Source organism: Benincasa hispida, chromosome 10 (genome assembly GCF_027475165.1).
Source record: "Benincasa hispida cultivar pf3 chromosome 10, pf3_genome.v1.1, whole genome shotgun sequence".
Lineage (NCBI taxonomy): Eukaryota > Viridiplantae > Streptophyta > Magnoliopsida > Cucurbitales > Cucurbitaceae > Benincasa > Benincasa hispida.
The window spans coordinates 35,102,600-35,174,688 of record NC_143487.1 but is presented as its reverse complement, the minus strand read 5'-3'; the positions used below and the strand labels follow the sequence as shown (position 1 = coordinate 35,174,688).

Genomic DNA, 72,089 nt, shown 5'->3' with positions numbered 1-72,089 from the left:
TTCTCGGCAAGGATGTCACTAAATTGGCGCTTCCTTCCTTTGGTCTTTTTAGGTAACACGGCAATTACCTTACGTTTGCCCGCCTCATGTGCTTTGGCTTCCCATGCCAGCTTCTTTAATTCATTTTCCAACTCTTTTTGGAGGGTAGAATTCCTTCACCCCTGTCGTGCAAGCTGGTACCGATCCAATTCTTTTTTCCAACACTCTAGACCTTGAGCAACTCTCATGCGTCGCACTCTCAGGACCAGATGCGAACTGCTCTTCTTCATCCTCCAAAATTTTCTTTTTCTCATCACTCTCTTTCCTTTCGATGGCCGTTCATCTGCGTCAGATTGGCGAGGTTGTGATGCATCTGGGCTAACTTCCCTTTCTCTCTCTTCTACTTCTTCCAACTCTACTTCAAGCATCATTGCATAACGCTCCGCTTCATCAATTTAAAGTGATGCGTCGGTTGGGTCAGGACGTATCACTTGTTCCTCTTTGGCTTATCCCTGATTCAAACTTGCCAAAACTGCTCCAAAAACTTCTTGCTCATCTCTTCGAGCCAATTTTGCAAGTCTCGCGCTATTTTTCTCTGACGTAGGACTATCAGAGCTGGGTCTGGGGGGTGTGATTGGTGGGCTGCCGGATGGGGTATGCGGCAACCCAGGAGATGAAATGATAATGGGTGAAGGCGGCTGAAAGGTTTGGCTAGCTCCTTCTACTTCAATAGGGTAAATAGTGGCTAAGGGTTGGATGGATAAAGAGGAAAGTGGATGCACAGCGGGTGATGCTGCAGTATGGAGATGAGTGGGAATAGGGTCATGCGTCGCACCCACCGACGTAATATTTGGAATAAACAATGGTGGGGCAGGCTGTGTGTAGGGCTTCTCGGCAGCAGCAGAGGTAGAAGGGCGCTGCCGCCTTGGTTTGGTGGGAGTTTTGGGCTTAGGTTTGGCGGCAGTTTTGGGTTTTTGGTGGGTTTTAGAGGATTTTAGATTTATGGTGGTTTCGATGGGTTTCGACCGAGATGGCCGCTAGGATATGCCGTGCGAAGGCTTGGTTGGAAAGGGAGTTTTTAAGGTTCGACGAGGGTTTGAATAGGGTGACATTGAAGCGGAAGAAGATGAAAAGGAACTTATCAGCGACATGCCTCCGTAGCTCAGTGATTGGTTTTGGCTGTCAGATGCTTAAGACATTGTTGCTGAAGGCTGACCGGAGTAGAATATTTGATCGAAGAGGCGGTAAAGCTTCGGGACCAAGGGTTTTCGCGAATTAGGGTTGAAGGAGGTGGAAGAAGAGAGATTGTGGAGAGTGCACGTTTTATAAGTCTATGGGAGAGGACGTGGTGACGTCAGGTGGCGCCTTACATCATCATTTATTATGCAGACGAAAGAACGTGCCTAGCGTTTCTAGGCAATTGAGTGCTTTGTGTTTTCGAGATGCGTCCTTTTAGTTTGGGCCATGCATTGGCTTAAGTCCAACGCGTTAGTTTTATTCCCATCCTAAGCTTCTTCCGGTTGTACACAATTTTTTTTTAATTTAAATTAAATAAAGCTCTTAAATAAGAAAGCAATAACAATCATCAATCAACTTAAAACGTAACGCAAAGAAAAGCAAATAATCAGAGTAAACACAAACGCAGTCATAAAATACATAATGCAAAAGAAATGAAGGTAGAAGAAGCGTCCCTGGAATATGTGTCGATGTGAACGCAGGGATGCTTCGATGCAAGCCTTAGTTGGCTTTACGTAATACAAGGGATGACTTCTTTCGTTCTACACCATCTTCAAAGTAGGGCTTCACTCTTTGCCCATTTACCTTGAACGTATTTGTGTCATCCTTCCGCATAAACTCTATTGCTCCGTAGGGAAAGATTTTTTTGATAATGAATGGTCCTCACCACCTTGACTTTAATTTTCCTGGGAACAAACGCAATCGTGAATTGAATAATAAAACTTTTTGGCCAACAACAAACTCTTTCTTACTAATGCATTGGTCGTGCCAACGTTTGGTCTTCTCCTTGTAGAGCTTGTTGTTCTCGTAGGCATTCAACCGCCATTCCTCCAGCTCATTGAGCTGAAGCTTGCGTTGATCGCCCGCGACGTCCAAGTTTAAATTCAGCTTCTTTACTGCCCAAAAATCTTTATGCTCCAACTCCATGGGTAAGCGACAAGCTTTTCTGAATACTAAGAAGTATGGAGACATACCTATGGGAATCTTGTAGGTAGTCCTGTAGGCCTAGAGTGCTTCATCCAGCCTCTGTGCCCAATCTTTCTGCGATGCGTTGACGACTTTTTCCAATATTGATTTTATTTCCCGATTCGATACCTCAGCTTGACCGTTGGTTTACGGGTGGTATGCAGTAGCAATCTTGTGCCTGACATTATATTTGGCAAGCAATTTTGAAATGATACAATTAATGAAATGCGTACCTTCGTCACTCACCAGGGCTCTTGGTATTCCAAAACGTGTGAAAATGTTCCTGGTGAGAAACTTAGAAATAGTCGACGCATCATTTCTGGCACAAGCTACTACTTCCACCCATTTTGAAACGTAATCTACTGTCAGCAGGATATATTGTTGACCGCAGGACAGGGGGAAAGGTCCCATAAAATCGATTCCCTAGACGTCAAATAATTCGACTTCAAGAAATTGTTCAGAGGCATTGCGTCCCTTGATGAGATTTTTTCTGTGTGTTGGCAAGAGTCGCACTTGCGAGCATACTCCCTTGCGTCTTTGAAGAGGGTAGGCCAGAAGTATCCGCTTTGATGAACTTTCGTAGGGGTTCTTTGCCCTCTGAAATGGCCTGCGTAAGGAGAGTCATGACACTCAGCCAGAATGCTTGTGTCTCTCCCTCCGGGACGCATCGACGCATGATGGAGTCGGGATCTTGTTTGTAGAGAAATGGTTCATCCCAAAAATAGAATTTGCTATCGTGTACCAACCGTTTCTTTTGCTGAGAGTTGAAGTGTTCAGAGAATTGTTTGGTAGTTAAGTAGTTAACTATGTTTGCGTACCAAGGTTCCATGCCTTCAACTTTGAATAAGCTTTCATCAGGAAATGCATCTTTGATTTCATCTTCTTGGTCTTGTATTTCCTGATTCTCTAATTTGAATAGGTGGTCAGCCACCTGATTCTCAGTCCCTTTTCTGTCCTAAATATCGATGCCGAATTCCTGCAATAGCAGCACCCATCTGATTAATCTTGGTTTCACATCCTTCTTACTCATCAGGAACTTAATGGTTGAGTGGTCTGTATAGATGGTTGCTGATACACCAACTAAATAAGATCTGAACTTTTCAATGCCAAACACTACAACCAGCATTTCTTTCTCCGTGGTTATGTCGTGTTCATGAAAGTTGTTTAGTGTCTTCGACGCATAAGAGATGAGGTGTATCAAATTCCATTTTTTCTGCCCCAACATGGTGCCTACTGCAACATCATTTGCGTCACACATTAGAATGAAATGTTGCATCCAATCCGGTGCTATTAGTACCAGAGCTATAGTCAACGCATACTTCAGTGTTTCAAATGCGTCGCAGCAGTCATCATTGAATTCATAGGGCCGGTTCGCTTCTAATATTACACTCAGAGGTCACACAATTTGAGAAAAGCCTTTTACAAACCTTCGGTAGAAGCCAGCGTGTCCTAGAAAACTTCGTAGAGCTTTTACATTTGATGGCGGAGGAAGTTTAGCTATGACATCTACCTTGGCCTCATCAACTTCCAACCCAGCTTTAGATACCCTGTGGCCCAAAACAATACCTTCAGTCACCATAAAGTGACATTTTTCCCAATTCAACACAAGATTTGTTTCCTCGCATCGAGCGAGGACGAATTCTAAGTTATCTAAGCATGATTGAAATGAGTCTCCAAAAACTGAAAAATCATCCATAAAAACTTCAACGGTCTTTTCTAAGAAGTCAGAGAAAATTGCCATCATGAATCTTTGGAATGTTCCAGGTGCGTTGCATAGTCCAAAGGGCATCCGTCTGAACGCGAACATTCCAAAGGGGCAAATGAATGTCATCTTTTCCTGATCTTCTGGGTCGATTAAAATTTGGTTATAGCCGAAGTATCCATCTAGGATACAATAAAATTATTTTCTATCCAGTGTGTCAAGCATTTGATCAATGAAGGGAAGAGAGAAATGGTCCTTCTTGTTGCCATGTTGAGTTTCTCATAGTTCATGTAGATGCACCAACCCGTGACAGTTCTTAAAGGGATGAGCTCATTGTTACTATTGACTATCACTATTGTTCCTCCTTTCTTGGTGATAACTTATAGAAATACAAGTTATTTATGTTGTTTTATTTAGATATTGCGGCTAAAAGAAAGAAAAGTTGCGTTGATAGTATGAATGGCTAAGAAATGCGAGAATTATAAATTGTCGTCAATACACCCGCTGACACATTGCAATGGTAGAATAGAATGTCTTAAGTCTGTTTGGTAGGAAATCAAGTCACTGCATGCATTCACAGCTCAAAGACAAACTGAACAATACATCTACGTCACATTGCGCCCGTCACGCAAAAATGAGAGACGATCAATGCAATGATGGCGCATGCGACAATCGATAAAGAGCTTTGCGGTCAACACAATTTCAATCGCATGCGGTAATAAAAAAACAACACCGCATGCGGGCAAACGATCAAAGATGTAAAGAGCAATGCAATTACGAAGGATATAGACGTGTGTACAGCTGCCAGTTGTGCATTTCTGATGGGATTGATTGCGTAACAGAAGGAATATTCACTCCACCATTTCAGGAACTGCCTTAACAATAAAGTGGGGACCACAATGCAAAGAGTCAAAGCTTTGCCTATAAATAGCTTCTGCAATTCCATTGAAGAAATATACTCGATACGAGAGACTTGATACTTGTATATTCTGGAATACACAAAAACGTGTATATACTGATATGAGAGAGAGTCTAGTCTGAAGCAATTTCCATAAAATATCCGGGAAGAATCCAAGACACAAGGCCGAGAGGTGAGTCTCCGAGCAAAGAGTCCTTTCAATCCCTACCGTTGAAGCTCAGTACGAAGGTCACTTCTACCAGAAGAGCAAGCCTGAGAGGGAAACTCTCCTCTTCATCCATTCCACACGCCGGCAAGCAAAACCTCCGTCCAGATCTATGTCAAGACGTTGACACTCTTCTGTATTTGTTTCTATCTCTTTTTCATCACTTGTACTCATCTTCTTTACTCTATCATTCACACCATGTATCAGATGCTTAATCTTAGTATTAATTGTTATGATCATTTCCATTATCATCTCTCTGTCTATTTCCGTTTATCCATGATTCACTTTCTCTATGATATTTTCTTAATTCCCTGGTAATTAGTAAGAATTAAGCGAGTAAATTAATCTGTGTTAAGGAAATAATTGTGTTTGGCTAAAGCATGCTAGATGGCATCTTCACCTGTGAGAGCAAAAATGAAGATGTTATTCTGCCTATCGAGAGAGGGTTGGAAGAATGTGTTAACTAAAGCAAGAAGTACTTCTAGAGATGGAAGCAACCTTGCATTCATCACGTTCATCCCTGTTTCACCATAGAGATATGGGAACACGGCCGATCACCGAGAGGTGTACACCAAGGGAAAGCGGAACCTTAGTTATATCTTTAACGCAATTAACAAACTTGCGATGTTTTTACTATTTATTCTTTCTATTTCTGATTCATCCATAAAGACTTGTCATCGCATACCATGATCTTTTGTATAACTTCACAGTCAGTCTCGACCTCAGTATCATGTATCATGTATCTTTGTATCTTGTATCATGTTAGCTTAGGATTTTATTTTCAATGCAATTTTATTTTATCAACACAATTTATGTTTATCTCAATTTAAATTCATGTACAAACCAAATCTTTTATTAATTGTAAAACCAGTCGCATGTATCACAAAAGTAACACATTAACGAAAAAAATCCCTGTGTTCGACCTCGGATTATTCTGAGAAACTTGCGTTGGAATTATACTTGGTTTCAGCGCAAAGAAACTTGTGACACGCATTACTCTATCGCATACTACAAGCATATAGTTAACAATACATATTTAGGAGTAGTATCACATAAAGTGTGCATAAACAATAAGACAAGTATTATGTTATCACTTAGGGACGCATTGAACTGAGCTTATCCAGCTGCTATCGGATATAGGGTAGATTACTCCTGCGTCCAACCACTTTAAGATTTCTTTCTTAAATACTTCCTTCATTATGGGATTCAGCCTTCGTTGAGGCTCAATTGATCCAATTTTCCCTTCTTCTTGCCTGATTTTGTGCATTCAGTAAGATGGGCTTATGCCACGGATGTCAGCCAGCGTCCATCCTATTGCCCACATGTGCTTTTGCAACATCTGCAAAAGAGAATATTCGTTAGGCTCGAAAATATTTGCTGAAATAATTATAGGTAAGGTGTTGTTTGATTCAAGAAAACCATATTTAAGGTAGGTAGGTAACGATTTCAGTTCTATTTCTGGTGGTTCTTCTAATGATGGACGCGTTGGTTTCGTCTGCCGCTCACTCAGACTTGGCGGCTCAAGTTCCTTCATGTTTTCTTCCAATGCGAGGACCTCACAAACTTGGGTCGCTTCTTCTTCAGGCAACTCTATTTTGTTCAGTTAACATTCTTCATTATCCGGGAACTTTAATGCATTTAACACATTAAACTTTACTTCCTGATTGTCTATGCGCATGGTTAGTTCTCCCTTGTGCACGTCTATTAATACTTTCCCAGTGGCTAGAAAGGGTCGTCCAAGGATGATTGGTACATCCCTGTCTGCTTCATAGTCTAGGATGATGAAATCTGCTGGGAATATGAATTTGTCAACTTTTACCAGAACATCTTCAATCTTTTCTTCAGGGTATGTGATCGTCCTATCAGTGAGTTAAAGTGTTACAAAAGTGGGCTGTTCTTCACCAATTCCCAATTTCTTGAAGATTGAGAGTGGCATGAGGTTAATGCTTGCTCCTAGATCACACAATGCATGTCCTACGTCCAACCCTCTGATTGAGCACGGGACTGTGAAGCTTCCCAAGTTCTTCTGTTTCTTGGGTAATTTGTTGTTGTCCTTCTGTTTCTTGGGTAATTTGTTGCTGACTAACGCATTGCACTCCTACGTTAGAGCAATTACTTCCGTCTCGCTGATTCTCCTCTTCTTTGTCAGTATACCCTTCAAGAATTTGACGTATTTTGGCATTTGTTCTAAGGCTTCTACAAGTGGAATATTAATTTGCAGTTGCCTCAGGAGTTCAAGAAAATGCATAAATTACTATTCATCATTCTTCTTCATCAAGCGTCTAGGAAATGGTGCATTCAGCTGCACAGGTTCTCCTGCGTTAGACGTGTTTGGCTTCGAATGGCTTGTGAATTCAGGCGTCCGTTCTTCTTGATCTTCCAATGCTGTTAAGTGTGTGTTGAGCTCTTTTGAAGGATTGTTGGTTCTTGGGTTCATGGTTCTTTCTACAAGAGGTTTTCCACTTCGCAATGTCACCACATGACATTGTTCTTTTCCGTTGTTATTCCCTGGGGCTTCCGTATTGCTGGGCAAGACTCCTGGCTGCTGATTCTTCAACTCACTGGCAATCTGCCCCACCTGTATCTCCAGATTTCTGATGAAAGACGCCAGGCTTTATAGCAATGCGTCGTTCTGGGCGATATCTTCCTTTAAGAGGTTTTCAAACGAAGATGCTGAACTCGACGCATGACCTCCTCTATTAAAGGATTGTAGGTGCGACTGCTGCGTTGGCTGGAATTCAGGCGGTGGTCCTTGCCTTTGCTACTGGTTTACCCCTGGTTGGTGTTACTCCTGTTGATATCACCTACCCAAGAGAAATTTGGATGGTTCCTCCATCCGGGATTATAGGTGTTTGAGAATGGGTTATTTTTAATAAAGCATACCGATTGCGGAATTTATAGGCAATCAGAGTAGGAATAGGGATCTCCACAGCCCACACAGCTAACCATGGGCTAATGTTTCTACCTGATTTACCTTTTACGGGTTTGATGTGTTCCCCAGTGACATATATTGCAAAAGGTTTGTCATAGTAGCCACTTGTGCAGAGAGCGTGGCTATTGCGTTAGAGTCGCCTGAAGCAAACAGGCTCCATATGCGAGTATGTGAAGGCTATCTTTCACTCCAAGAACTAAATCGTAAGGAAGAGGAATTTAGCTTAAATAGAATTCACATTCTGAGATCGCCTTTTCCTATCTGTTCTTGCGTCGTAAGTGTCATCCAACCATTCTATATTATGCTTGGCTATGTGGTCCAGTATTTCCTTAGCTTCATTATAAGATTTGTCCATGATACCGGCAGCGGCAGCTGCGTCGGCTGCCATTTGAGACGCTCTGTTTAATCCGCCATAGAAGGTCTCTATCTGGATGGTTAAAGGTAATCTGTGATTGAGAAAATTCTTGACTAATCCTTTAAAACGCTCCCATGCGGCACTCAAGGTTTCAAATTCTTCCTGCTCGAAGTTCATGATCTCTCTCCGCCTCCTTGCGTTTGTGGTGGGTGGGAAGTATTTCTCCATGAATTTCTCCACCAACTATTCCCAGGTCGTGATCTCTCCAGGCTGCAAAAACCTTACCATTGCTTTGCGTCGTCACGCAAAGAATATGGGAATAAAGATAGCCCGATAGCTTCTGGAGTGATTCCAGGAATCACAAATGAGTTGCACATCTCTAGGAAACGTTTCATGTGGGCGTGAGGGTCTTATCCCTGAGCACCCCCAAATTGTCCAGATGTTTGGAGCATTTGTAACATCACAAATTTCATCTCAAATCTTGTCCGATCTGGCATTGGATATATGATCCCTGGTGAGAAATCATACAACACAAGAGATGCATACTCTCGCATGGGATGTGTACTACTGTTTGCCATTATGATAGGATTTTGTGCAGTGTGGGCTAGCTGTTGAGCTAAGTTATGATTCGCTTATTCGTCCGCCATTTGTTGTTGCCTGGTTTGTTGTTTGAGTAGTTGTTGCCTTAACCTACGGCGACGATTAGATCGATTTCTTCGTCGGAAGGTCTTTTCAACTTCGGGGTCATATACAAGTTCAGAAGTGCTTTCCTTACTCATAAACGTTTACAAGTTTCGGCTTAGCTCGTAATACTCCCTCAACTGTAGTTTTCCTACAAAAGATACAAGCAAAATTTCTAGTTAGTTTTGTTGTTGAATCCCCGACAAACGCGCAAAAAACTTTTTCGTTGAATTCGTGGTTCAAGCTTAGGAGTGTATTGTATAAAGTAATTGAAAAAATAAGTGTAAATATGAATGACGCGTTGATGCATTAATGATGTGCAACAGGACGCATGACACTCCTCTATAGGCGTTCAAGTTTTCCTGAATCAGATCCAAGTATAAATCCAACTCGGGTTCCTGGTAAATTAAGGGTCGAACTCAGGGATTCAGATTAAAGCTAACGCAGACCTTGCGTTGTAACTGTTGTAGAAATATCCTAAGTGAATGTAGAAATGAGTTATTTACACTAAGCTGCTGTGTGCGTGCAAGAAGATACAAAAGGGTCAAGTAGAGAATAAGGGGTTGTGTGAAAATGGAGTTTGATGCAAGTGATATGCATCGATCTAAGTTACATGTACACGAACAAGAATATGATGCGAATGAGATGACTTGTTTATCTTTGTTTATGTGTTAGACTTCTATTCGACACTTCTCAATGAGAATGTCATACAATACCTATCTTTAGGATGTATGCGTCAATCACAGGATGCAATAAAACACTAGTGCGTCCATCTCTAAATGTACTAAGCGTTTTTAACTTGATGCTAGCTTGCTTATTCTCTCGAATAATTTAAGCTAAAGCTGCTTTTACCAATTGATTTAGTTGGCTTAAGCGTTTTGAAGTGGAATTTTGCATGAAGTTATAGATGCATCCAACATAAAACAAGAAATAAACAGTGGCGAAGTATGAAAGATCAAATATGTGAATTTATAAAGAAACTGAAAATCTTTACAAAACCAACACTTCATCAAATGAGAAGATGATAACGATAAGTAAGATGAAATGAAAAGAGTCAAGCCGCAGAGTACAATCTCTTGTCCTCTTTGGCTCAATTCTAGTTTGTGTACAACCACTTGTGGAAGAATTGGAAGAAAGTTCTCTCTTGAGCTCAGCTTTCTCGGCTTCTTGATCAACAATGGTGGTGGTTCTCTTCCCTCTTCTTCTTCTCGTCACCACAGCACAACTCTACGGTCTCAAAATTTCATAATTATGCAATGAGTTAAAAGATCCGTTCATCTGGTGGGATTTCTTCTATTTATAGGTGTCGGTCTTCTCCAACTTGATGATGGGCAGAATTAAATTCCATACCCTGGTCAGCTGCCTGACACTCAGATTCTTTTAAGAGACCACCCACTGCAGATGCCCATTCTTGCAAGTGGTGATTTGACACAAACAACCTGAATCAATGAATTTTCCTTGCGTTGAATCCATCCGACGCATGCCCCATGCGTTAGACTTTACCTTCGACACTTAGAATATTTGTTGAGATCCTGTAATATCATGCATTAGTGCCGTAGTATTTTAGCAATAAACATTCTTTTGCATGAGTATGATAGTGTTCAAGTAATTCCATGCATTTTCTTTAAAAATGATGAGATTTTATAATGACCCTAATGGTTCCAACTTTTGAGCCACAATAACTTGTATTTTTACAAATTATCAACAAATAAAGTACAAAATCAAATAAACTAGGGCATCCACTATACTTCAGTAACATCTCCCACTTGCCCTAGACAATATGTCACATATCCCGTAGACCCAGAATTTCTAGATGACCTTCGAACACTTTAGCCGTGAGAGCCTTTGTAAACGTATTAACAACGTTGTGCTCCGAAGCAATCTTCATGACAGTCACTTCACCTCGATGCACAATATCTCGAATCAAATGATATTTCTGCTCTATTTGCTTGCCTCTTTGGTGACTCCTAAGTTCCTTATAATTTTCCACAGCACCACTATTATCACAATAAAGTTTGATGGACAAAGACATATTTTGAACAAGTTCCAAATCAGTAAGGAACTTCTTAAGCCATACAGTCTCTTTAGCGGCTTCACAAGTAGCTACATATTCGGCTTCCATAGTGGAGTTTGCCATGCATTCTTTCTTGATGCTTCGCCATACTATAGCTCTTCGATTCAGAGTAAATACTGATCCTAATGTGGATGTCTGAGAATCCCGATCAGTCTAAAAGTCTGAGTTTGTGTATCCTGTAAGGATCAAATTCTTATCTCTATACACGAGCATATAATCCCTCGTTCTCCAAAGATACTTGAGGATCGTTTTAACTGTCGTCCAGTGATCTAATCCTGAACTAGACTGATATTGACTGACAATCCCTACTACATAGTAAATGTCAGGTCTAGTATATAACATTGCATACATATGAAGGAATATCGACATGAGGAGATCCTTGAGAAGAAGCGGATCGTCCAAATTCCATTAATTATTGGATACAAACTTTACAATAAACATAAACAAAGATATGCATTCAAAGTTAAATTACAACATGCTTTTAGATAAAAAAAAAAAAAAAAAAAAGTTTCAAGAAACCTCACCTTTGAAGAACCTTTCTTCAAGTAATCTCTCGTATGAGCCACGAACAAAACTCCTTCACGGATCTCCTTTACACGCACGGACACTACCAAGCGAGAACCCTCTATATTCTCTTTTGGTATTCAAAGACTCAAGCAAGATTTGTGGACTTTGCTTGAGTCCTAGGAAGAGGGAAGGAGATGGAGAGGATGAGAGGGAAGATTTCTTTTTCAGATAACCTTTCTTTTAGATTGTGAATTCTTTTGTAATCCATTCTTGGAAGAAGATCATCTCTCAACTTCTTTTATCACAAGATAGTTATTGAGAGAATAATAGGAGGGAGTTATAACTCCTTCCCTTTTATTAATTTCAAATAAATTAATAAAACGGAATATATAATAACTACTTTATTATATATACACTATATGTTATATCAAATATAACATATAGCTTATAGTTTTATATTGCATCAAATACAATATAAACTATAGATTTTATTCTCTCTTAACTAAACATGGCATTTAATATAAATCACATTTATATTAAATCCATTTATATGAATCTCATCCATATAAATGATATTTGGATCATATCCAAATAATTTAATTCATCTAAATATAAATCATATTTATATTACATGAATCGCATTCATATAATTAGTATTTGAATCATATTCAAATTCCTCTCATATATAATGTATCAAATACATCATAATTAATTATGTCATATATAATTAATTCCCTCAATTAATTTGAACACTACAAATTAATCCAAAGATTAAATCCCTGTTGAGCTACAGTGGGGACCTTATGGACCTATAGATTGAAGCTCCAACGGTACTCGGATAATTAATTAAACTCTTTAATTAAATTACCTAACATCCGTTAACTGTCGATCACTCCACTAAAGACTGGAAGTTACACTCTTTGCACTACAGATATATTTATGTGTCAATTGGATATAACCAATCAACAGTGCGATGACCCTTCACAAATTGCTCGTAAGTACAGTTGGGCCAAAATTACCGTTTTGCCCCTGTAGTTACATCTAACTCCTTAAGTACCACTGATTCCTCTAATGAACAATAAGTCATAGTCCCACTATGACCAAGTCCTCTCGAGCCAGGAAAGGGTATGGCCATTATGTTCAAAACCCAGAATCAACCCTTAAGGGAACAATTTAACTACTTGTCCCTGCATCGGGGAGAGTGAATTTCGACTTGTGTAGCTGAGTTCCTAGCTCCTCAGTCAGATGAATCCCCAAAATGGTAGGCTTGTTGAGTTGGCAATCTGGCCACTCTCACCCATACAAATCACAGGACCGCCTTCATGAGCAGGAGTTCATAACTCACTTAAGATTTAGGTCATGTCACCTATAAACCCTGAACCCTAATTTCTCTATTTATGTATGTTCCCTATTGAGACCAATATGATGAGTATGTTAATGTGAGAATTAACGTTTAATTGTAGGGAAAAGGGTAAAACGTTAGAAGAAAAGTTTAAGTTGGAAGCTTGCCTCTTGGGTGAAGCTAGAAAATTGCCTAACTGTTTGCCCATGCATTGGCCTTGTGCTAGGCGTTAGAGTTGAGTCAATGGTGTTGATCTTACTAATTTAAAAGGTTAGTTAGGAATTTAAGGGAGCCAAGTGTGGCTGAGTGAAGAAAAGCCATGTGTTGGACAAGGCATGCGGCAACCAAGTTTTGGAGGTTAGCATGCATGCGGCAGAATCAGGTGTGCGCGAGCATGGGTGCTGGCCGTTGGAGTTTTGCGTGCGTAGACGATCGTGTAGCTACTTGCGACGCTAAATGATGATTAAGAGATGCGCTAGACGATAGCACTACACGATAGGCAATGGCGCTACACGATAAGCATAAGCGCTAGGCAATGCACTAGACGATAGCACTACACGATACGCGTGAGCACTAGGCGATGTGCTAGATGATGGCACTACATGATAGGCATAAGCGCTAGGCGATGGGCATGATGCGCTAGATGATGGTGCTACACAATAGGTGTGAGTGCTAGACGATGGGCGTGATGCGTTAGACAATGGGGTTAGCGCTACACGATGAGCGACAGTGAGAGATACACGATGAGCGACCACGAGAGCTACACGATGAGCGGTAACGAGAGCAATGCGATGGGCGCTGAGCTAAATGATTGAAGCATGCATTAATCGTGGATGAAGTAATTAGTCTTAACCACCGACTAAGGGACAACAGCTGTCCTAAGCACCAGATTTAACCCCATTTAAGCTGAAGGTGTCATGCTAAGCTTTAATGGTAAGCGATGGGAAGCATTATAAAAAGGGAGGTTGAACTTCAAAAGCTCAGTTCGAACAATTCCTCAGTGAAAATTGAGAGATCTTAGTGTCGTTGGAAAGCTCTAAGAGTCTAGTTTTAGAGGTGACACTTTCAGAAGAAGATCTCACTAGAAAAATATTGAAGAATGGAAAAATTGACCAAAGGTTCAGTTCACGGGTGAATCTGGGCCGTCGATGAAGAATTGAGGCTCCAGGACGAACCAAAGAGTTTAAAGCTGAAAGTTCAAGGTAAGCTTCCTGAGACAATTCTGAACAAGTTTGCAGAAGGAAATTTCTTGAGATGAACTTTAGAATTTAAGCTATTAATTCCATAAGTTAAATCTGGAATTCTAGGAACAAGCAGGCAGCTACTTGGGTTGAGTAAGTTGGCAGCTTAAAGTAGATGCTCGGACAGACCAAGGGTTGAGAATCATATGCATTGGACCTTCTATGTGGGCTGAAGAAGGCTTGCATTGAAGTCTTGGACGCATAAACAGCCTTTGTGGATGACTATGTGCGGCAGAATGTTAGAGCAAGTGTTGGTTGCACAAGTGGGATGTGTTTGTGAGGTGTGGTTGGAAGCATAGCAAGAGCCAAAGTCTCAAGGAAATTTCTAAGTACTAGACCTACAGCAAGGTATATGTTGAGTGAAAGTCTTCTAGGTGAAGGCTAAATGCAAAGCTTATTTGAGAGTTAGTCTCAAAAGGGAGACCAATGCTAGTAACTAAATATATGCTTTTGTGTCCATAAGATTGACACCAGTGTTAGAAGCATATTAACCTTTGAGGAGTAATCCTAAAAGTTGTGAGTGACTAAGTATTTACAATGTTTTTAAAGAAACCATGTTTTAAGAAAGATTATTCTCATGCTAGCTAGTTTTACGAATCAGTTTTCCAAGCAAACTATAAGTTGTGTTTCAAACACATGCCATGTATGAAAGTTTATTGAAAAACTATTAATGTGTATTTAAATACACAAAGCATGCGTTAGTACCTTTAAAGATATGTTTTCCATGTGTTTTGCTTTACATGCTTTAAAGAGGAAGTCATAGTATGACTAGTATAATTTAAGCTGATACTGAAGGACATTGAGAAAGTATCTGAGCAGGAGTACCTAAGGTGTGACAATACTTATTATAACCATGTGCACGTAGGTAGTTTAAAGTCAAAGATTGAGCAAAAGGGTTTTCTCTTGACTAAGTCAGAGATTGAGCAAAAGGGTTCTCTTTTGACTAAGCAGTTGATGTTGGGAAATAACCACAGCAGGGTTATTCTCGACTAAGAACAGTTTAATGTTTTATAGTGGAAACAACTTTACATGTTTTATGCTTGGAAAATGTTTATATTTCAGTACAAGGTTACTGTAAAGATCTATATTTCAGAATGATCTCTTTATTGAGACTTATGCATAAGAATCAGTTTTCTTTCTTAAGTCATTCACTAGGCTAGAAAGCTCACCCCGTTTTTAAATGTTTTCCTTTTCCCCAAGTAGCGGTCAAATCCTTAGAAGGTAACTCTGCATCTGATCTACAACTTAAAGACAAGAGTTATTGTAATCCGTCAGCTAGGTGGTTACTGTAAATACTGTACACATGTTATAGTTGTTCATGTAAAGACTAAGATTTTGGGGGTCGGGACTTATGAGACTTGTGATGTAATCTTTGTAAATGTTTTGTGTTTAATGGTTAATGTTTATTTTGGCCATAGAGGCAGCCGCTATGTATGAGATTGCATGTTGGTATCAGATTATTTTCGCTAGAGTTAATAGGCAGTAAGTGTCATAAAAGGGTTGATAACTGCTACGGTCATGTCCTTTCCTAGGCTAAGAGAGTAGTCTGGGAGGGGGCGTGACATCACCTATGGTCATCCTAGTGAAATGTAAGTCTCTATTATTAATAGCGTTATATAAAGAGACTAATCATTTCTTGGTCCGATCTTATACAAACTCTTTGTATAGGATACCCTCACTCGCATGTCTCCACATGAATGATCAGGATCAGATCATTTGTAGCACTTTACAACACTTGTAACACCTACAGAGCGGGTTGTATCCGTAGTGTCACCAAGATAAGGTACCCAACCTTATCCATCTACTACAGATCATTTAGGTTATTATTTAAACAAGATTCACTTGTATGTCTCTACATACTGGTTTAAATTACATGAAATAACCTTGGATCTTAGTTTATTAGATTGAGTATATACTTATAAAATAACACTTATAATTTTATTAACAACAATATGTTTATACGGAATTTACAAGCTACGAGATTACAAGAAGATTCAAGACACCATTCCCAACAATCTCCCACTTGTATTAATGCTTAGAGAGACTAATGTACAATACAAATAAAGTACAAAATACAATAAACTGTGGCATACACTATACCCAGTAACATCTCCCACTTGCCCTAGATAATGTGCCACATATCCCGTAGACTCAAACTTTCTAGATGACCCTCAAATACTTTAGCCATGAGAGCCTTTATAAACGGATCAGCAACATTGTGCTTCGATGCGATCTTCGTGACAATCACACGATGCTCAATCTCCCGAATCAAATGATATTTCCATTCTATGTGCTTGCCTCTATGGTGACTCCGAGATTCCTTAGAATTTGCCACAACATCATTGTTTTCACAATAAATTATGTTGGGCAAAGACATATTTGGAACAACTTCCAAATTAGTAAGGAACTTAAGCCAAACAACTTCTTTAGCAGCTTCACAAGCAGCTACGTATTTGGCTTCCATAGTGGACTATGCGATGCATCAACGATGCAATCCTTACTTGATGCTTCTCCATACTATAGTTACTCCATAAAGAGTGAACACTGATCCTGATGTGAATTTCCAAGAATTCTGATCAGTCTAAAGGTCAGAGTCTGTATATCCTGTAAGGATCAAATCCTTATCTCAATACACGAACATATAGTCCCTCGTTCTCCGAAGATACTTGAGGATCGTTTTGACCACCGTCCAATGATCTAATCTAGGATTGGACTGATATCGACTAATAATCCCTACTGCATAGCAAATGTCAGGTCTAGTACATAATATTGCATGCATAAGGCTACCAATAGCCGATGCATAGGGAATCCGTCTCATTTCCTCAACTTCTCAAGGAGTCTTAGGACATTATTACTTAAGCAATATAATTTCATGCCTTAAAGGTACTAAACCCTTCTTGAAATTATGCATCGAATATCTGACAAGCATCTTGTCAATATACGATGCTTGAGACAAGGCCAAACTTTTGTCCTTACGATCCCTTATAATTTGGATCCCTAGAACAAATTGCGTCTCTCCAAAATCTTTCATTTAGAATTGGGTGGCTAGCCATTTCTTAAAGTTAGTCAAAAAACCTACATCATTCCCAATGAGTATGATATCATCCACATGTTGGGATTGGTGTCCTAATTCTCTCGGAGTCTCGTAGTTTGTAAATATTGTACAAACTGTTATTAATAAAATAAGAGTTATTTTATTTGCATTTACTCATATCCAATAAACAAAGATCCATGGTTATTTTATGTAAACATAAGCATGTATATGAGATATACAAGTGGATCATGCCTTAAGTAATAACCTAAATGGTCTGTAGTATAAGGATAAAGGAAGGATACTTTATCCTAGTGACACTACGGATATGACCCACTTTGTAGAGGTTTGCAAGTATTGTAAACTACTACAGATGGTCTGATCCTGACCATTCATGTGGAGACATGTGAGCAGAGGTGTCCTATACAAAGAGTTTGTATAAGACCGGACCACGAGATGATTAGTCTCTTTATATAACGCCATTGATAATTGAGCCTTACATCTCACTAAAACGACCATAGGTGACATGACCTTAATCCTGAGTGTTTTGGGAACTCCTGCCTATGAGGACAGTTCTTTGATTAGTGTGGGTGAGAGTGGTTAAACTGCCAATTCAAAAAACCTACCTTTTTTAGGATTTGTCTAGTTAGGGAGTTGGGAACTCAGTTACACGACGAAATTCACTCCTTCCCCAAAGCAGGGGTAAGTAGATAGATTGCTCCCTTAAGGGTTAATTCCAAGTCTTGAACATAGTGGTCACATCCTCTCTTTGGAAGAAAGGACCCAGTCATAGTAGGACTATGACTTATTGTTCATTAGAGGAATTAGTGGTACTTAAGGAGTTAGATGTAACTACAGGGGAAAAACGGTAAATTGGCCCAGCTATACTTATGAGCGATCTGTGAAGGGTTATCGCACTGTTGATATGGACACAGAAATATATCTGTAGTGAGAATAGTGCAATTGTTAGTCTTTAATGGAGTGTCCGACAGTTAACGAATGGTGGATCCCGTGACTAAAGAGTTTAGTCAATTATTCACGTACTGTTGGAGCTTCAAGTTACAGGTCCATAAGGTCCCCTTGATAGCTTAATGGATTCAAGTTGAGAATCAGACTTTGGGGTTGATTTGAAGTGTTTAAATTAATAAGAGGAAATTCAATTATATATGATATAATTAGTGTGATGTATGAGATACATCAAGTAGAGGAATTGATGTAAATATGATTTACATTAAGTACCATAAAATAGAAAAAGAACTATGGTTTGTATGTTTGATGAGATGAAATATTAAAACTATAAGTTATAAATATAATATGGTAAGTTGGTTATCATATTTATTTATAATATATTAATTATTTGATAATTAATTCTTTTTCTCTAATAACCGATTGAGTGGGAGGTTATTGGAAGTTTTATGGTAACCATGAGATAAAAGGAAAATTGTTTTCCTAAATTTAAGAGTTACTTCATTCGAAAAGTTCTCACAGATACAAGCTATCAAGTGAAAGAGTTTAACTAAGCGATAGCCGTTGAGAGACTACACAATCAGCTAAGCGATCGCTTACCTTTGATTATATGATAGTCAATTAACTGATCATTATTACACGATTGAGTAGTATAGTCTATGCGATAGGTTACCATTTACTAAACGATCGAGCACATCGTCTATACAATAGACTAGTTTTTTATCTCCCACTTGCTCAATCTTCTACTCAATCGTGGACCTCCAGTCTCTTCCTCAAGCCAAGATCATACAGAGCCCACAACTTTTGGATTCTCACATCGAGAATACCAAGGTAATCATTGTGGTGGTGTCCTCACTCAGTTCGTGGATTGATTAGACTCGATTGGGTTCGAGGAGCTGTTAACTGTTTGTATTGTTCGTGTGGTGATCATTGCATTCGAGTGTTGCTGTCTGTGGACGCATTGTAGATTGTTTGAGGGATACTTGAAGAATGGCTCTTCAAAGGTATGCATCCTTTTGTTGGGTTTTATGTCCTAAAACTCGCAATTTGTAAAATGATAAACATATTCTATAATCAATATATTTGTTATTGATTTCATAAATTGTACGAAAGTCTAAATCCAATAAACTAAGACCCATGACTATTGTATGAGTACTTGAACTTTATGTGGAGACGTAAGAGTGGATCAAGTTCGAGTAAATAGTCAAAATAATCTATGGTACATGAATGAGGTTGGGTACCTTATTCTGGTAATACCATTGGATGTGGCCTACTCTGTAGTTGTTACAAAGAGTTGCAAAGTGCTACATACGATGTGATCCTAATTCGTACATGTTATGACATAAGGAGTGAGGGCGTCCTATGCAATGAGTTTGCATAAGATCAGGACCAAGAAATAAGTCACTCTTACTTTATAACGCTGTTTACTGTTTAAGATTGACTATTTCACCTAGATGACCTAGGTAACTCGATCTTAATCCTGAGCTAACTATGAACTTCTGTTTATTCGGGATTTCCCTTAGATTTGCATAGGTGAGGGTTGACTCAACAGCGCCAGCTCAATAAGACTCTCATTTCAGGAGTAAGACCAAATAGATAACTGGGGACATAGGGTGCAAGACGGAGTTCACGCCTACCCGATTTAGGGATAGGAGAAAGGTTATTCTCTTAATTATTGAATTCAGGTCTTGAACAAGGGGCCACACCCTCTCACTAGGCTGAGAGAGTTTGGTTTAGTGACTGGATCACAAACCAGTTGTTCATTAGAGGATCGGTAGGGACTTGAGGAATAAGACGTAATCTTGGGGGTAAAATAGATATTTGACCCAATCGTTATTACGAACAACCTGTGAAGGGTCGACTTGCTGATTATGGTTAAATCATATGGACATAATATATCTACAGTGAGAGGAGTGTAACTATGAGTTTTAGTGAAGTGACCCATTAGTTAACAAATAGGGATTAATCTGGTCTAATGAGTTTAGCCAATTAATCTCGGATCGTTGGAGCCCATGATTTGTAGGTCTGCGAGGTCCCCCTATTAACGCGTAACGGACTAGTTCTAGAATAGCATGATAAGTTAATTTGAAACGTTCAAATTAAAATTAAGGGAATTAGTAATTATATGAGATATAATTACATGTATAATTTAAGAATTAAACGGAATAGGAGAATTTATATATTTAAATATGATTTAAATATATAAAGATGGATATGTGTTAAAATTAATTTAATATTTGATATTAAATTAATTAAGTCTTATTTAATAATTAATTTAAGAAATTAATTAAAATTTTCATTTTTAAAATCAAATTTTGATTTTATGATAAAATTGGAAAAGAGAAAAGTAAAAACACAAAATGGAAAAAAAAAAAAAAAAAAAAAGTTTTTCCATTATCCATCACCTAAGCAACACACTCAAATGGCATTTTCTTTGCCTTGTCTTCTCCAAGAATGAGCTGCAACTCATGCAACTCTCTCCCTTGCATATTGATATGCAATATAGTGAATAGATTGGAATAAAAATCGGGCATGCAATCTATAGAGAATTTTAGAGAAAATTCGGGTTGAAGAAAGAGTTCTTCAACAAGATTATTGCAATGAGCATTTCTCCTTCATCCCTTGTTTCAAGCTTGTTTTGAGTCCCACAACTCAATCTATAGCACCAAGAGAATAGTGGGGAAGATCTTGAGGTGGTCTACAACAAGATTTGGAGAAGATAGCAGTTAGAGAAAGAGCTTTGAAGAAGTTCTACAAGAGGTATATCTTGAAACTCATTTGTTTTCTACAAGAGCATGCTTTATATTTTGCCAAAATTAGTGAATTCGAATTCTTAGATGTTCCTTGTGCTTCTGTTGTTGCTGATACAATTCTACATTGGTATCAGAGCATCAAATAAGCATTCAATTCGGTTTAATTTTGGTTTGGTGGGTATTTTATATGAGAAATATGAAATTGGTGTACTGATATGGTTTTATGAGTTTTGGCATTTTAATTCTCTTTAATTTCTCATTTAAATTTATAATTGGCTCTTGTTTGATGAGCTTTTATGTGTTAGCAAGAGTCTGTAATTTATTTGGAGTCATTAGAGTCGAAATTAAGATGTAATTGAAGAAACAAGTGAAGGAGGCCGAGTTGTTGTTCCAGTTTTTCAGCTTCTGCTTAAAATCGTTATTGAGGTTCAATTGCTAAGCGATCGTCTAGCTCTGAACGCTATACGATGTGAAGAAAAGCTAGACGGTCGTATATCAATAGGTGTTGGTCGTTGTGATGTTGAACGCTAGACGATCGTGTACCTGCGAGAGCTAAACGATACGTTCAAGTTGCTATGTGATAGCACTAAGCGATTGTTTAGTTTTTTGCGTGGGAACTAAACGATACGTTGAATTTAATATATGATGGTACTACATGATCTTTTAGCTACAATGCGCGCTAAGCGATGGGATGAAGTGCTACGCGATAGCGCTGAGCGATCGTTTCGATGTGGAGCTAAGCGATCGTGTAGACAAAGTGCTAAGAGATGCATTGAAGTTTCTATGCAATGGAACTAAACGATTGCTTACCAACGATGCTAAAAGATGCGATGATGTTCTATACAATGGAGCTAAATGATCGTTTAGCTATGGCGGATACTAAATGATGACATGAAGCGCTAGGCGATGGTGTTAAGCGATCGTTTAGTTCTATACGATAGAACTAAGTGATAGTTAAACGATAGAGTTCAGCGATCGTTTACCTTCGATAGACACTAGGCGATCGTGTAGTTTTATGCGATAAAGCTAAATGATCGTTTAGTTGAGGCAAACACTAAGTGATCGTGTAGTTCTTCACAACACAAGGCGATGGAGCTAGACGATTGCCTTCAGCGTTACACGATCGGCCTTTGCAAGACTTTGAGGTTGGACTGAGAGCAGCCGATTCGACCAGTTTTCTCAAGGTCCAATCCAATTCAGCCTCAAAGTGTTTTTGGCTGGTCTGGTTCAGATTTTGATGGTTCAGTTCAGACTTATCCAATCTGGTTCAAGATGTTTAGTTTCGGTTTGGAGCAGTTCGAGTGGTTCAAAGACAGGTTTGAAGCTGATTGTAATAGTTAGGCTTCTGTTTTCTTGTTTTTGCCAAAACTAAAATCATATCTGTCTGTGTTTAATTATTTATGCATTTGATGTATGTTATAATTAAATAAATCTTGTATGTGCATATAGTATGCCATTTAGATTTAAAATCCCACCATAGGAAGTATGTTACATGAATTGAAAGTATGTTATAATAGTTATAATATCTATGCATGTTTGGGTTTCTTGTATTTAATGTAAGTGTTATATTAAATATTGAATGCCTCAGGTATGTTATAGATGTTTAGCATGTCTAAAGTTTTATAAATTGTTATAAAATTGGGTTAGACATTTAAAATCCATAAACAACAGTTGCATGCTCATGTAGGTTGACCACCTGTTTAATTGTTAAAAATTATAAAATCTAGGTTACAAACTCAACCGGTATATAATTTTGTCTAAGGCTGGGGGTACTTAAGTTGACGGAACACCTCCTACCTGGGGATTATGGCCGAATTATTGAGCATTGATAACCAGTTTTATGAGCATACTTGAGATGGATGATTAGATGAACTGACATCAACAACCCTTGTTGATCTATCAGCTTGTTCAACAACTCTTGTTAAAGTCTCAACAGTCTCATTAAAAATCTCATTTAAAACAAGTTTACTTCGTGGTTTATAATCCCTCATGTGGTCTTCTTCCAAGAAGGTAGTGTTTGTCGATACAAATACTTTATTCTCACGAATCATAGAAGTATCCACCCTACGTTTCCTTGGGGTAACTTACAAATATGCACAGTTTTGAACGGGGTCCCAACTTTTTGGGGTTTTCCATAAGCACATGGGCTGCACATCCCCAAATCTTAAAATGGCGTAAAATACCTTGACCTCTCTATAACTCAAAAGGTGTTTCAAAAACACTCTTTGAGGAAACGTTGTTTAAATTATAAACTACGGTCTCTACTACATATCCCCAAAACGAGTCTAGAAGATGAGCATAACTCATCATAGACCGAACCATGTTCAACAGGATTCTGTTTCTCCTTTCTGATACACCATTCTGCTGGGGTGTACCTGGGGCTGAGAGTTCGAACGTGATTCCATGTTCTATCATATAGTTTTGGAATCTTAAGTCTATATATTCTCCACCATGACCATCGTAGTATTTTTATCTTCTTACTTAACAAGTTTTCAACTTCAATCTTGTACTCCTTGAACTTTTCAAGAGCTTCAGACTTATGTTGCATTAGGTATAGATACCCAAATCTAGAATAATCATCTATGAAAGAGATGAAATATTCATACCCACCTTGTGCTCTTACATTCATCGGACCACAGAGGTCAAAATGTAGAAGCTCTAAAGTTTCTTTGGCTCTATAACCTTTTCCAGTAAAAGGTTGTCTGGTCATTTTGCCTTCAAGGCATGGCTCACATACTGGTAAAGAGTTTTCTTCTAAATCATTTAGAAGTCCACTTTTCACTAACTCCTCAATCCTATTGAGATTAATGTAACTTAACCTTAGATGCCAAAGATGGACATTTTCTTTAGGAGAAAAACTAGGTCTTTTTACGATTGTTGCTATTTTGACCATTTCAATATTGAGCACAACTTTTATAACTAACGGCCTTAGTACATACAATTTATTTTCCATTGAATCAAAACTTAACTTCATTCCATTCTTAAAAATAAACACCTTATTCTCAGAGAATGATATGGAATAATTTTGTTCAATCATACATGAAACAGAAATTAGGTTCCTCTTGATATGAGGAACTATATATACATTATCTAGTAACAGATATCGTTTCTTGTCCAAAAATAACTTAAGCCTGCCTACAGCAACAGCTGAAACGGCCTCACCAGTACCGACTCTAAGAGTCATCTCTCCAGTTTCCAACTATTTCCAAGAACTAGATCCTTGATGGGAAGAACACACGTGGTTAGTAGCTCCTAAATCAATTATTTAGGCAGAATCATCATTCTCTACAAAGCACGTCTCCAAGACAAATAAATCATATTTATTATCTTAGGAGTTCTTCCTTTTCTGGAGAGTAATGGAATCAACTCCAGAACCCAAATCATAAACTCCAAGTTTCATCTCATAGGACAATCCTCGTCGATGAACTTCATCAGAGTTAGCAACAATTGCTTTCTCTGTTAGTCCCTTGACATTCAATGTGGACTGGAGATTATCTTGGGAACTAACACTACTGGTTTTATTGTCATCAATCTCGTTTTGCTTGAATAGTAAGAACTTTCGTTCAAACAACTCTCGCATTGATTCCATGATCTCATGTGCAATGACCATGTTCTCAAACCTTTTGGCCAATGCATCAAGTATGCTTTCCAAAATGTGAACTCGAGCCCTCGAATTAGCCTTCATCCACACCTCATATGCATTAGAACATTTCATGATGCATCAGGGGTTGGGACTTGAGGACAATCCTCATTCATGACAACTTCGAGGTCGTTTACCATGAAAAATATTATAATAGATTCTTTCCACGTCATGTAATTAAAACTGGTCAAACTTGAAAAGGCAACTAATAGAAAATCACTATTTGACATTTTGCTGAAAAAACAAACATATTGATCTACATTAGATTTTAACATAACTCTAAAAAAAATCCAATCAATTTTAGCAAAATCTAAATGAACCCCATTTAACATCTAATTTTATAATGACGCTTCAGTGATTTAGGACAAAAGCCACCGAAGGGTAGTCAGTTTCTCCCTTAATTGAATTGAGACACTCTCAAGTAATCATTATACTAGAATAACTCTTATTTCTATAATGACCAGTCATCATTTATTTGGTCAAGAAAGCATTAACTTTCTTAATAATTTTCCTTAAGTGTGACCCTTCATTTTAGATCCTAGAGTTCCGCCCCAATGAGCCAACCGAAGGAAAACATCAATTGGGGCAAAAATGAAAGCGACCCTATCCATTTCTAGAGTTCACCTTGATATTGACCAATTGCACAGACCATCTGAAGGGGGACGCTCCCAGGGCGCCTCGAGGCCGTGAAAGAAGGTCTCACAGTGCAAATCAATGAAAGAGACTGTAGGACATGTTGACACACATCCCTCTCTCACTTATTATAAATACTCTCTCCATTCACCTTGATATTGATCCATGCAAACATCATCCCAAGGGGGACGCTCCTAGGGTGTCTCAAGGCCAAGCATGAGTCTCACGGTGTGAATATTAAGGAAGAAAGGTGAGTGGAACAATGACATATCATATACATCTTTTCCTCCCACTGAGTATTTTAACGACCTAGGGTTTAATTTACTTAGGAAAAATGCGGCTAATTATTTTACTAATTGATTGTTTAAGTTTGCCCAAAAGTAACATTTACTTTGGAAAGTTAAACAATTTTGATTAATATTCATTAAACACTTTAACAAAATTTAATCAACAATTGTATTCTTGTAGCAAATCTATCTAATTTACCTTTCCAGGTAGGTTCCCAGGTAGGGGTGTGATGTTTTCGTCATCTTAAGTACCCCATCTTAGACAGAACTTGCCTTAGACAAAAGGTCCCTTATAGATATGTTTGCTACAAATTTAATCTTTTATTGAAATCAATTTAATCCTACTAAACCGATTAAGAAAGATTAATCTAATTTCTAGTCTCGTTAGAAATTTGTGACCTTAGGTCTATGCGAAGCATATTTTAAAACTATTTTAAAAAATGATTTTACCTAAGTTCACATGAAACTCTTAGTTATTGATTTTAATTTCTAATTTCATTTATTTATTACTTTTATAAAGTAAATCAAACAAATTAAAACCTACATTGCATTGATGGACATACTTTATAAAATTATAACGTTTATAAGATTATCTAAAGTAATGTCATGCATCATGCAATGTTCATTTCATTACTACATATACATAACACTTATGTATAACAAAGTAATGAAATTAAATAACATACATTACATGCATCCATTCAAACTATATATTATAACGATTATAATATAAATGATGTATGGCTATGTTATTTATGCATGCAAGCATATAGTATAACACTTATATTATATGATGCATGAGCATACTATAAAATTAAATCGTGCATATACATATATTATAACACTTATAATATAAACGATGCATGAAACTAAATGTATAACCTATGGTGGGTTTTGATTCTAAATGACATACAATATGACATATAAGAAAAACATACATCATATGTATATTTACTACAAACAGTTAATGGACCGGGATAGGACACCTAAAAGAAAGTTAAAAGGCTAACTATTATAGCATAAGAGTCATCCGGTTCGAAACAAGTGAACCAGGCCTTGAATCGCTTGAACGGAACCACACTTCAATGAACTCTCTGTAGTGATCATGTAGCAAACTTGTTGTGCGATCTTGTAGCAAATCCACCACATACTTTTTATACTTCAAATAACAACCACCAAACCATTAATTTATTTGTTACCGCAAAGTTATCTTAAGAATTACCACTGCATATCGTTTTCCTTAGTCCCTGAGTTCAACCCTGGACTTACCAGGAAACTCAACAGGATTTATACTTAGGTTCTACTGAGAAAACTTGTTGCACAACGCATTTTCCATCACCGCAAATTCCTTTCATTATTTCACCACATAAAATAACGCATCAAAAAGATATATATTTGTTGGAGGTTTTGAAAAAAACTTTGAGAAATATGTAGTTTTTATTGAAGAGTAATAAAAACCTTTGAGAAAGACATACATTTATCGGAGGCTTTGATAAGTCCTTTGAAAAATATGCACATTTTATTGAAGGTTAATAAAAACCTTTGAGAAAGATATATATTTATTGAAGGTATTGAAAAAACCTTTGAGAAATATATGCTTTTTATCGAAGGTTAACAAAAACCTTTGAAAAAGATATATATTTATTGGAGGTTTTGAAAAAACCTTTGAGAAATATGTAGTTTTTATCAAAGGATAATAAAAACCTTTGAGAAAGATATACATTTATCGGAGGCTTTGATAAGTTCTTTGAAAAATATGCACCTTTTATTGAAGGTTAATAAAAACCTTTGAGAAAGGTTAAGATCGAAAAGATGCGTTAGACGATCGTGAAGATGCATGCGGCATTAAACGATGAGGAATGGCACACTAGACGATCGGCCTATACGATAGGCAAAGTATTGCACGATCTATGAAAGTGCTAGACGATAAGCTTAGAAACTAGACGATAGCGCTAGACGATAGTCATGCTGCGGAAAACGATGAGCAGACGTGCTACACGATAGACAAAATACTAAGCGATGGGCATTGGGCGATAGACACAGGCATTGGGCGATGACGTTAAATGATAGGCGAATGCGTTAGACGATCGTGAAGATGCGCGTGGCGTTAAACGATGAGGAGTGACACACTAGACGATCAGGCTATACGATAGGCAAAGTACTGTACGATCAGTGAAAGCGCTAAATGATAAGCATAGAAGTTGAACGATAGCGCTAGACGATAGTCGTACTGTGCTAAACGATGAGTAGACGTGCTACACGATAGGCGGAATACTAGGCGATGGGCATTGGGTGATAGACGCAGGCACTGGGCGATGATGTTAAGCGATAGGCGGATGCGTTAGACGATAAGGCGTCAATGCTAAACGATGGAGGTAAACGATAGGCTATGCGCAAGTGATATTTATTTATTTTTATTTTGAAATGATAACCAAAATTCCTGCTTTGCCCTGCCCTAGATCTCTAATTACAATTTCTCGCTTTCTTTCATTTCTTTCTTAATCGATGAACCTCCGATTCCTCTTCTCAGCATCGACATGACGCTGAATTTTGAATTCTTCGCCCTCGATTCCCTCGATTCCATGTTCAACTTCTCCTAATCATCTTCCATTTCTATGCTTCTCTTTCTTCTTTTTCCTTCCCGGATGGACCTCGCGTCGGCAATAAGTTTCGTCTTGGCCGGAAGATCGGTAGCGGCTCCTTCGGGGAGATCTATCTTAGTTCGTCTGGTTTTTCTCCATTCCAACTTCTCATTATGCTACTCTATTACAACAACAAGATTTTAATGCTTCAATTCCATCTGCAGGTACTAATATACAGACGAATGAAGAGGTGTGTTCGTGCAATGTCAAGTATGTTTCGAAAAGCCGATAGATCAAACTCAAAGTGGCGTGCTCTCTTGTAGTCAACATTTCGTATTCCCACCGCAAGCTAAGGCTTGCGGGCAATGCAGACGAGGCCATCCTTCGAAGGATTTCTCTGTTTGAGGCGTTCGACAACTTTCTGGACATTTTCTTCATGTTCAATCTATCGCTGCTTGTAAGACTTCCTCTCCGATCATTTGTCGTCAAGATATTGGATGAAGTAGAAACTCAATGAGACTGGGAGAACTACAAAATTAACTATGATCCATCGAAAATTAACCAAGATGTCCACCCAGCCTTTCTTCCTCTTTTGTGGCTTGGAGGCCTCAAGGTCTGTCATTATAGCGAATCAAGATGCTTATCTGCTGCAATAAAGACAGGTAAAAGTCATAAATTGATAATAAGTGAATTAGTTTTAACTAACTCTTCATCATGTTCCAGAACTACAAGTTATATAAACCCCAACTTGAACTGTGAGGTGAAAAACGAAAATTATTTCATATAAACCAGATAACATGGTATCAAGATGCTGATAAACTATTAATAAAATTGCTCAAAAGTATAAACTTAAATTGACATGACCCTATTCACAAAGGTAGTCTTAGAAATGTAAGATGGATACCCGTTGTATGGTTGTATTAGAAAACCAGATAACATGGTATCAAGATGTCTTAGAAATCTCATTATGCTACTCTATGTATGGTTGTATTTATCACAAACTGTTTCCTTAATTACTGAGCCAAAAACGTAGACTAACACCTTGCTCGATGACTTGAACGTTGGAAAGAAACGGCTATGCCAATTTATCTTTGAGAATCCAGAAGAGTTGAAGAACTAGAAGTTTGGGACAAGAGTTGCACCACTACCAGACTCTGGAGAGGTTATGAGATCAAAGCAACAGTAAAGGTCCCCTCATTGTACATTTGGTTTTTAATATTTTCATTTGGTGGGGAAGGAAGTTTGTTTTCAGTTTGCTTATGGTTAGTTGATTTCTTTCATATGCCGATGTGAATGAATGTGATCCTATATATTTCACCCTCTCGGCTGTTGTGAATGAAAAATTGATGGCCACAACTATGGATGTAAGTTTTCCTCAATGGAAACTTTAAAAGGCCTTTTACCAGTTAGTCTTTGGTTTTCTGTATTTTGAAAATTAAGCTTATAAACGCTATTTCATTCACATGTTTCTTTGTTTGCTACTAGCTTTTCAAAAGCAATTTCAATATCTAAGCCAAAATTTGAAAACTAAAAAGAGTAATTTTTAAAATTTTGTTTTTAGGATACAGTTAAGAACTTAAATGTGTTCTTAAAAAAGATGAAAATATTGTGAAAAATTAACATAATCTTAATAACATCTAAAAAGGAAATTATTATTTGATGAGTTCGGCTTTAGGTGGTGAAGTCTCTAAAAAGTAGTGTTCTGGACCATAGCCACATACGATGTCTCATATACTTAGTTACAGGAAAAAGAACTATGTGTAGTATGTACTTGGTTAACTTTAATCTCACCTCTGCAAGTTTCAAATAATAGTGGAAGAGTGGTTGACAGGATCTGTCATGAGCTAAGAACTAGTGGTTACATTAAGCAGTCAAAAGAGTTTAAAATTGATGCTTGCATCCTTCTGGATAACTTTGTTCCAAAACGTGCTGGAATGATTGGCTCTCGTAAGAGAGTTTTGCGGAGCAATTCAAAAAGATCTAAAAGGCATATGTCCATGAAGCAACATAAAAAGTGTGGAACATTTGACTTGCCTTTTGATTTCCATAAGTGAGTTCCATTTATCTCCTCAGTTGTGAGCTCTCATCACCAGCTCCTCACCCCATTTTATCCCATAATAGATTGAATTGGAAAATGGTGATGAATGGGTCTATTTATCCTGAAATTAGTATTAGCACTTAGTAGTTGATTGATGTCCATAAAAAATGGAATTCGAAAGGTTATTGGATAAAGTCATTTTTATTTGCACTTTGTTTTGTGTTACATTTGTTATGGATAAATGGTCATTGAAATGAGTTGCGGTCATTTATGTTTGACAATGAATTGTTGTTGTGTATGTGCACACATGTGATTTTTTTTTTAATAATTTGTGTGTGTGTGCACGCATGTGTGTTTTTTTTTTTTTTAATAATTTGTTTGTGTGTGTGTATGTATATATAAATAAACCCCTTATAGTATTGAACAGGAAAGTGGTAATGAAAGTGTCTATTTCTCTTGAAGTTAGAATTAAAATCTAGTTGTTGATTCTTATTCATTGAAAGGGGAATTAAGAAGGTTATTGGTCAAAATCAAAGTCATGTTATTGCACTCTATAGAGTTTTAAGTTTGTTCTTCTTCTTCATAAGCAACCATTGAAATGGGTTTTCTTTGGTCGTCGCTATCATTTATGTTTCACAATGAATTATTGTGCTTTTCTATTTCAGGTTTGAAATCTTTTGGCCAATGCACGATATGTGGAAAAGCTATATGAAACAACGGTTGCACCATGTTGGGTTAGTTCTTGACTATCGTTTTCCTATTCTGTATTCTTTTCCCCCAAATCTCATATATTCCTTTTTCACGCTGATTTTGGTCCCTTTTTGTTAAATTAGTTTTCTTCTTGTAATAGTGGTCTATTGTCTGTTTCATTGGGTGATCAGAGTTTCAAATCTTGTAGGCCAGATGCGTTAGCTCGAAATCTTCTCATTGCAGATCTTCATGGTGTCATGATTCGAGGTAAGCCATTCTTTTCTCGTATCTAATTTTTTTTTTTTTTTTTTGCTTTGCCATTAATGTCATATTTATAGAATCTTCTATCACTGTAGGCTCCTACGACTAAAAAAAATACCAATGGTATGGCTTATTTTTTATAACTTTTCAGACTAAACAACTTTACTCCTTACTCCCTTAATGGCTAACGCCTCCTAAAAGGCTTCATATATTTACACCAGTAAAAAAAAAGCATGAGAAATTCTCGAGTTTCTTTCCTTCCATATCTTTCACATAATCGTCATTACAGTGTTCGGCCACGAGTTATTTTAAGGAAGTCAATGTTGAAATCTTAGGAGCCAATAAGAGCATGAAGCTTTATACTACTGTTTCTCTCTCTCATAATAGTTATTTTATCATTTGATATCACAACAGTTGTCGAGTGTCAAATACCTACTTTTACTGGAACAAGTGGCGTCATGATTCGAGAAACAACAGAAACGTTTGGAATCGTGACAAAAGATGATAAGTTTCGAGATAACTCGTCCAATTTGAATCTTTAAATCAGTTGCATTTTCCGTGATCGAAACTAAGTTGTTTGTGTCAATCAAAGTTCCATGAATTTAGCTAAGTTTTTCTAACAAATGACCATGGATATTTCTTTGTTTGGTGGTTTTGATTTGCAGTTGTGCCAAAGAAGTCTTCTGTGTTTATTTTCCAATGGGATTGCTGGAAGGTTGATCCCATAGGAATACACAAACATAGGTATAGCATAGTCATAGTCGTTTGGATCATCGTCTACTATACGCAATATTGAGCATCGTCTTAATGAGTTCGAACAACGACTTCAAGAATCTGAACAAAAAATAAAAGAATCTGAACAACAAAAAGAGGTTGAGATAGAAGCACTTAGGCGTCAAATAAGCGAATTAGAAAATCTTTGAGGATAAATTTCAAAAAATGATGGTAGAGATGCGTAAAAAAATTATTTCTAGTTGATCAATTGTAGAATTTCGATAGCCTTTTGGTGTCCTTTTATGACATATAAGTTTACTTCCATCCATGTCATTGTCTATTTTTTCTATTATATTCTTATACTTTGTAATTCAGAGTATATGTAGATATGAATTAGTAAAAACAACCTTCCGAGATTTGTCAATAAATGTGCTAAAAGGTTTTATAAGAGAATTTTCGAGGGATATACAATTGTTGATAAATAAGTTTTTATGAAGGTTTTAAAAATTTTGAAAATAACATGATAAGCCTTTAAAAATAATGAAAACCTTCAAAAAATACTACTTGATAATAGATAATTATCGATAAATAATTTGACAATTATAGAAGATATATAACCTTTGAAAAATAATAATTTTCGAAAGTTAATCAACCTTTGAAAAATAATATTTTTCGAAGGTTAGTAAATCTTTGAAAAAGTTTTTTCGACGGGATCTATTTTGACACTTTTCAAAGGTTGTTGAGATAACTTTTGAAAAAAAAATGTATTAAAGGTTTATTAAATGTTTTTTTTTCGAAGGTTTTGATCTTCGAAAAAGGTCAATTTTCTTGTAATGATCCTACTCTTAAACTCTCCAGTTTCACACTATTCACTTTCTAACTTAAGCATCAGAGTGCGTGTGGCAAACATCACACTCATTTTGCAGGTTATGTTCTTTTCCCTTCAAACAAATTCTTTGTTGGTGTCACGTAAAAGTTAGATGTGTTTCCCCTTTTCAGATTTTTTGGCATCAACATAAGGTAAATGCAACTTTTGAAAGTTTATATGTATATTCGCAATAAGGTATCAACAGTTTATGTTTATATATTAACAGTAAGATTATTATTTAACTTTTATGTAAGGGTATTTTTAAACTTTTGAAAGTTCAAGGGTATGTTTGAAACAAAACACTAATAATTTTTATCTAAAATTAATGGTAAGAGTATTTTTGAACTATTGAAAGTTTAATGATATTTTTAAAACTTTTGAAAGTTCACTAGTATTTTTTATAATCTAGCCAATGTTCCATATTATAAAAATGAATAAATAAGGGCAAATTAAAAAAAAATGAAAACCACCCTAATATATAGTGGTAGTTAAAATTATACCCTTAAACTTTCAATTTTAAAAATTGAACCATCAAACTTAAAAAAGTAATAAAATTGGGTCAAATTAGACCTTCAAACTTAATTATGACATTTGTTTGTTTGAAAGTTCATTTTTATCATTTGTAGGTCTTACAATTATTTTACGCTTGATGGTCCAATTGTAACACTTTGTAAAGTTTAGTGACCCAATTTTTACAATAAAAGTGCGAGGGTGTAAACTATCACAACACTTCGTTTTTACAATTTGTCCAATAAACAAATAAATGAAAATAGTGAAATTTAATTTAATTATCGAGAGTACCAAGGGAAGGCAGAAGATATGACATGTCCTACCAGTCTATGTCGTGCTTTTCTACATCGTTATATTGAAAGATGGAAACATTACTTGACAGGACATGGCTCCCGCCTACCATTTTTGTCACAGTCCGCCCCAAATGGCCCTACAAAGCCTAGGATGAGATGTGACGACAATAGGAAAACATCTGGAAGCTCAAGAAGTACTATGTGGTAGAAAATATAGGAAAGAAAAGACGAGCTAATAAGCCAGTGAGCTGTAGTTTATTACTTTTTATAAAAGTGTCAAATTCACGAAGTTGTGATTAGAAACACAAAACTAAATATAAAATAAGTGTAATTTAAAACATGCTAGGCTTCATAAAATAATTGTAGAGAAGTAAATATAAATAAGAGCGGTTGAAAACATAAACGTGAATATCTACGCTTCCCATAAATCAAGGAGGTGAATCAGGGTGGCCCTCTGAGCTCTGGCTAGCTTGTTTGTTATCACTGGATTTTCTTTTAAGCTTGCCTTTGACTTCTGCTTCTTTTTTATCTACAAAGTGCATGAAGCTGGTTGTACGACTAAGGCGTCTCGTCCTAACAGGTTCAATTTCCCCGACTTCAGGCTGGGTTTCCGGGGTAAATCTTCGGTATTGGAATAGTACTCGAAAGAAGAATATGGAAAGAGCAACAAAGCAGGCAATGCCACAAATTAGGAACAATCCCCAAAAGCTTCTCAGTGATAGTTGGTTTACGTCGACTTGGTTTAGGCTCATCGAACACTCGGTTCTTGAGAGCCATTTGTCGTGGATCTTTTGAAGATCACCATTCTCTGAGAGTTGAAGAATGGCTGTTGACAAATCAACTGCAAGAGGAGAGTCCCTTTGGAATGCCTAAGACAGAATTATTCATGTAAATAAGAAAAACATCAGAGCTATTGGTCTCTCTTTATTTCCTAAATGAATAACAATATAACCAACCAACGTAGACATCTTCCAACATGATTACATGAGAGTTCTAGTTAGGGGTATGTGGGTTATTTTAATGCAGGGGTGGGTAATACCATAGGAATAAAACCAAGGAGAAGAGTTGGATTAATACTTACAAATCCCCACCCGCTTTTGGTGAACTCTTGTCCAACTGTCCTGAATATGCAATTGGTACCAGCCAAAAAAAGCTCAACGTAAGGAAGCTCGTCAACAATTGCAGCAACTCCGCCATTTCCCGGTCCACGCCGAAGAGCATCAACATATTCCTCCTGATTTTTCAGTTTAACGATCCTAGATGCTGCTATATTGAGCTCATCAATCAAATAATTCAATGCAAATGACCCTTCTTGAACTCCAATGGCATCTGTGCTAGAGATTAAGCTATCAATCCCTTCAATCTTTGACGTTAACTGTTGCACTGTTAAGATCGACGTCAAACTAGCTGTGTAGCTCGAGTTGATAATTAACACAACAAAGAGCCATATTATCAGCACCAACCGTCCGAGGGTGCTTACAGTGTTTTCCTCTGCACCAAAAGCAGTAAAAGAAAAAGGTCAAGAGTTCCAAGTGTATGTATTATAATAGGATCAACGAAGAAAACATGGGTACTTGAGCAGAACTTACTGTGAGAAAAGAACATCGTTGAGAAACTAAACCTGCAAAGACCAAAAAGTTTCACTATAAGATCGTAGAAGTTAGTAAGTAGCAAAGCAAGACTCAACCATACAAAAGGCTTATAGTAAATGGAAATCTATGAGCTAATCCATTTCCTTGGCGTTATTGGTAGCTTGGTTCTGCCTCAAACTAAGAAACCTCAAAGATTACTCTCGTAGTAATTCAGCTTAATCATGAATGAATCACAAGGTTATGCTTAAAGCATGTGTAGAACTTTTCATACTAGTCCATTTACTAAAGTCTAAAATGTGTTGTGAGAAAATTAAAGCCTCTACAATGAGTTTAAATATACTAACCAAAATATTGTAATTAGTTGTTGCCTCGGCGGACCACGGAACTCTTCATTAGTCCGGTGCTCAAGAATCCAGACAACTGCTCCAACAAAAATAAAGAATATTGCAGTGACAACCCACATTTGAATAGTAAACGGCCTGAGAAAAGCCCATGGACTGGACTTCTCCTCTTTGACGACAGTAACTACAACAAGTCCCGACTCCATAAATGGCTGTGTGAAGTCTACAATCTTCGTCCTATTCGTTACAATAGTAATATCTCCAACAACTGCATCATATTTCTAAAGATGGGAGAATATGATCAAGATAAGCATTATTCACATCAGAGACAACCCATTTGGACCACCAAAGACAAAGAGAGCTAGAATCAAATCCATGTACTCACATTCTGTGAAACTTCATATACAAGATCGTTGTACTCAGGAGTGTCTTTTCCATCTCCATATAATATATATATGCGAGGAACTGGATAAGGCAACAAGTTTATGGCAGCTTCAAACACATCTATACAATATCCTTTAACACCTGGAGGGTTCTGGTCTTTAGACACAAAGGCTTTATAACTCACTCGGTTAGGTACTACAATTTGTAATGGTTTCCCATTGTGTGGAAACACCCATCCTCGGGGAATGGTCGTTACTTCACCCGGCCATATGACACTATAGAGATGGTTTGTTGAGGAAGCATTAAGAGGCTTGGTATATAAGTTTTCTGGTGCAATAGTTGACAGACCAGAATAATTTGACCAATAACCAATTCTACGTGAACCAGTTCCCCCAATGTTCAGGATATCATAAGCTGGATGGATCAAATTTCTATCATCACCAAATTGAATTTGCCCACTTATACCTGTGAAGTTCGTTCTCTTAATTGTCTGTAGAAGTTGTTCACCACCGTTAAACACTCGGAGGGATTTTAAGTGCAACATGCTTCCATTGTTTTCACGTAACTTCGGGTCGTTGGAAAAGGATATATTTCCACCTTCTTTAATAAACATGTCGAGAGCACGGGCTGCTAACCAAACAGAGTCGTATGCATAGAGTGCATAAGAGTTGAAGTTTGGACTCTTCTTGTATTTTAGATTCCTCCACTTGGAGACAAAGTTTTTCTTCAGATCGCCATCGGGGGTGTGGTGGCGAAGAGCAAGAACACCTTGTAACTGATTCATTACCTCAGGACTAATTGTTTCAAAAGAATCAAGAAAAGAAGGAAGCCAATCTGTTGCGATCCAGACATAACCACTACCCATCATCTGAAGTTTCTTAGCTATCGAAAATACCGATAAACCAGTGTCAGGATTGACGTGTACAACGTAAACTCGAGATTCCATCAAGTTTATTGAAACCAACAATTCACTTATTTCGCTATTGAGTGATCCAGGAGGAAAGGCAGCCTTATATGAGATCTTGGCTCGCTTCTTCGCTAAGGCATCGCTCAATACCGATATCCCACTCCTGCCATTATCATCATCTACAAAAATGGCAACGACCTCTCTCCATCCAAAATAATCTACCATATCAGCAATTGCATTCATCTGGAAGTAATCACTCTGTGTGGTCCGAACAAAATATTGGTATTGTTGTGCAGACAAAGCAGGATCTGTAGCTCCAAATGATAGAAGCGGTATATGAAGTTCATTAATAACATGCGAAATGACGTGAGCGATGCCCGAAGATTGCGGCCCAATAGCAGCAACCACTTCATCTTCCATTAACTGCAAGGCTAGATACATGTTCATAGAATCAGTTGTTACTCTTTGTTGTTATTCTCTCTTATGAAAAAGATCAATGAGAGATGAATCATCGATGCATAAGATTGTGCAATATCCTAAAACTTAAGGCCCTATTTGGTAACCATTTTGCTTTTCTTTTTTATTTAGTTTTTGAAATTTAAGCCTATAAACACCCTTTCCACATCTAAATTCTCTTGTTTAGTTATTTGCTTTTTACCCATGTTTTTAAAAACCAAATCAAAATTTGAAAACTAAAAAAGGTAGATTTTAAAAACTTATTTTTGTTTTTGAAATTTGGCTAAGAATTCAACTCTTATACTGAAGAACGATGCAAGCGATTGTAAGAAAATGAGAGGGAATAGGCTCAATTTTCAAAAACAAAAAAAAATGAAATGGTTACCAAACAGGACTTAAAATATTAAATTAGGCAAGTCTCTTCTTTTTAACTTCATTCATAACAAATTTTGTTTTAAATGAAAGACCAAACAATCAAGGAGCAAAATGAAATAACATACAAGGCAAAAAAAAAAAAAAAAAAAAAAAAAAAAAAGACACACGAAGAGTCTAGACATTCACAAAAAATGGACTCAAATCCAAAAGGATAAAACCAAAAAGATAACTACAAAAAAACATGAGATGGGCTCAGAAAGAGGTATTAAATCCAACAATCTCCCAACCTCCCAAAAAATCTAAATTAATGGAACAGTGAAACAATGTAAAATAGTGGATATGCTTGGCAATGCAAGTAAATGAAGCCAATTCCAGATGCATAGGAGGAGAATCAAAGTAGAAATTAGACAAGCACCTCCGCTCAAGCTAAGCATTCTTGAAATTTGTAAAATAGTTCCTGAATTTCAAGAAAGTCATCAAGGCACAAGGAAATTCAATTGAGAATTCATAATCTTTTTCTGCCCTTGATGCCTAAGCTACCAAACAATTTATCAAAATAAGAAATGCAACCACAGATAGAAGATCAACTATTTGACATTCAAAACAACTCAAGTTCAATGTAAAAAATTGCAATTCATGATTCTCATACTACAGCTAATTGAATCAACAGTCCTAACTTACTTAACAATCTCAGAGTAGTAAAGAAGATTAAATATAAATGTCTCTTCTAAATTTGGGCAGTACCTTCCACAGTTCCAAGAAATCCGCTACAGTTCGTGTCGTGTAGGATCAAGTTCAGCTTTGTTCCTGGAAGAATGTTGTTATTGGCATTGACGTCGTCAACGGCAGCTAAAATTGCAGGCTGTGCAGACCTTCCAATAACCGAATCGAGGGTGAACAGAACTCCAAGATTCAACACCCTTGGATTAGAAGAAGAAACGGAAACACTAGTGTTTCTAGAGACACCAATCACTCCAAAAGGCATCCACATCCCAATGAACAATGCAAATAGCATCACTTTGGTTTTGACCCAATGGCCACTCCTCCTAATCCAAAACACCTTCATAGCACAACAAATATATATGAACGAATTGATTCCCCTAACCACCGCCTGTTGAAGATATCAAAACCCTCTGAACAATCCTGGCTGGAGAAGAACTTTACACACCATTATCAGCATCCCTATTTCCAAAGCCTTAAAAAGGGTGAAAATGGTTGAAGACTTCAGCAAAATTTTCCTTTCATTACAGCATAAATGCAAAGCTTTTGAAGGAAATAAAAAACAAAAAACAAAAAACCCAATTCCCAAAATGAGATTAAACATCGACTTCACAATAAACGAAGAACAATTGAAAAATGAAGTCCCCAAACCTAGCCAAACAAAACCAGTCTCAGAAAAATCAATACCCACTCGAGGAAAAACAAAAAATCTCATTCCCAATGAACTGAAAAACCCCATAATCAAATCCAGAAATCTTTATAAAAAGAAAGAAAATAAAAATAGATGGCATTAAAATATACAACCAAGTTGAAGGAAATCACGTGCAAGGATGGATTATTTATTAATAGATAGCATTAAAATATACACTTTTATCCTTACATGAATTGAATATCATTTAATATATTTCTCTCCTCTCTCATACATTTCTCCATTTCCTTTTTAACACAAAAAAATAATTTTCTTTCTAAGCTCACTTTTCCCATTAGCCTCTCCACCCTCACTCTCTATCTCGTTTATTTCACTTTTTCTTTTTGTAGTCCCACCTTTTTCAATATTTAATTCATTGCTATTAATTCTACACAACCTCCATGACCGGCTGTGAGACTCAACTCCGACCTCCAGAGATGAAGGTCATGACAAATCGTCGGTTTTAATTTAACTTTTCTTTCATTCTCCTTTCTTTGGAAGTCAAACCCACAATAAACTCATGAATTGAAAAGAAAGAAAAACCACATGCCCAATAAACACTTTCACCTTTTTTAATAAAACCCAAGCAAAGACTCCAAATAATCAATCTCAAACTCTCAAGATTAACAACAATAATCTAACATCTAAGTTCATTAATTTGGTTCTAAACACAGATTCTTTATATAACAAACCTACTCCTCACTAAAGTTTCTCACAAGGTTTTAATAGTTCCAAATTTCTAAGAAAAATACTTACCAAGATGTTGAGCTCATCTCCCACGAAGTCTTCAACTATTCTGAAACTTTGCCTCCATTTCTTGTTCTCTCAAATTCTCACTTGAATTTTGGTTTAAAAAAATCCCCATATGTTCCTTTTGTTATTATCCTCCCTTCTGTCACATGGTACCCTCAAAGGCACCCACACCACCCAACACTTCCTCTTAATTATTGTGTTTTCTCTCTATTTTTTTATAACAAATTAATGAAATGACAGTTATGCCCTTTAATTTATTTTAATTTCCTTTTTGTCCTTGACTCCCCCATTCAATTCCTCTCTATTTACTCTTTATTTTCAAATTAGTTTTTAAGTGAAAGGGCCTTCAAGCCCTTATCACTTAAGTTAAATTTGTCTATAGAAGGAAAATCAATTGGGTTATTACAATTTGGATTGATGACATAAATGACAATCAAGTCCAAAATAATAGTATGTAGCACAAGAATAAAGAAATTTTACAGATATAATAAAAAAAATAGGCTTGGATATTGAATAAGGCAAAAAAGTTCAATGATGTTTGCGCACTTCTCCTGCCTTTTTTCTTTTTTGTTTACAATTTGAAATCTACCACTGATGGCTTCTATCATCGACTATGACTAATAGAGTTAGGAGGCTATCCAATAGTTTCTATAAGTGATTATCATTGATAGCTTCTTAATAGCTTCTATTAGCTATTAGTGATTATCACTGATAGCTTTTATCAGCGGCTATCAATGACAGACTTTCATTAGTGAAAATTAAAAGATTAACACTTTAAACTATTAGTAATAGAAAGATGTTAGTGATTATCAATGCTAGACTTCTATAAGTGGTTATCAACATTGAAAGAAAGATCAAGCTATGAGTGATAGAAAACTATTAGTGAATCACTAATAGACTTTCATCAATAATCAAACAACTTTGAAAGATTAAGACTCAAAACATTAATGGCTAGTACTGGTGCACGTCTATCATTACTATCACTATCAGTGGTTATCAACTTTGAAAGATTAACATTTAAAGCTATTAGTAACTATCACTAGTAGATTTCTATTAGTGCTATCAATTTCGAAAGATTAACACTTAAAACTATTAGTTGCTATCAATGATGAACTTCTACGACTATCAATTTTGATTAGGTATCAATGGTTATCAACGGTTATCAACTCAAGTTGATGAACTTTAAACAATGCTTTCCACTACTACTTCATCCCACATTAATTTCTTTGATTACAATGATGATTGATTAATCTTTGATAATTAGTGGTTATAAGTGGTGTCACTAATAGACTTTTAGTAATCATAAACTTTGAAAGGAAATTATCAACTTTCAAATAAGTGATAGAAGTCTATCAATGATAAGTCTATAAGTGACCTATTACTGGTATCTATCTAAGTTATAGCGTTAATACCATCAATTTTAAATGCTAGAGCTCCCCAATTAAGATTTTTACATTTTAAATTCAATGAATTATTTTTTAACATTTAAAGACATGACGTCTATAAATTATTCAATCAATGATAGAATCTTTTACGTGATTAATAAGTATATGAGTGACTAAGAATACAAAAGATTGAAGATTTATTTTTTAAAGCATATATTGTGCTGTATAAATGGGCAAAGTGTTAGCATTTGGAAATAAGTGATTAATAATAAAAGAATGGGTATTATACTAAAAAGAAATTATTTCAAATGGTAAAACTGTTGAAAATATTTACAAGAATTTTAAAACTATCAATGATAGATGCTGCTATCAGCGTCTATCGTTGATAATTTTAAATTTTTACTATATTTTATAAATATTTTAATTTATTTTTCTATGTTTGAAAATAATCATATACTAAAAATCTGTCATTTTCAAATGGTTAGCTCAAAGGTACACTTTTGAACTTTTCCAAAACACCCATTTTTAGTATCATCATCATTGAGACCACATGCTTGTGTAGAAATTAAGGATGACAAAAAATGAGATGAAACGAAGGAGAAGAAAAATGATACAATGGATGAAAGAAAATGAAGAATAAACTAAAATTAAAACAAGGGCAAAATTGGTATAAAAATAACGAGATGATGAATAAAAATGTGGTACCGGTGCAAATTTGAAACCCAATAATGCTACTCATTACAAACTTCCTTTACAATTTTTCCATTTATTTAAAATCCACACTGACCTTTTGTTCTCAAACATATAAGATCAAGATACAACCCAACCACACTAGGTCAAGTCAAATGGACGTGAATGGGGATGAAATGAAACCCATTACAAAATATTAAAATATCACTTTTCGTGTCCGTATTTTTAAATTTTGTTCTATTTAATCATCATAGATTGATCTAGTGACAAATATGGGACACGATTTTTATAAAAGGCTAAGAGGTCATGGATTCAAGTCACTTATCTAAAGATTTAACATTCTATGTGTTTTCTTAATACCCAGATGTTGTGAGTCAAATGAGTTGTTTCATAAGATTAGTCGAGATGTGTATAAGATGACCTAGACACTTGTGGATATAAAATAAATTTGTTCCATTTTAATTCATATATTTTTAAATATTTGATTTTAAGATTATAGCATGTACTATATTTAAGATTTATTAAAAATATAGAGACATATTTAAATTACAAAGACAAAAGATGTTTCGTTTAATCTACGATTTATATGCGATCAAGTAGCCTTGACTTGACCTAACAATACCTTTCAATTTACAAAGACTTTACTCATAAATAAGATATGGAATCTTACCTACTTCATTTTTTTTCTTTTTTTTTTTTCATATTTCAAACTTTTTTTAGTGCAAGGTGTGGAAGAGAAAATTCTATACCGATATTAAATTGAACGAAATTAGATTGATAGTAATTCAGCCAAAATAGCAAAACAAGTCAGAAAATTCCATTCAGTTTTAGATATAGAGAAATCTTAGTTTGAAAATTTCTGTGATTTTATTTTTCTTTCAAAGAATCGAGTTAAAATGGGTTTTCCTTTTATATATTATGACATGTGGCAAAACTCATTAGCATATTTTAAAATTTGTAACACACATAAATAATTTTTGAAAAAAAAAAATTTAAAATATATATTTTAGTCTTTGAATTTTTCAAAATATTTACTTTGATTCTTGCTATTAAAATTTTGTCAACCTCCTAACAAAATGGCCAAATGGCTTGTATTTTTAAATGACTAAGCTATCAAATAAGTTAACCACGCTAAAGAATCTACGGTTTTAATCTTAAATAAGGTGGTAAAGTGATTTTGTATTCAATATGTTAGTAGAGTGAAAATCATTTTTCGTTCGAGATTTTGGTCGTTCACTATTTAAATGTTGGTAGTTGACATATTCTACTTCATATTCATCTTACTCAACTCATCTAGAGGGACTAAAATAAACACTTGTTAGAAATTCATGGACTAAAACGAATGTTTTTAAAAGTTTAAGAACCAAAACAAAACATGATTCAAAGTTCACAAACTAAAATAGAATTTAAACCATAAAAAAAATGTTGATTTAGACATTTTTTTTGCATTTTTTTTACCTTTGAATATTACGATCACTTAAAGATACCTATCATTCATTTATATTTCAAATGATATATATACCTATCAAACGACAATGAATAGGGATGAGATATATCGATAAGTCTTTTCAATTTTTTAAACTTTATATTTAGATTGAGGTTAAAATTGTGTTATGATTGCAATTATTTCAAGATAGTTGTACAAATATGCAGCTATTATTATTTTTTAGAAAAGAAAAAGGTTTTATGATGAATTTACAAAATTGATAAAAGAAAAAAAAAGAAATAAATGAATAGAAAAAACTAGGTAGTGGGTAGGGAAACAAGTACCATGCTATTTCTCTACCTTATATGTTCAAATATGTCAGTTAGGATGCATACCATTTATATCATAGAGGAGAGAGGGAAGTAGTGATAGATGGATCATTTGTTTCATTCAAATCCAACAAACAAAATGACATGTAACATTGATCCTATTCCTTATTTATACAATTCTATATCAATTGATTTTATTAATGTTGCATCATTTCATCTACAATTTGCTTCTGTTTTTCTCATTTTAATTTATTTACAAGCTTTTGACACTTTTGGTATTTATTATTTGTGAAAATTTTCAATTTATACTCGTAAACATTGGATGGTATTAATTTAATTATGAATTAATTGTTCTATCGAAAGTTATATCAATTTACATTTTCCTTCCAATTTAGTTCGACAAATATCGTGTGGGACATTTAATTTTTTTGCACTTGAACTTTTAAATTGTTTAAGTGAATCAATTTTAGAACACTTATTAGAATTATATTTGAGAATTTTATGCAATCAACTCTTAAACGTGTTTATAGACTTCGTCAAATATCAGATTAATAAAATGGATGATTAGAATTGATTCATGGACAATTTTTAAAGGAAAATTTAATTGAGAGTCTAAATTGATTCTCTTACGAAAGTTTTGGGGTTTAATTGATAAAATTATAAATTTCATGCGATCTGTATTTGAAAATAGGATATAATTAAAGTTTAAATTGATCTACTTATGAAAGTTCAAGGTTTAAATTGATACAATTATTAGTCTATGGTTTAATTTGAAACTTAAAAATATCTAAATTTAACGATATATCTCATTGACTACAACTACACTCCTTCCACCTAGCTTGAAAGACGTACTCCTTTAAGGTTTACCATCTTTACTCTCAAGTCTCTCATTTACTTGTGGTAGCAAACTACAAGAATTTTTGTCTCTGTCAACATAAAAAAAATGTCAGCATATTTAAAAAAAAAAAAAGGTTGACAGAGCCTCTATCGACGTTTTTATGTGTGGGCAAAAGGCATTCGACAAAGTTTATGCCGACGTATTTTGATGTTGCATCGGCATGACTATCGAAGCAAGTAAAAGCATGGGCAGAAAGGCCTTTCTACTGACGCCACTAACATCAGTAAAAAAGACTTCCAGTCGGTGTAATTTTTGCCCACGCTTGATGCGTTGGTAGAAAGTCTCTCTACCAATGCAACAATCTTCATCTACAGAAATTGATTTCTACCCACGCATGATTCGTCGGCAGAGATGAGGGATCTCCCAACGTAGGAGTCTTCTACATTTTTTCCCACATATGATATGTCGGCAGATAGTGTTTTCTCTCGATGTGAAAGTGACCAAAAATTTCATTTATGCTCACGCACGAAACAACGCCATAGCTCTATATCTACCAACGTATGTGACACATGACCATCATATATTTCTGGCAAGCAAACAAACGTCGGCAAAAACTAATTCAATTTTTTCTCCACATTTATATGCTTCAGAACATCGATACCTTTTTAAAAAATCATTTCAATTTCCTGTAACAAAATATATTCAACATTGTAAAAATAAATTTAGAAAAGGAACTGTATTCGATCCTTAATTACCTAACCAAAATACATCATCATAACAAAAATTCTTTATTTTGTTTGTATGTTTCCTGAGCTATCGGTTTTCACTTTCACTACACAAAATGAACAAAATAATAATAATAATAATTACGCAAAAAAATCATCGCACGGTCTTTCTAAAAACTTAACTTTTGACATCTTCAAAATATATAGACTTAAAAAGGTATATTAAAGTCCAATAACCACAGCATGTTCTATCTCACCTTTTTGAAATGATGCATCAAAATAATTAAAGCAAACTCATTTGCTCAACTTTCAAATCTCCTCTGTTCGGTTGTACCCAAGATTTTTTTCATATATGTATTATTTTTTAACTAAACTTTAATTTAATGGATAAAACATGGTAGAATTTGATCGCTAAAAAAATTATATTTTATTGAAATAAAATAATGTTGATGTTAAAACTTTATAGTAAAATTGTTTTAGATTCTTTTGTCTGGTTCTTGAGCTTGGATGTCAACGCTTTTATATTATATATCATGTTTAGCTTATGTGTATAATTTATTTATTTTAATGATTGCAGACACCTAGGTGTATGTATTCAATTTATAATGATTGTTTCTAAATTTAAATGATTAAATTAATATACAAGATACCATTATTCCTTCAAAAACTAATTTTATTATACCCCTTACTTTAAGTGTGCAAATAAACTAATTAATAAAAAAAAATTGTATTTTTCGCAAATAATAATGGAGCTATTTAAAGATAGATATATATTTAACTCTTAATTTTGATGGGACAAAAAAAAAAGCCAATTAAGGATAGAAAATTGTTTTAAATGAAAAAACTTTTGAAAATATTTTTAAATATAATAAAATGGAACAATCTATCAATAGACTATAAATATCTATTAATAATAGATGATGATCATCTATCAATATTTATAACAAATAAAGAGTGATATTTACTATATTTATAAATATTTTAATTCATTTTATTATATTTAAAAATAGTTCTATTTTAGAAAATAGAAATGAGTTGAGAGAAATTAAAAGAGAACTAAAATATTGAATTAAATTATTTTAGCCCAACCATTTATTATCCTTTTCAGTCTTTCTGACACATATTTATTATCCAGTTTATTGAATTGTCCTTGTTTTGTATATATATCCACACATACATACATACATCATAATGATGTATATTGCTAATTTGTTAATTTCTGTTAAAGTAACCAACAAGAGCGTAGCTCAACTGGCATATTGTTCATATTATTAACCTCGTGGTAACATGAGCGTAGTCAACTGACATAATACTTGAACTATCACAGATATTTAAAATCTTGTATCTTCCAAAAAGTTATTCAAGTAGATCGACAATTCGTGTTGCTGATCAAACTCAAGTGAATCCTAAATATGAGTCGTGGTATGAGAAAGACCAAGTACTAAAATTGATTGTGACTCGTCATTTCTACATAACGAGACAACAATTAGATGTATATTGTAAATATTTGTGTAAATATTAATACGAGAGCATAAATTTTAAAAAAATAGAAAAATAATTACAAAATAATATCAAAAATTGGTAATTAGTTACAAAATTAAAGGAGACGTGAAATATTTGCATACAAAATAATGGTAAATTGTTTATTATAAAATGTACATGCCTAATACCAAAAATTGTACTGTGGTCAAGTTTTGAAGAACTATGACATTACGTTTAAGCTTTTTTGTATGTGGTATGATGCTACGTTAGAGGTGACTGTTAACTCTCCTAAGGAGCTATGTACACTTTATGTTTGGGAACCACTAGGTTCACCACTTATGCTATGAATTGTGTTCCTATGGAATCACTACCTATGTCATATCTTGTGTTCCCTTGGGAACACTACTTATATTATGTTTTGTGGACCTTCGGGTTCACTATTTTATACTTATGTCATGCTATGTTGCCTATGTTAGGATGGCTTTAACAGTCACCCAAAAGGTCCCAGTAGAGGGACACTTACTTGGTATTTTTTACTCATCCTTTCTTATGTGTTTTTCAAGTAAGGGCAAGAGCATAATGGCGAGTGACAAGAGGGATTTGTGACCGTACCATATGGGCTAGATAATTGCTTCCGCTTATTTTCACATTTTCATGCTTTTTATTCCGACTAGGAACTTTATGTTAGATAGGAAGTTTTCATGCTTTGAACATTCTCTCTTTTTTGTGTTTTTAAGTAGGAAACCCCGAGCTAAAGTTTCATTTACTTATTTATTTAATAATTAATTTATTTGTTCATTTTAAATCTTTTCTTCAAAATTTTTCATGTTTATCAAGTAAAACTTTCTTAAAAATCTTATTTCTATAGTTTTAAAACTTGCATTCATGAAGTAGTGACCCTAATCAGTGATCTCGAAAAGTAAGTCACTATGAAAACTATGATATTGCTCCCAAGTCATCTTATAGTAGAAAAGGGCGTGATTAGATGTAGTCTATGCTTCATCTAATACATGCTCCCCTATCCTTTATACACACATTTTTTTTTTTTACATAAAAAAGTGGCACATGACACATTTTTGTTAAGATTCAGCCTTGGGTTACTTAAAAAATGGGCTTGAAGGAACGGTGAAGTTCTATAGTGAAAGCGGGATCGTCCCAATTTTATTTTTCACAGAATCCCAAATTTACAGAACAAAAAACATTTATGCATTCTAATTTTACAGCATGCAGAAAAGGAAGAAGGAAAGAATTGAAACTTACCCTTCAAGACAAAATTCTTCACGTAATCCCTCGATTCGGTCATGAACACTTCGATCTGGATCTCGATCTCCAAAAAATTAAAATCTCAAATGACCACCACCAAGAGGTCAACCTCTGTATTCTCTTGGGAATAAGAATTCAGGATTTGTGGGATCTGAAAATTTGGAAAAAGGGAGAGAATTTTTAGAAAAAGGAAAGGAAATTTGTGTAGGAGAAAAATTTCAGAGAATTCACAAAGAGACCATTTCTACTGTAAAGAAGACGAAGAAGTCAAAACTGAACTGTCCCTTCACGTTTCATGGTGGTTAGAAAGAAAAATTAGGGAATAACTCCCTCAATTAATTTAATTCAACAATTAAATTAAATTAAATATATATACATATAATAACTAACTTATTATATGTATATATAACTATATGTTATATCAAATATAACATATAACCTATAGTTTTTATTCTATATTGTATCAAATACAATATAACCTATAGTTTTATTTCTCTCAATCATTCATGATATTTAATATAAATCATATTTATACTAAATTTAATTATATGAATCTCATTCATATAATTAGTATTTGAATCAAATACTTAATTTATATAATTAAAATACTTAATTCCACTCAAAATAAACTTTATATTATAATGTATCAAATACATTATATTAATTATATCACATATAATTAATTTAATTAATTATATCATATATAATTAAATCCCTCAATTAATTTGAATAATTCAAATTAATCCAAAATTAGTTCTCAATAATCCATGTTGAGCTATAGAAGGTAATTTATGAACCTATAGCTTGAAGCTCCAATAGTATTTGAACAATTAATTAAATTCCTTTAATTAAATTATTCAACATTCATTAACTGCCAATTACTCCATTAAAGACCGACAGCTGCACACTTTGCACTACAAATATATTTCTATGATCATTGAATATAACCAATCAATAGTGAGATGACCCTTCACAAATTGCTCGTAAGTACAGTTGGGTAAAAAATTATCGTTTTGCTCATGTAGTTATATCTAACCGCATAAGTACTACTTATCCATCTAATGAACAATAAGTCATAATCCAACTATGACCAAATCCCTCTCGGGCCAAGAGAGGATGTGCCCACATTGTTCAAGCCCCAAAATAGCCCTTAAGGGAGCAATTTATCTACTTACCTCGACATCAGGGAAGAAGTGAATTTCGTCTTGTGTAGTTGCGTTCCCAGCACCCCAATCAGACAAATCTCTAAAATGGTAGGCATATCGAGTCGGCGATCTGGCCATTCTCACCCATACAAATCAAATGACCACCTTCATAAGTAAGAGTTCATAACTCACTCAGGATTCAGGTCATGTCACCTATGGTCATCCTGGTGAAATGTAAGTCTATATTATTAACAACATTATATAATGAGACTAATCATTCTGTGGTCCAGTCTTATACAAACTTTTTGTATAGGATGCCCCCGCTCAAATACCCTCATGAATGATTATGATAAGATCATTTCTAGCACTTTACAATACTCATAACATCTACAAAACGGGTTGTATCTATAGTGTCACTAGGATAAGGTACCCAACCTTATCCATCTACTACAGACCGTTTAGGTTATCATTTAAACATGATCCACCTGTATGTCTCTACATATATGTTTAAATTACATACAATAACTTAGAATCTTAGTTTATCAGATTAAGTGTATACTCGTAAGATAACAATTATTTTATTAAAAACAATTTTTTTATACAAAGTTTACAAACTATGAGAATACAAGAAAGATTTAGGACACCAATCCCAACAATCTACCACTTTTCCTTAAGCTTAGGAAGCCAAATGTACAAAATACAGTAAACTAGGGCATACACTATACCCTAGTAACATCTCCCACTTGCCCTAAACAATATGTTGCATATTCTATAGACCTAGACTTTCTAGATGACCCTCGAACACTTTAGTTGTGAAAGCCTTTGTAAACGAATTAGCAACGTTGTGCTCCGAAGAAATCTTCACGACAATCACGTGACCTCGATGTATAATCTTCTAAATCAAGTAATATTTTCGCTCTATGTGTTTGCCTTTTCGATGACTCCTAGGTTCCTTAGAATTTGCCACAGTATCACTGTTATCACAATAAAGTGTGATGGGAAAGACATATTTGGAACAACTTCCAAATCAGTAAGGAACTTCTTAAACCAAACAACCTCTTTAACAGCTTCATAAGCAGCTACGTGTTCCACTTCGATAGTGGAGTCTGCGATACATCCTTGCTTGATACTCTGCCAAACTATAGCTCCTCTATTCAGAGTAAACATTGACCTTAATGTAGATTTTCGAGAATGTCAATCAGTCTGGAAGTCAGAATCTGTGTATCTTGTAAGAATCAAATCCTTATCTCCATACATAGCATATATCCCCTCATTCTCCGAAGGTACTTGAGGATTGTTTTGACCATTGTCCAGTGATCTAATCCTGGATTGGATTGATATCTACTGACAATCCCTATTGTATAGCAAATTTCAGGTTTCGTACATAACATTGCATACATAAGGTTACCAACAGCCGATGTATAGGGAATTCATTTCATTGCTTCAACATCTTGAGGAGTCTTAGGACACTGCTCCTTAGACAATACAATTCAATGCTTGAAAGATAATAAACCCTTCTTGGAATTGTGCATTGAATATCTGACAAGCATCTTGTCAATATACGATGCTTGCGACAAGGTCAACCTTTTGTTCTTACGATCCCTGATGATCTGGATCCTTAAAATAAACCGCGCCTCTCCCAAATCTTTCATTTGGAATTGGATAGCCAATCATTTTTTACATCAGTCAGAAAACCTACAACATTCCCAATGAGTAGGATATCATCCACATATAGCACGAGGAAAGCTACTGAGCTGTTGATGATTTTCTTGTAAACACAAGACTCATCAACATTCTGATTCAAGTCATAAGATTTAATCTTAATATCAAATTTTATATTCCAAGATCAAGATGCTTGTTTCAGTCCATAAATGGACTGATTAAGCTTGCAAACCTTTTGCTCTTGATCTTGTTTAATGAATCTTTTTGGTTGATTCATGTAAATGGTATCTTCAAGATTGTCATTCAAAAAGGCAGTCTTGACGTCCATTTTCCATATTTCGTAGTCATAATATGTGGCTATGGAAAAGAGAATTCTAATAGATTTTAAGATGACAACAGGTGAGAAAGTTTCTTCATAGTCCACTCCTTCAACCTAGGTATAATCCTTTGCCACAAGTCTAGCTTTAAAAGTCTATACCTTTCCATCTACACCTCTTTTTCTCTTGTAGATCCACTTACAACCTATGGGTTTTACCCCATCAGGTTGATCTACAAGCTCTCAGGCAAAATTGAAGTACATAGGCTCTGTTTCTTGATTCATGGCTTTAATCCATTCATCTTTGTCAATATCCTCCATTGCTTGTTTATAAGTCAATGGATCCTCAACACCATCATCAGCTATGAATTCTTGGGCTTCTGTTCAACCCATGTAGCGCACAGGTGAGTTTATAACCCTCCTATTACATTTTGAGGCAATCTCAACTCTTGAGATGGATGTGAATGACTAGATGAACCGACATCAACAACTCTTGTTAATGTATTAGCCCTTTCAACAACCCTTGTTAAAGTCTCAATAGTTTCATTAGAAGTTTCACTTAAAACTATTTTATTTCATGGTTTATGGTCTCTCGTGTGTTCTTCTTCCAAGAAGGTAACATTTGTCGATACAAACACTTTATTCTCACTTGGATCAAAGAAGTACTCACCTCTCGTTTCCTTGGGGTAGCCTACAAAGAGGTAAACTTTTGAATGAGGTTCTAACTTTTTGGGATTTGTCATTAGCACAAGGGTTGGACATCCTCAAATTCTAAAGTGTCGTAAACTACCTTTACGATCTCTCCATAACTTAAAAGGTGTTTTAGAAACACTCTTTGAGTAAACGTTATTCAAAATGTAAATAACAGTCTCTACTGTATATCCCCAAAACGAGTTAGAAAGTTTAGCATAGCTCATTATAAACCGAACCATGTCCAACAAGATTCTATTTCTTCTTTCCAAAACACAATTCTATTAAGGTATACCAGGGGCTGAGAGTTGGGATGTAATTTCATGTTCTATCATATAGTTTTGGAATCTTAAGTCCATATACTTTCCACCACGATCAGATCGTAGTGTTTTTATCTTTTTACCTAACAAATTTTCAACCTCAGTCATGTACTTCTTGAATTTTTCAAGTGCTTCAGACTTGTGTTGCATTAGGTATCGATACCCATATCTAGAATAATCATCTATGAAAGAGATGAAATATTCATATCCTCATCGTGCTCTTACATTCATTGGACCACAGAGATCTGAATATATAAGCTCCAAGGTCTCTTTGGCTCTATAACATTTTTTAATAAAAGGTTGTTTTATCATTTTTCTTTCAAGACATGACTCACATGTAGGTAAAGAGTTTCCTTTTAAACCATTTAGAAGTCCACTTTTTACCAATCTCTCGATCTTATTGAGATTAATGTGACCTAACCTTAGATGCCAAAGGTGGACATTTTCTTTAGGAGAAATTTTCGATATTTTAATAGTTGTTTCCATTTTGAACATTTTAGTATCTAGCACGACTTTTGTAACTAACAACCTTAGTACATACAAGTTACTTTCTATTGAACCAAAGCATAGCTCCATTCCATTTTTAAAAATAAACATTTTATTTTCAGAGAAAGATAGGAAATACTTTTGTTCAATTAGACAAGAAAACAAAAATTAAGTTCCTTTTGATATTAGGAACTACATATACGTCATTCAATAACATATATCACTTCTTGTAAAAAAAAAAAAAAAAAGTTAAGCTTGCCTAGGACGACAGCTGAGACGACCTCACCAATACCGACTTTAAAAGTCATCTTTCCAGCTACTAATTGTCTTTAGGAATTAAATCCTGATAGGAAGAACATACATGATTAGTAGCTCCTGAATCAACTATCTAGGTAGAATCATCATTCTCTACCAAGCACGTTTCCAAGACAAATAAATCAGATTTGTTTTCTTCAGAGTTCTTCCTTTTCTGGAGAGTAGTGGGATCAGCTTCATAACCCATATCATAAACTTCAAGTTTCATCTCTGAGGACAATCCTCATTGATTAACTTCATTAGATTCGACAACATTTATTTTCTTTATTTGTCCCTTGACATTCAATATGGACTGGAGTTTATCGAGGGAGCTGTCATTACTGATTTCATCGTCATCAACCCCATATTGCTTGAACTGTGACAACTTTCGCTCAAATAATTTTTGCATTGATTGCATGATCTGATGTGCAGTGAATATGCTCTCAAATCATTTGGCTAAGGCATTAGGTATGCTTGTCAAAATGTAAACTCGGGCCTTATCATTAGTCTTCGTCCATATTTCGTATGCATCATGGACATGTCGTGTTGCATCAGAGGTTAGGATTTGAGGACAATCCTCAGTCAAGATGATGTTGAGGTCGTTAACCACAAAAAAAGTTTTAATCGGATATTTCCAGTTTGTATAATTAAAACTGATCAAATAAGTAGAGGCAAATAATGAATAAAATACAATTTGACATTTTTGTTCAAAAGAAACCAATTGTTCTATATTGGATTTTAGCATAACTCTAAAACATTCAATCAAATTTACAAAAACTAAATGAACCCCTTTTAACATCTAATTTTTGCAACGATGCTTCAGTAATTTAAGATAAAAGTCACTGAAGGGTAGTCAATTGCCCCTTCACTGAACTGAGACACTCTCAACCAATTATTACACCAAAATAACTCTTATTCCTATAAGAATCAGTCATCATTGATTTGGTCAAGAAATCATTAACTAGCTCAACAATTTCTCATAAATGTGACCCTTCATTTTAAACCCCAGAGTTTTGCCCCAGTGAGCCAATCGAAGGGAAAAATCGATTGAAAAAAAACTAAAGCGATCCTATCCATTTATGGAATTCATCTTGATATTGTCCTAATGCACAAACCATCCAAAGGGGGACACTCCCAAGGCATCTCGAGGTCGTGCAAGAAGATCTCACGTTACAAACTAATTAAGGAGACCGTAGGACATGTTGACACACATCTCTCTCCCACTTACTATAAATACTCTCTCTATTCATCTTGATATTGACCCATGCAAACACTATTCAAAAGGGGATGCTTCTAGGGTGCCTTGAGGCCAAGTATGAGTCTCACGGTGTGAACATTAAGGGAGAAACATAAATGGAAAATTGACGTATCGTATACATATTTTTCCTCCCACTAAGTATTTAAAAAAAGGTTTATATAACTTAGGAAAAATACGGCTAATTATTTTTACTAAGTGATTGTTTAAGTTTGCCCAATAATGACACTTACTTTAGAAAGTTAAAATTTTAATTAATATTCGTTAAACATTTTAACAAATTTTAATCAACAATTGCATGCTTGTAGCAAATCTATCTAATTCACCTTTCTAGGTCAGTTCCTAGGTAGGGGTGTTTCGTTTCCATCAGCTTAAATACCCTAGTCTAAACAGAATTAGCCTTAGACAAAAGGTCTGTTATAGATACGTTTGCTACAAATTTGATCTTTTATAAAACCAATTTAATCCTATTAAACTTATTTAAAAGATTAAACTAATTTCTAATCTCATTAGAAATTTGTGATCTTAGGTCTATGTGAATCATATTCTAAAACTATTTTAAAAAATAATTTAAACCTAAGTTTACATGCAATTTTGAGTTATTGATTTTAATTTATAATTTCATTTAATTTTAACAATTATAAAATAAATGAAACAAATTAAAACCATACATTTCATCTAATGACGTACTTGATAAAATTATAACAATTTTAAAATTATCTAAAGTAGTGTCATGCATCATGCAATTCTCATTTCATTACTAAACATACATAATATTTATATACTAAAATAATGAAATAATTAATAACATACATACATTCATACATCTAAACTATATATTGTAACCCTTGTAATATAAATGATATATGACTATGTTATTAATGCATGCACACATATATTATAACACTTATATTATATGATGCATGATGAGCATGCTATAATTAAATCATGCAACTATATCTTATAAAATTTATAATATAAATGATGCATGAATATTGTATAACCTATGGTAAGATTTTACTATATGGTATACATTATGATATATATAAAAAAAATTAAATCATACAACAAATGCATAATTTAAACAGCAATTTATGGACCGGGATTGGACTCCTAAACCATTAATTAAATTAATATAAAATTTATATTAATTTAATCAATCAAAAGACGCTTACATAAATAATAGCTTAACCGATTCAAAACAGGTGAATCGGGTCTTGAATCGCACAAACTGGATTGTCCACGATGAAGGAACTCTTATTTAAGAGAACCAGTGAGTGGAAGCAAGATCTTTCCAAGTCCATTGTGCAAGAATAAATGCATTCACAAACATACAAGAATAGTTATGCATTATAAAGAAAATTACAGCATGCTTTCTTAACTAAAAATAACAGGAATTGCGAGACATACCTTTGAAGAACTCTTCTTCTGGAAATCTCTCGCTTTCATGATCATTCAACCAGTAATATCTCGCTCTCATTAACAACCAAACAGCAACCTCTCGCTGTCGTCACAATCGTCTAGCCAATCTTCTAGCAATTACGAATTGTCTGATCCACAAAGAGCAACCCCTTGACACTACCACTCGGCAACCTTGGTATTCTCGGAGTGAGAATCCAGGAGGTGTTGGCTCTGTGTGAATTTGGTAGAGGGAAGGAGGAAAAAATGATCGAACTAGACGATCACGTAAATGGGAGAAAAGTTTTGTCTATTGCATAGACTGAGAGTACGTGATCGTTTAGTAATCGTTTAGAGATGATCGTCTAGCAAATCTCGTTGGATCGTTTAGTATCTCGCTCGATCGTTTACACGATCGTTTAGTCTCTCGCTAGATCGCTTAGTCTCTCTGTGTAGTCTCTCGTAAGTAAACGATTAGTCAAGCAATTAATCAAGCGATCGTTCATAAAATGAAAACTCTTTTTATTTAATCCTTCAGTTATTCAAAACTGAAATTAACCTCCCACTTTCACGGTTAATGGAGAAAATAACCAACTAAACAATTATCTCATAATTGTTTTTATTATAAATAAATATAATAACTAATTTATCATATTATATTTATAACCTATAGTTTTAATATCACATCATATGTAATATTTAAACCATAGTTCTTTTCTCCTTTATTTAATATAAATCGTATTTATATCAATTCCTCCAATTAATGTATCTAATACATCAAATCAATTATATCACATATAATTGAATTAATTGAATTATATCATATATAATCAAATTTCCTCTTGTTAATTTGAACACTTCAAACTAACCCAAAAATTGATTCTCAACTTGAATCCATTGAGCTACCAAGGGGACCTTATAAACCTATAGCTTGAAGCTCCAACGGTATGTGAATGACTGACTAAACTCTTTAGTCACGAGATCCACCATCCGTTAACTGTTGGTCACTCCACTAAAGACCGATAGTTGCATTCTTCGCACTACAGATATATTTATGTGTCCATATAACCAATCAACAATGCGATGACCCTTCACAAATTGCTCGTACAACTGGGCCAATTTACCGTTTTGCCCTTGTAGTTACATCTAACTCCTAAGTACCACTGATTCCTCTAATGAACAATAAGTCATAGTCCTACTATGACTTAGTCCTTTCTTCCAAAGAGAGGGTGTGGCCACTATGTTCAAGACCCGGAATCAGCTCTTAAAGGAGTAATTTCTCTACTTACCCCTGCTTTGGGAAATGAGTGAATTTCGTCTTGTGTAGCTGATTTCCAGCTCCCCAATCAGACGAATCCCCAAAAAGGTAGGCTTGTTGAGTTGGCAATCCAACCACTCTCACCCATACTAATAAAAGGACCGCCCTCATAGGCATGAGTTCCCAACTCACTCAGAATTAAGGTCATGTCACCTATGGTCATTTTAGTGAAATGTAAGTCTCAATTATCAACGGCGTTATATAAAGAGACTAATCATCTCGTGATCCGTCTTATACAAACTCTTTGTATAGGATACCCCCGCTCGCATGTCTCCATATAAATGGTCAAGATCAGACCATTTGTAGCACTTTACAACACTTGTAACATCTACAAAACAGGTCGTATTCGTAGTGTCACCAAGATAAGGTATCCTTCCTTTAACCATCTACTACAGACCATTTAGATTATTACTTAAGGCATGATCTACTTGTATGTCTCACATACATGCTTAAGTTACATGAAATAACCACAGATCTTAGTTTATTGGATTTGAGTAAATGCATATAAAATAACATTTATTTTATTAATAACAATGTGTGTGGAAAATGCTTACAAACTACAAGACCACCGGGAGAATCAGGACACCAATCCCAACACATGAACCACTCAAACCAAGCGACGGATGCGAACCAGTTGAACCATGAACCGAACCGCACGCGAACTGGAAAATTTTTCCATCTCGAAGTGTTGCAACGCTGTGATCGAGTTTTGTATTGCTCGAAAAAATTTTTCAGTCCGCCTTTCGCGACATTGCAACGACACTATACAGTATGTGATTTGCTTCTTTTTTTTTCTCTCTGATTTAGGCCTCGTTTTCACTAGTACGTCACCAGAAACATTGCGAACGGTTCAATACTTTAATAATACATACTCAATTGTATTATGCCAAAAAACAAAGGGTTCTTACAAACCAAATATGTAAAATGAAAGTAGTAAAAACTACAGACCAATCCCGAAATTATTCAAAATTGCAAACTATATTCATTCATTCATCATTATGAATAAAACAGAATGTACCCAACATAATTCTAGTAAAAAATTTTGGAAAAAAAATAAATTGGTCCAAGAAACCTGACTCTGATATCAATTGAAGGAACGATGAAGTTCCGCAGTGGAAGCGGGATCGCCCCAATTTTATTTTTCACAGAATCCAAATTTACAAAACAAAAAACATTTATGCATTCTAATTTTACAACATACATAAAAGGAAGAAGGAAATAATTGAAACTTACTCTTGAAGACAAAATTCTTCACATTACCCATTGATCCGGTCACGAACAATTCGATCTGGGTCTCGATCTCCAAAAAACTAAAATCCCAAAGCCACCCCCAAGAGGTCAACCTCTATTTGCGAATAAGAATTCAGGAGTTGTGGGCTCTGAAAATTTGGGGAGAGAGAGAGAATTTTGAGAAAAGGAAAGGAAATTTGTGTATGAGAAAAATTTCAGAGAATTCACAGAGATACCCTCTCTATTGTGAAGAAGACGAAGAAATAAAAAATTGAACTACCCCTTCACGTTTCACGAAGGTTAGAGAAAAAAATTAGGGAGGGAGTTATAACTCCCTCAATTAATTTAATTCGAAAATTAAATTAAATTAAATATATATACATATAATAACTAATTTATTATATGTATATATAACTATATGTTATATCAAATATAACACATAACCTATAGTTCTTATATTGTATCAAATACAATATAACTTATAGTTTTTATTTCTCTCAATCATTTACGATACTTAATATAAATCACATTTATACTAAACTTAATTATATGAATCTTATTTATATAATTAGTATTTGAAATCACATTTGAATACTTAATTCCTGTCAATATAGTGATCAATTTGTTTGAATGTTGTCACTCTTCGTACAAACATAACTTCACTGTTGGATCATGATTTTTCATATCTATGGTCTACATCACACCCATAAACAAAAAATTTTACCACTTTGTTGTGTAGTCGCTTCGACTTGAATAGTTATGATGGGGAAATTGACGTGTGAGTGTCCATTCAAACATATCTATACTGTTAGATCGTATTGTTTCTGAAGGGATCGAATCCTACAGAGAAAGTTCATGGACGCATGTGGTCCTGAAATTTGTTTTGGAAAAACATGAAAAGCAGAGAATGAAACAAACACAGGATAAACATATTTCTCATAAGCATGCTATAATGGGAAAATGGACATTATACCTCTTGAAGACTTTCTTCAACATAATTCTTCTCCGCGGCATGGACTCTAAATAAATCCACGAACAGTTATGAATAGAACCAAGACACCACCACTGGTCTTCCTTGCTATTCTCCAGACAGAATCAAGGTTTGTGGGAACCTTTGGAAGGGAGAATTTTTACAGAGAAAAATGTTCTTTTGAAGATTTTTGTGTGAGAGAGAGTTTTTGTGATAGAGAGTAATTTCAGAGAGATGGAAAAAACCAAAAATGTATATAATCCTTTTCTCTAGCAAAAAACTCATTAACATCAGATTAAGAGTTGGTTGGAGAAGAGTTACAACTCCCCTCCACTAACTCACACATAACTCCCCATGGGAGTTATTTTCAATAAATTTATTTAATTAATATATTAAATATAATTTAATGAACAACAATAGTTAAATTAAATTAAATACCATATATTTAATTTCATTTGAATCATATTCAAATAATATCCTCTTACATAACCTATAGTTTTAATATGAATCTTATTCATATTAATTTTAACCTATAGTTTTATATGAATCTCATTCATATAAATAATATTTGAATGTTATTCAAATATTTATCTCTCTTATGTAATAAAGTATAATTTTGAATATCATTCAAAATTAACTTTATATTATAATGTATCTATATACATTATATTAATTATATCTCATACAATTAATTCCCTTATTTAATTTGAATAATTCAAATTAATCTAAAACTAAATGATTCATGTTTTACATTTAGTGAGCTTGCAAGGAGACCTAATGGACCTATAGATTAAAGGGTCCGATGATAGGGATTAATTAATTAAACTCTTTAATTAAATTAATCGACATTTATTAATTGCAGGTTACTCCATTAAAGACCCACAACTATATTTTTCATACTATAGATATATTTATGTGTCCATAGATATAACCAATTAACAGTAAGTCATCACTTCCCGAAATACCGGTAATTACAGCTGGGTCAAATTACCATTTCACCCTTATAATTACCTCTTACTCCTTAAGTACCATTGACCCCTTTAATGAACAATCAGTTTATAGTTCAACTATAAAGTAAATTCCTTTCGAGCCACTAAGAGGGTGAGGCCTTTTTGTTCAAAACCTGAAATCAGCCCTTAAGGGAACAATTCATCTACTTACCCTAAAGACGGGAATGAGTGAATTCCATCTTGTATAGCTATGTTCCCAACTCCTTACTTGGACAAATCCAATAAATGGTAAGCTTATTGAGTCTGCGAGTTAGATTACTCTCACCCATACAAATTAACGGACTACCCTCATAGACAAGAGTTCATAACCCACTCAAGATCGAGGTCGAATTACCTATGGTTATCATATGAAATATTAATCTCTTTAGTCAATGGTATTATACAAACTCTTGGTATAGGATATTCCCACTCGCATGTCTCCACATGCAAGATTTGGATCAAATCGTTTATAAAACTTACAACCCTTGTAACATTTACAATGTGGGTCGTCTTCGTAGTGTCACCAGAATAAGACACCCAACCTTATCCATATACTACAAATCATTTAAGTTATTACTTGAACATGATCTATCTGTATGTCTACCACATACTGTTCAAGTTACATAAAATAATCTTGGATTTTTCCTTAATGGATAATTGCATATATAAAATAATCAACTGTTATTTTAAATAACTTATTAACCACGAGGCTTTAGGGCCTATATCACAATATTTTCATATATGTGTCTATATCGCAGTTGGTGGGATCTATGCGCTAAAGTCTCATAGTTAATTAATTATTTAATATTGTATTTAATTTAATTATTAAATATGACATTCAAATATAACTCTATTGTTAGAGCATGTTGTTTAATATATGTGGTCTATATCGCACCTGTTGAGTTTTGTGCACTAAAGCCTCGTAGTTAATTAATTATTTAATATAATATTTAAATTTAATTATTAAATATGAAATAATGAATTGTCCATTACAGTAAAAAATCCAAGATTATTTTATGAGACTTGAACAGTATGTAGTTGATATACAGATGGATCATGTTCAAGGAATAATCTAAAGAGTCTATAGTATACAGATAAGGTTGAGTGTCTTATCCTAGTAACACTATGGATATGACTTACTTTGTAACTGTTACAAACAATATGATCCAAATTTGTTCATGTGGAGACTTGACCAAGTGAGGAGCTGGGAACATAATTCGTTCAGGTGGATTATGAATTCTTGCCTCTGAGGGCTCGCCCTATGATTTGTATGGGTGAGAGTGACCCATTGTCGCTCAATAAGCCTACCATTTTAGGGATTTGACCGAGTGGGAAGTTGAGAACATAACTAAACAAGATGAAATTCACTCATTCTCACCTTAGGGTAAGTAGATGAGTAGTTCCCTTAAGTGTTGATTCCGAATCTTGAACAATGAGGTCCCACTCTTTCATTGGTTTGAGAAGGACTTGGTTTATGGTTGGACCATAAACAAATTATTCATTAGAGAATCAGTGATACTTAAGGACAAAGAGATAATTATATGGGTAAAACGGTAATTTGATGGTTATATTTATGGACACAACATGTTTTACCGTGCAAAAGAGTCTATAGTGGTTTCCCGCATAGTTAATGAATGTTGATTAACTTAATAAAAGAGTTTAATTAATTAATCTTAGATCATTGGAGCTTATAATCTATAGGTCCATGATAGTGAGATTTACTGTCGCCTGCAAACCTCTACTAATCAAATAAAATTTATATTATACCAAACTAACAACTACTACTATGATAGTGTAGCAACAACGGCAAGTTCAGATCAATTCACAAAGAAGCGCGAGTTATAGTTTTGTTAAGCCAATTCTCCAGTTAGAGTGGTAAATGGGGGAGTTTGGTATGGATAGTGAGTGAGTACATGAAAAATAAAGGCAACGAGTAAATGTAACTTAGAATAGGAGTAATCTAGTTTCGAGAGCAAGAGAGATTCCTATGAAAGTTCGATCACTGATTTCTGTTAATCAAATATGCATTCGATTTATGCGTACATGCACAACGGTCTACTCAGTCTAATCGAACTCAACGACACTACAAGCAGCCAAATTATTAGATTAAATCAAATAAGCACCCTAATTATCAATTAAAACCTAAGGCTCTAATTAAATTAAACTAAATGATTTTAGTCCTATTGGGTTCGATAGTGGCCATCTAGAATTAAACCATTTGCATTACGATTAAGAGTTCCATTATATGCTTAATCAATTAGGTAGTCTAACCAATTAATCAATTTTACCTTTGAATCTAGTTAAAAACATGCATTCTAGGGTGATCATTAAATACATGATTAACTAATTACTATTTAGGGTGATTGAAGTCAGATGAACAACAAAATATATTGAGTAATTCTAAATCGATTAGCAAGGGTGACATACATATATGAAGGAACTACCATCCATAAACATGCATCTAGAAATTAAAGAAGATTTAAAGAAGGCATAAATCAAATGCATTCAGTTCATTCAACAAGAAATCTCAAGAAAATTACATAGGGTTCTTGCTCCTAAAGCTAGATAAAACCTTACCTCATCAATCTACAGACAAACTGAAGAGGAGAGCTCCATCCTTTAGTTACAATCCAAAACAAATTTAAAACCTAAGCTAAAGATGATATAAATAAGAAGAGAGGAGAAAATTTGAAGAACTCTTTAGACTCCATTAATTCCAATATGAAAAACCTTAAATGAGAAGAAAAGAATTTATAGAACACGAGGCAATGTCGTGACGCCTAGGGGCAGCGCTGTGGCACTAAAGCCCTTTGTCGAAGCGCAGGGTGTTAAGTCGTTAAGTGCCACCCTTGACAGCATACGCACGTGGGTGCTCAACCATTTCGTCAAAATCCAATGCGCAGCGGCACTATTGCTTTTCCTTGGCTTTTGGAAAAGCACTATGCATGACATCGAGCCTGGCGCTGCTACGCCGACTCCCTTGGGGGAAAATCTGTTTTTTTTGGCTGTGCTGGAGCTCCAATGCTCTATTTCACTTCCAATAACTCCAAATCACCTCGAACGGTTTGCAACACTCCGAAATACATGAATTGCCTTAGACTTGCAAAAATAGATATTTAAACATATTAAATCTAAGAAGCAAGTGAGATTGGAGACATAAACTTAGTTCTTTTGAAATGTTCAAATTATATAAGGAAATATATGTTAGTTGTATATGATACAATTAATATAATATATATATATATATATATACAAAGTTTATTTGAATAGATTCAAAATCAAACTATATATTACGAGAGATTTAAATAATATTAATGAGATTTCATCTTACAACTTTAGGTGACGAGAGAGGAGTATATTTGAATATGATTCAAATATATATTTAATTAAATATGAAATATTTGATTAAATAAATTTATTAATTATTATTAACTAATTAATTATTTGATTGAACTAAATTAATTAATTTAATTTTAATTAAATCAAATTAACTCCCGTGCAATTGTAGAAGAGTGGGGAGTTGCTGAGGGGAGTTATAATTCCCCCCCTCTCTCACTTTAATGGCAGAATTCTACCATTTGTGGGCTTTAGGCTTTTAATGTGATTTTTCCCTTTCTCTCTCTCAACCTCTACCAAAACTCTCTCAAACTCACAAGTTTTATAGAGAAGTTAATCTTTGCAGCATATTCAATTCTCTCTCCTCTCTCAACAAGGTTCTCATCAATTAATCATTGCCAGAGAATAACAGGAAAGATCAAGTGGAGATGTCTAACTTGAGAAGAAGTTTAATTCGGTAAGTTTTAATCTTTCAAATCAAAGACAAAAGTGATAATACAATTTTGTTATCGGATTCAATTCCTTTAACACCCATACAAAAAAGAATACACCACTTTGCATGTAACCACTTCGACCTGTATAGTTGTAATGAAGGACAAAATAGGAATTATGACAAATTGTAAGGGGAAAATGGGGATGTAAAAATTCTCCCTCATAGTCCATTTTATATATAGTATAGATATACATATATGTATATTTCAATTGAAAGGGACATTTTTTTTAATGAGATAAACAAAGGCCAAACAATTAAAAGAAAGAGAGTAAGGGGGGAGAAAAAAACAGAGTAAGGGGGGAGAAAAAAACAGAGAAAATAGAGAAGTGTTAGGTTATATATTGAAGTAAAGGAGAAGAAATACAAAACGGAGATGATGAGTGTAGATAAACAATAAAAACATTTTTAATTTATTTTTTTATAAAATGTTATGCGGGTGATTTTGGGCCAAAATGATAATCTAATCAATGGAAACAAGGCTGAGACCAAGACAAGATCATGATAAGGCCAAGCTATGGAGGGGTATTGGACCTTTTGGTGTAGTCAGATTATACTCATTTTTTGTGTATCAAAGGCTGCAGTCAATAAAAATGTGCCATGTGGCACCTTTTTTTTTTTAAAAAAAATGATTTTTTAAAGTTTTTTTTATGTGTATAAGGAAGAGGGGAGCATGGACTAGGCTACGTCTAATCACTCCCTTTTATTTTTAACAACATTCAAAAAATTTTTATTAAATTTTTACATTATTTCTCCTCAAAAATTATATTTTCATTGAACTGATATGAGTTTTTCTTTACCAACCAAAATTTTCATTTTCATATCATTTCATCTCAAAAAATTTCTACACTTTATATTATTTTTAATTATTTTTCCATTTCTCTTTAATATTTCTGTTATCACATCGACATTTATACAAATATTTACAATATACATCTAAATATTGTCTTATTTCAAAGAAATGATGATTTAAAATGGTTAATTATAGTCTAATAAAACCACAATCAAAGTTTAATTAACTAATTATAACCATTTCCATCAATTCCATAAAATTTCTCGAAATTTCAATCAATATCGATATTTCCATAAAATTGAAACCTCGACATTTCCATCAATATCAACATTTCTAACCTTGAATACAACCAAACCAAACAAGCTCAAATCAAGTGGATGTGAAAAAGGGATGAAACCCACAGATAAAATGTTTAATGTTAAAATATCATTTTTGGTATATGTATTTTTAAATTTTGTTCCATTTTAGTTTATAAATTTTAAGTATTCAATCTTTAAGATTATAAAATATTCATGTACTATATTTAAGATTTAGTAAAAATATAGAGATAATATTGAAAGTAGAAGGATAAAATAGACTACAAAGAAAAAAATTTGATATTTTTTAATCTATGGGTTTATATGTGTTATGCGATCAAGTGGCCTTGATCAAACAATATATTTCTACTTACAAAGTTACTCTTAAATAAGATATTGACACTTATCTACTTCAATCTTTTTTAATCATATTTCAAACTTTTTTTAAAAAATTATTAGTGCAACGTGTACAAGAGAAAATTCCATAACGATATTAAATTGAACGAAATTTAATTGATAGTAATTCAGCAGACATAGCAAAAGAAATCAGAAAATTCCATTCAGTTTTAGGTACAGAGAAATCTTTAGTGTGAATTTCTGTGATTTTTTTTTCTTTTAAAGAATATTAAGAGTTAAAATGGGTTTTTCCCTTAGATAATATGACATGTGGCAAAACTCAATTAGCAGAATTTCTAACACATAAATAATTTGTAAATATGAAGTTTTTTTAAAAAAAAGAAAAAAGAAAAAGAAAAATATGAGTGTCGATGTGGACATTTTTACGCATTTATGTTTTGCATATTAAGATCATTTAGATATTCATCACTCATTTACTTTTTAAATGATTTATATACCTATCAAACAATAATGCGTAGGCTTGAGATATATTGATAAGTCTTTTCAACTTTTCAAACTTTATTTTTAGATCGAATTTCAAATTGTATCATGATTGTAATTATTTTTGGCCCAAGATAGTCGTATATATAATGCAACTATTATTATTATTATTATTTTTTTTTTGAGAAAAGATTTTATCATGAATTTACAATATTGTTAAAAAGAAATTAAAATAAATGAATAGAAAAAACTAGCTAGTAGGTAGGAAAACAGGTACCATGCTATTTCTCTATAATTATATGTGCAAATATGTCAGTTAGGATGCATACCATTTATATGATAAGGGAGAGAGGGAAATAGTGGTAGATGATCATATGTTTTATTCAAATCCAATAAACAAAATGACATGTAACATGATACTATTATTTATTTATACAATTTTATATTAATTGATTTTATCAATGTTGCATCATTTCATCTACAATTTCCTCCTGTTTTTCTCATTTTAATTTATTTACAAGCTTTTGACCATTTGGTATTTATTATTTCAGAAAATTTCAATTTCAATTTATGGTTGTATCAATTTAAATCGTGAACTAATAATTCTATCAATTTAAATTTTAAACTTTCACAAGTTCAACAATTCTTTTATACATTCCTTTAAATTTAGTTCGAAAAATACCCTATGAAACATTTAATTTTTTTCCAATCAAACTTCTAATTTGTTATAAGTGAATCAATTCAGAACATTTATTAGAATTATATTTTAAAATCGTAAATTCAATCAACTCTTACACGTGTGTATAGACTTGTCAAATATCAGATAACAAAATGGACGATTAGAATTAGCTCATTAATAATTTTCAAGGAAAATTTTAATTGAGAGTCTAAATTGATTTGCTTATGAAAGTATCGGAATTTATTTGGTAAAACTGTAAATTTCACGCGATATTTATCCAAAAACGTGACATGATTCAAACCGATAGAGATTCTCGTAAATCGACATCGGGGACAGTGTTCACTCTGAATGGAAGGGCTGATGCATCGCGGACTCCACTATGGAAGCTAAATATGTAGCTGCTTGTGAAGCAGCTAAAAAGGTTGTTTAGCTGAGGAAATTCTTTATAGATTTAGAAGTTGTTCCAAATATGGATTTGTCGATCACTCTTTATTGTGATAACAGCGGAGCTGTGGTAAATTTGAAGGAACCTCGGAGTCATTGTCGAGGCAAACATATCGAACAGAAATACCACTTGATCAAGGAGATTGTGCATCGCAGTGATGTGATAGTCACAAAGATCGCGTCGGAGCACAACGTTGCTGATCCATTTACAAAGGCTCTCATGGCTAAAGTGTTCGAGGGTCACCTGGAGAGTCTGGGTCTGCGGAACATGCGACATCTTGTCTAGGGCAAGTGGGAGATGATACTGCGGGTATGCCTTAGTTTATTGTATATTGTACATGTATTTATCTTGTATTGTACATTAGTCTCCCAAGGTATTAGAACAAGTGGGAGATTGTTGGGATTGGTGTCCTAATTCTCCCGGAGTCTCGTAGTTTGTAATATGTACATATTGTTATGAATAAAATAAGAGTAATTTTACCTGGCATTACTCATATCCAATAAACAAAACTCCATGGCTATTGTATGTAAAATTAAGCATGTATATGAGATATACAAGTGGATCATGCCTTAAGTGATAACCTAAATAGGTCTGTAGTATAAGGATTAAGGAGGAATACCTGATTCTTGTGACACTACGGATACGACCTGCTTTGTAGAGGTTTGCAAGTGTTGTGAACTACTATAGATGGTAGATCCTAACCATTCATGTGGAGACATGCAAGCGGGGGTGTCCTATACAAAGAGTTTGTATAACACAGGACCACGAGATGATTCGTCTCTGTATATAACGTCGTTGATACTGGAGACTTACATCTCACATAAACGACAATAGGTGACATGACCTCAATCCTGAGTGTTTTGGGAACTCCTGCTTTTGAGGGCGGTCTTTTGATTAGTATGGGTGAGAGTAGCCAGATGCCAACTTAACAAGTCTACCTTTTTGGGGACTTGTCTGATTTGGGAGATGGGAACTCAGTTACACAAGATGGAATTCACTCCTTCCCTGAAGCAGGGGTAAGTAGATAGATTGCTCCCTTAAGGGCTGATTTCGGGGCTTGAACATAGTGGTCATAACTTCTCTTTGGAAGAGAGGACTCAGTTATAGTAGTACTATGACTTATGTTCATTAAAGGGGTCAGTGGTACTTAAGGAGTTAGATGTAACTACAGGGGCATAACGGTTATTGGCCCAGCTGTAGTTACGAGCGATCTGTGAAGGGTTATCACATTGTTGATTGGTTGGTTATCGCATTGTTGATTGGTTGATATGGACACATAATATATCTGTAGTAAGGAGAGTTCAACTATCGATCTTTAGTGGAGTGTTTAGTAGTTAACGGATGGTGGATCCCGTGACTAAAGAGTTTAGTCAGTTATTCACGTACCGTTGAAGCTTCGAGCTACAAGTCCATAAGGTCCCCTTGGTACCTCAATGGATTAAAGTTAAGAATCAGTTCTTGGTGTTAATTTGAAATGTTCAAATTGACAAGAGGTAATTCAATTATATATGATATGATCGGTGTGATGTATGAGATACATCAAGTGGAGGATTAATGTAAATGAGATTTACATTAAGGACCATGAAATAGAAAAAGAACTATAGTTTATATGTTTCATAAGATGAAATATTAAAACTATAGGTTATAAATATAGTATGGTATGTTGGTTATCATATATATTTATAATAATATTAATTATTGGATAATTATGTCTTTTTCTCTAATAACCAATTGAATGGGAGGTTATTGGTAGTTTCATGGTAACCATGTGATAAAATGAAAAATGTTTTTCTAAATTTAGTATATTTGCAAAAGTTGTTGCAAGAAATTTTCCATTCTCGGAAAAGACTCATGATGGCTGTCAAGTGAATGAGATCACTAAACGATAGCTGAAGAGAGACCAAATGATCGTAGAATGACACTACACAATAGTTCACTCAGTTGGCCTTTAGCTAAACGATCGTGGAGTTTTTGCTAAACGATCGCATAGCATTTGTTAAACGATTGAGCATCGTCTATACGATAGACTTTGTCATCTCCCACTTGCTCAATCGTTTACACGATTGTTCTTCCTCTGATCTCATCCTTTAACCAAGTCCACATAGAGTCCACACTTCTGGATTCTTACACCGAGAATACCAAGGTAACCATTGTGGTGGTGTTTTACTCAACTCGACATTATTTGAGGTTTTTGGAGGTCGTTCGCGGTGTTCGTGATCTTGGAGATCGCTGAGTTCAAGTTCACTATGATCGTGCTGTGTTGCGGTCGCTATGTACGAGCATTCGTGTGTTGCAGTCTTGGAGATTGTTCGAGCATTCGTGATCAAGGGAGTTTGAAGATGAGTCTTCAAAGTTTTCGTTTCTTGATTGTAATTGTTTATGTTCAAATACGAATGAAATTTGAAACGATCATTCCGCTGCTCATGGAAATTCTCACATCCGATTTCCTTTAAATCCTACTATGATTTAGACATCTCTTCCAAAGAGAAGGTGTGACCACTATGTTCAAGACCCAGAATCAGCCCTTAAGGGGGCAATTTATCTACTTATCATGCTTCGGGGAATGAGTGAAGGGGCAGGCAATAGCAGACCACCTACGGATCATCCCGTGCCTGACTATGAGCTTGATTTGATTAGTAAGGGGACGCATTTCCCGGGCGAAGCTATTCTATTAGCAGTAGGCGAAGAAGAAGACGAAACTCCTCATGATTGGAAAATGTTCTTCGACGGTTCTAAAAAAGAAGATAAGTAAGAAGGGAGGATCCGACCCAAGTATTTTTTGAGTCTTCCTCGGGCTTCTTCGTTAACCAAAAAAGAAAGACCAATTCCTTCTTGTCGGGCAGTTCCAATCTGGGAACGATCGACATTCAATCTCGCTTTGCCTATGGGAGAAGACTGGGTAAAAGAAGCTTTTAGCCCTTGCTTGTTCAGTGCTATTTCCCGATCGTTCAATGGTCTTTAGTCGTTATTAAGCCTAGTATGCCTCCGCCCTGTGTCCACAATTCCAGACCTTCAATCCTCGATCATCCCCTGAGCTTAGTTCACATGTTCTAGCTTAGTTCGTATTCCGGGTATGTGGCAAGCAAGAAAAACGTATTCGCCATAATTACGATATCCTTTGCTGATGCTGATAGTACTACTAGCTCTTGACTTAAAGGGCAGTAAGTGGCTCACCAATTTCGAGTGTACGCGTCCCATAGCCTAACTGGTATTCATGTCTTCTATAGCAGTATGGTATATGTAACGTTGTTGGTTCCAGGTTGCTTAGGACTGTCAGGTTGCTAGTCTTTCGATGGTTCCCAACCCCTTTTCTCAAAAATCCCATTTCCTTCCATGAGAAACTATGGGAAATTTTGGAGTAGTATCCCGTTGAGTCACCTATCATATCAGCAAGGGAAGCAGCTCTTTCAAATGCACCTAAATCTGATGAAGGAACTGTGGAATCAATGGTTTCTTTCATTCGCAGAAAAACAACGCACCGAAGAATCAAAATAATCGGATCATAGCACAGGCATCATCCTAAGAAGTGGGTAAGGTTGAGAAAGAAACAGCCCCTTACTCACCTCTTCAACATGCAGTGAGGGCACGGTTGCTCCTAGTGTTGATAGTCAGCTTCAGGCAGGGGATATATAGAGAGAAGAAGGGGTAGGTTGTGGGGAGTGATGGACGAAGTGAGTCTTCCCCGCGCTGGCTTGCTTAGAAAAATCGAAGATCTAGCATGTGTACAATAATTTGAAATTCATTTCTCTCTGCACAGATTGAAGCTTTTTTTGATAAAGAGAAGACAGAAAAAAAGGCTAAAGATTTGGGTAAGAAAGAAGTCTTTCTATCGGCTCCCCAATCAGAAGAATCCCCAAAAAGGTAGGCTTGTTGAGGTTGCAATCTTGCCACTCTCGCCCATACTAATCAAAGGACCACCCTCATGAGCAGGAATTCTCAACTCACTCAAGATTGAGATCATGTCACCTATGGTCATTCTAGTGAGATGTATGTCTCAATTATCAACAACGTTATATAAAGAGACTAATCATCTCGTGGTCCGGTCTTATACAAACTTTTTATATAGGATACCCCCACTCGCATGTCTCCACATGAATGGTCAGGATCAGACCATTTGTAGCACTTTACAACACTTGTAAACATCTACAAAGTAGGTCGTATCTATATTGTCACCAAGATAAGGTATCCCTCCTTTATCCTTATACTACAGACCATTTAGGTTATTACTTAAGGCATGATCCACTTGTATGTCTCACATACATGCTTTACATGAAATAACCACGGATCTTAGTTTATTGGATTTAAGTAAATGCAAATAAAATAACACTTATTTTATTAATAACAATGTGTGTACATAATGTTTACAAACTATGAGACCACCGGAAGAATTAGGACACCAATCCTAACACAACGCTCTTGGGTTATTCTCTTTGAGAAGGAAGCACAATAACACCGTGGTAGCGAGGTTGCCTAGAGGTGGAGATACAATTTTCTTGGGGAGACACTCTGTGTTTTCCAAAATAGCGAAAAAAGTATTGTCGAAGTAGATTTGAGAACTCGAATCTTTCTAAAGAGGAACGAATGAACATGTTCTTGTTAAATTATCATGTGTGTGCAGAGTTGAAGCATAGCTTTCAAAAATTTATTTTCTCCATATATTTAATCTCACTTTCAAGGCTTAAAATATTGATATCGACGGAGGTATATTTAACGAGAAGTTCTATGAAAAAATGAACAAATATATATTTTTATACTTTTAAGCAAGTTAAAATATTTATTATTTATACTATATTTGCATTTGTGTTATTTTGTTACTTACTTTCTATTTTTCATGGAGCTCTTTTACAATATATTGGAACCATCAATTCATCTCGTATGTCGATGTCGAACCCATGACAATGTAAAACTGGTGAAAATGTCAACATTTCGACAAAAATTTATTACCTACCCACTTCACCACTCAATGAATATTAATTTTCTTTTATAGTATAGTATCTCAAATTTTAATTGGAGTACTGGTTTATGCTTGTTTTAGAGCATCTTGTAAATGTTTAAAGAATGGTTTTTGCATTGAATAAGACATGAAAGTAAAAGACCACCCTGAATAGAGAATTGTAATTTGACATTATCCACACGTGGGATTTCTTGAACGCAATAAGGAGAAATAGAAAGTTGTATAGATTTGTTTGTATGACACAGAAAAAGACCTGATCTACCCCAAGAAAAACCATTCTCAAATTCCTTCTACTTTCACATCAATAAGAAACTTTAGCATCAGGTATTTAAAAAAAAAAAAGAAGAGGAAAAATCACAATATATATATATATATAAAGATTGAACTGATGCAATGTAAAAGATTTATATGGACAACCATAAATTAA

The 72,089-nt window shown here is 34.8% G+C and overlaps 4 protein-coding genes and 1 non-coding gene across 13 annotated transcripts in view; 2 read left to right on the top strand and 3 right to left on the bottom strand.

The window, feature by feature from the left end:
• Nucleotides 1–1,878: 1,878 nt before the first annotated feature.
• On the bottom strand, nucleotides 1,879–3,922 carry LOC150033309 (uncharacterized). Its single transcript, XM_090306371.1, has 5 exons — nucleotides 3,609–3,922; nucleotides 3,000–3,131; nucleotides 2,707–2,788; nucleotides 2,415–2,604; nucleotides 1,879–2,168 (listed from the first exon to the last, which is right to left on the bottom strand). Exons 1-5 carry the CDS (start codon nucleotides 3,920–3,922, stop codon nucleotides 1,879–1,881), a joined length of 1,008 nt encoding a protein of 335 aa, XP_090162497.1.
• Nucleotides 3,923–8,382: 4,460 nt separating this feature from the next.
• On the top strand, nucleotides 8,383–8,486 carry LOC120089550 (small nucleolar RNA R71). The gene has a single exon (XR_005485226.1). It is a non-coding gene; the product is annotated as a small nucleolar RNA R71 (small nucleolar RNA).
• A 20,825-nt stretch (nucleotides 8,487–29,311) lies between these two features.
• LOC150033308 (ribonuclease MRP protein subunit POP4-like) lies at nucleotides 29,312–33,283 on the top strand (the record flags this gene model as incomplete). Its single annotated transcript, XM_090306370.1, has 7 exons — nucleotides 29,312–29,399; nucleotides 29,832–30,081; nucleotides 30,735–30,803; nucleotides 30,968–31,026; nucleotides 31,435–31,534; nucleotides 31,684–31,764; nucleotides 33,229–33,283. Coding segments are annotated over 7 exons (702 nt in total), but the record flags the coding sequence as incomplete, so codon positions are not given.
• A 352-nt stretch (nucleotides 33,284–33,635) lies between these two features.
• On the bottom strand, nucleotides 33,636–39,810 carry LOC120088226 (glutamate receptor 3.4-like). Of its 6 annotated transcripts, none has more exons than XM_039045371.2 (7): nucleotides 39,625–39,810; nucleotides 38,205–38,655; nucleotides 35,724–37,060; nucleotides 35,342–35,619; nucleotides 34,995–35,026; nucleotides 34,487–34,896; nucleotides 33,636–34,274 (listed from the first exon to the last, which is right to left on the bottom strand). In XM_039045371.2, exons 2-7 carry the CDS (start codon nucleotides 38,524–38,526, stop codon nucleotides 33,834–33,836), a joined length of 2,820 nt encoding a protein of 939 aa, XP_038901299.1. In that variant the 5' UTR covers nucleotides 38,527–38,655; nucleotides 39,625–39,810; the 3' UTR covers nucleotides 33,636–33,833. The 6 variants fall into 6 exon arrangements, with proteins under 6 accessions (XP_038901299.1, XP_038901302.1, XP_090162223.1 ...); XM_039045374.2 differs by having other exon boundaries at nucleotides 38,205–38,607; nucleotides 39,625–39,806; XM_090306097.1 differs by having other exon boundaries at nucleotides 35,724–37,052; nucleotides 39,625–39,789.
• Nucleotides 39,811–71,812: 32,002 nt separating this feature from the next.
• The window catches only part of LOC120087910 (glutamate receptor 3.4-like), a 6,449-nt gene continuing 6,172 nt past the window's right edge, over nucleotides 71,813–72,089 (bottom strand). For all 4 annotated transcript variants that reach the window (XM_039044919.2, XM_039044922.2, XM_039044918.2 and 1 more), the window contains exon 7: nucleotides 71,813–72,089. This exon is cut by the window's right edge and continues 437 nt beyond it. In XM_039044919.2, coding sequence (XP_038900847.1) covers nucleotides 72,086–72,089 — 4 coding nt within the window. In that variant the 3' untranslated portion in view covers nucleotides 71,813–72,085.

Coding starts and splice junctions, on each gene's coding strand:
- LOC120088226 (XM_039045371.2), bottom strand. CDS start 38,526: ATGAAGGTGTTTTGGATTAGGAGGAGTGGCCATTGGGTCAAAACCAAA. Junction 35,620..35,723: donor TATATGAAGTTTCACAGAAT/GTGAGTACATGG, acceptor TCCCATCTTTAG/AAATATGATGCAGTTGTTGG. Junction 34,897..34,994: donor AACGATGTTCTTTTCTCACA/GTAAGTTCTGCT, acceptor CTTTTGGTGCAG/AGGAAAACACTGTAAGCACC.
- LOC150033309 (XM_090306371.1), bottom strand. CDS start 3,922: ATGGCAATTTTCTCTGACTTCTTAGAAAAGACCGTTGAAGTTTTTATG. Junction 2,789..2,999: donor GTTGAAGGCATGGAACCTTG/GTACGCAAACAT, acceptor CTCCTTACGCAG/GCCATTTCAGAGGGCAAAGA. Junction 2,169..2,414: donor AGCCCTGGTGAGTGACGAAG/GTACGCATTTCA, acceptor CATACTTCTTAG/TATTCAGAAAAGCTTGTCGC.